We start from the raw sequence: 60,948 nt of genomic DNA, 5'->3' as shown, positions 1-60,948 counted from the left end.
AAGGCAGAGGAAATCAAAAATGTCATTAGACAAATAAAAACAACACAGCTCTTAGTAATTGTACATTTATTAACTTGTGTTCTTAAGAATTATGTTCTTGATAACACACATACTTTTGTGACTTCCATCCATAAATAAAGCCACAGCTGGCTGAATTGGTTGTGTTCCTGTGACGCTCCTCCAATAATCCATAATGAGTCATACTTGTACTTTGTGTATTTATTTTAAGAACAAAACAAAAACAAACTTTTGCGCTTTCAATCACTTTACAAATAGCACATGCATTAACTGACGTGTCAAAAATGACGGTCAACAGAAAAGTTTGCCCACAAACCACTCACCCAACACACCTGCTGCGAACACCGGGATCAGGTAAATAAACTGCGACCACACCCCCATGCAATCACCTGAGATGCAGGTAAAGCTTTGCACCTGTGCCACCATAACAAATAGACAAAACATAAACATCAACTTTGGCTCTTACACATACATACTTTGTATTTTTTTTTAGTTATCCCATTTCTTCTGGCCTGCAAGGGGGTGACTTTCCCCTGCAGGCCCATCTTCTCCAGAATTGTCCTGATCACACACAACAAATAAGAGAAGAGAGGAAACCATGGCAACTATGTTAATCCCTAAATCCAAAAGTTTTCACAGCAGAACACCAGAGGAATATCTCAGGTTCTGTACAGCATGAGGGTTAAAAAAAACATACTCATATGAATATGATGTGTACATTGATTTATTCTTGTACCTGCATGCCACAGTCGCCGAATTCTTTACCCCAGTGAAGAGGTGATCGTTATCTCCTCGTTTTAATAAATTGAGCCGTTTGGTCTTTGTACCCTACAACATATCACAAAAAGGTTAATTCGAAAAAAACTATATTAGCTGTATGTAAGCGGCAATAGATGAAAAACTGCAGACCCACCATACAAGCTAGTTTATGATTATTTTAATTTAAAAAAACAAACAAACAACATGTCTATGCAGATGCCCAAAGCTTAACAATACAACTGCTTATAAAAATGTAACTTTTGTTCCACCAGGTTTTCATATACTTACATTTGAAAGTGTTTTCCTCTCCCGCATTAACTCCCGCTTCGACCGCCATTGTTATCAGAAAAAATCCCCTGTATGGCCCGCAATGAATCCTGGCATATGGTAGGACACGAAGGATACACCGACCCATCCTTCAAATTCGGGGAAATGAAGGACGCATTTGTCGCCACATTTGGAGGACTCTTCGAATTTGGACACCCTTCGTTGCGTCACTGTGACATCATTGCCTACAAATATGTCCTTCGAAGCTTGCTACTTCTGAATTTGGACACAGCAAGAGTTAAAAGTGCCAGAGGCCATTTAAACACTCCATGTGTATGTGAATGTGTGGTTAAGTCTTCAAAAATATTTATTCAGCATTTTTAGGAATGTTAATTAAATTAAATAATTTCTGCTGTTTAATACCTAAAATATTCAACTCATATATGGTGTCCAACGTTTGCCAAAATTAGGACAAACTGCACAACGCCTCAATATTTATTTATTAAAACTGCAGTAATTTTTCACTCGTTCACATTAGAAGCATACATCTTTGCACATCTTTGTTCATATGTTGATCACCGGATTTCTGGATTAAAATGTGAATTAAAGCATATTTTTAAAATGTTTATATGCTAAAAAAATTAAGGAGAGGAATATCTGCTGGAGTATTCACACCTCTGATGAGATTGTTAGGTTTATTTTGATAACAAGATTGTTTAAACAGAGTTTGTAACTGCAGAGAAATACTCCATTCATTTTGGCCATGTCATTTCCGAGCTGGAAGCTCAGAAAGCCCTTTGGGGCTTAACAGTCTAGGTGTTTCCTCCTCTGTATTTATACCTTCAGCTTGTTTCTGCTATTTGCTATCTTCCTCAAACTTTGTGTTCTAGCTTGTGTCTCCTGCGAGATAACTTCTGCTAAATTACCCGTTTCTAACTAATGTTATCTTCACTTTGTAAGATATCAGCAATAAAGCTACTTTTGATTTTTACATCCAGTTTTCAAAGTTCAGCATTTTGGGTCCTGCTACACTTGGATATGTACTTTGTCTTTCAGTTCAAGAATTAACAGCAAGTGTGGGTTACAAACTGGTTTACAGAAAATTGTGAAATAAAAGGAGCTACATTAAAAACGTATCATATGAGATTATCTAGTTGTTCTGTTCAACAGCCTGCATTGGTGCATGCTTGCGTATGTGATGGCGGCAATAACATTCAAGGATCTAGGTCAGAGATGAGCAGTTATGACGTTACTGCCTACCAAACAAACAGTTCTCCAGAAAATTGCTTCCCCACTCCTGAAAGATCCGTCTGACTTCTGTTTGTAAACAGTAAAAGATATAATGTTTCTTAAAAGTGTCTGTTTCCCTGATTAGCATTAAGAATAATTAATCTAGATTTTTAAACACATTACTATTCCCTATTTTCTGTTGACAAACTGCTTCTCAAGTTTTATTCTATAAAAACTGCTATCTAGTCTTAAAAGTTCATGACTCCATGATAAGAACGAGGTTGGCATCCAGGCCATTTCTGCACCAAGATCCAAGATGAAAACCCCAGCTGAGCAAAAAGAAAACAAAAGCTTGTCTCTGTTTTGCCAGAAAACTTCTTGATGATCCCCCAAGACTTTTGGGAAAATACTATTTGGGCTGATGAGACAAAAGCTGAAAAAAAAAGCTGAACCTGAAAGACTTGCTGTGGCAAATGGACCATGAACTCTGCTGTCTACAAAATACATCCTGAAGGAGAACGTTCAGATATCAGTTCATGACCTCATGCTGAAGCACATGATGGAGAGATGAATTTAATTTATACCAATTACCTGCCTTGTTACACATTAGACTTGGTGACACATGAACATAACATCTAAAAGCAGAAAGTAGTCTAAACAAAATGGTTTTATTTGGCCATTACTGCCATCATGATTAAAGTGGACAAAGTAGCAAACGCAATTATCTTAAGTATAAAAATACAGATTTCCTATCTCCAAAAGAAAACCAGAGAAAATACAGACAACTTTTCTGCCTGACTGTTTTTCAGAAGAATGAGAGGCACCTTCAGGCCGTGGTCTCATGGGCTTAAGATGCATACTCAGCTGACTGCTAATGGTGTTATGTTACTAACCAAGAATTGGGTTAGTATTAACATACACAGTGTGCACAGCAGTTATCATAAAAATAGTAAAGTCCTGGGTAAAATATATGGACCTGCATGAAACAGTCTTAAACTCCACATCCTGGGAGCAGTCAGTGGTGTATTAAAGTCGACATGTATTAAGACCATGGAGCCCTGATCTAAAAAAAATAAAAAATCTTAAATTTCACATTGTCCGTTTGAAGTCTTGGATTGAAGTCTGTGTCTGTGGCAAACAAACACTGTTTCAGTACATTTCTTAAGTTCAGTTTCACTATTTTCACTGCAATCGAGCTGATGCATGTTAGGATGTCAAATATGGAAGCAGTGACTCAGTGCAAAGTCCCCAAACTTCATCAAGGGTTCAATCCAACATGGCACGATAAGCTGAGAAAACTCTGACTTGCATATTCAATTGTTAGTTGGCAATTGTTTGGCCATGGTTAATCCTGTGGTACAGTATTCGTCATTTTAAAATACAACTGTGAACCTTTTTTTCCTGATGATCCATCTGCTCACAGTCAGGTCTACAGAACAAACAGCTCTTTATTACTAAAGCATCATCTTTTATCCTCTTATGAACTCTTCTCTCCCCCCTCTCCACTGCTGTTGAAATCATTCAACACACAACTCGAGTGGTGCTATGCTTATGTCCTCTTTTTCACTGTTTTGCTTTACACAATTTTGCTTGTACAGAAAGATTTGATTGCACTTCTTTTCGTGATATGAGTTTACTTCTCTCATTAAGCACATCACATAACTATGATTATTTTCACTTAATTGTCCAATTTATAATGCTGCACTTTTTTTTTTTATCCTATATTTTCAGGAATATTACCATTAGCGTAATCTCATTGTATATATTTCTAAACTTCATAGTAGTATAAGAAGTGTCTTAATTAGACAGTCTCAGGTTGACGAGACCTTGAGTAATTTTTTTTTAATAAAAACTACCAAAATTGTCTTGTCAAGATTCAACTTTCTAAGAGCATTTAACCAAATATTAGTGTGTGTGTGTGTGTGTGTGTGTGTGTGTGTGTGTGTGTGTGCGTGCGCATTAGAGATAGTGCCAGCTGCAGATGTTGTTTGTCCAGTGGGATGTTGTCAGGACAAGTGACAACACAGACATAAACAGCCGATCAAAGCACAGAAAAGGAGAACACACCGAACTGCTTTATCTGTGTACATCAATCTCTTTCATTGTTAAAGTAACTTTTTCATCTAGCACTTTTAGTCTTGGTTTTGACATAAATAACATTCAGTATGTCCTCCTCGCTTCATCACTTATTGTTAGATTATTGATCAAATCAGTCATGCATCAAACTGATTGATCAGCTATCAGATGAGTTGCATCAGCTGAGCTGGATCTCCCCTCTTTGATTCCCGATTTGAACTCTCCTGCAGAAGAGACACAAGACACGGTCAGACTCAGTCAATCAGTCAATCAATCACTCAGTCAAACCTTTGACCCTAAGTAGCACTGTTTTCTCCCTCCATATGTTGCTCTCCCGTCTGTAAGCTCCACATCTGTATCTCCCACTGTCTCTCTCTGTGGGGTGTTTCAGGGTCAGACTGAGGTCTCCAGTTTTCAGCAGGTCTTCATTCATCTTTGTTCGGTCTCTGTAATCCTGGTTCTGTTCTTCAGACTGGTCAGATCCATTCTGATAAATATGGACAGTCATAAGTGTTTTGGGTTCAATGCGTCTCCACTCCACTTTAGTGTCACCAGGTAGATCACCAGTGGTTTTGAATGGTAGCTGGACAGAATCCACCCCTTCCTCCACCTCCACCTGACAGTCTGAGAGGACAAAAAACATTGAAAAACTGCTCCTGCTGCTGTCTGCACACACATAGTTGCAGACAAACTAGAGGAAGGAACCAGATGAAATCACAACAGGTGACAGAAATCTAGGAAATAAAAGCAGCTTTTCAAACGTTTAGAGATGATCAGAGTCTGATTGCACTGTTTTGTTTCATTTTTGTTTGTTTGTTTGTTCTTTCGGTGGAGGGCTGTTTAATATGCTGCTTAACAGTAATTTCTTCTTCCCTTGAAACTGCTGCACTTGCTAATATTTTGCTGAGAATCAACAGTGAGGTGAATCACAGTTTGTGGTCCAGTTCAATACCCAGGGCCACATGTGTGAATCATTAGTTTGTATTATGATGTAGAAGAAGTGCAATTCAAATATGTTCCTTTAAATACAAAATGACCTGTTACAGGTCATTTTGTATTTTACAGGTCACTGTTACAGGTCACTGACCTCTGACCTTCAGCTTCACTCGCTTCTTCATCAGGATGCTTCCCTCCCCGCTGTAGACGGTGCAGGTGCAGATGTCTCTGTTCCACTGTATGGGGTAGTTCACAGTCAAACTGAGGTCTCCAGTTTTCAGCGGGTCTTTATTCATCCTTGTTCGTTCTTTGAAAAGCCAGTCCTGTTCATCAGGCTGGTCAGAGCCACTATGATACACATGAATCGTCCTGTTGTCTCTATCTGTCCATTCCACTTTAACATCTTCAGGTAAATAAAATGTGGTTTTGCAGGGCAGCTGGACAGACTCAGCCCCTGACTCCACCTCAACCTGGAGAACGAAGAAGACTACAAAGGACAATATGAGCTGTAAAGACAGAGGTAGCAGCAGCAATGAGCACATTTGCTTTATTGCATTAGAAAGCATAGCATACATTTTAACTGCTATGGAGACGACACCCAACTTTACCCATCAATGAGCCAGATGATACCATTAATTAGTTGAATTAAAAGAATGACTTAAAAACATAAAGATGACTAAATGACTTTCTGCTTCTAAATTCAGATAAAACTGAGGTCATTGTATTCGGCCCTAAAAATCTTAGAAATATGGTATCTAACCAGATTCTTACTCTGGATGGCATTACCTTGGCCTTCAGTAACACTGTGAGGAACCTTGGTGGGGTTTTTTATAATGCAATATTTATTTGCTTTAAGGACAAAGGGAAACTGTCTTATACAGCACACCAGAAACATACAATATATTGGGTTTCCCGAGAACATTACCCCAAACCCAAACCCTAAGTCCCTTTTCTCCCCCTCCTCACCCCGCCCTCCCTACCAACACATATCACCTTTGCAGCATAACCATAACCTTCCAATGACACTACAGGTTAACATAATGAACAAGGAGAAAGGTACAATAGGTCAGTGATTTAAAACAAAAAGAGAACTGCATGTATTAACTCCCTATTGCACATTCCTAAGCAACCTCAAGCAGAAGATGTAGTAGTGGGTTAACAGGATGACTGGTATTTGTTAGTGATGACAGTAACTTTATTACCTTGCCCCAGAATAAGAACACATCAGGATGAACCTTGGTGTTTTTAACTAGGATATTTCCTTTAATGGACATATTAAACAAATATGCAAGACTGTTTCCTTCCATTTGTACAGTATCTCTAAACTAGAAATATCCTGTCTCAGAATGATGCTGAAAAACTAGTTTATGCATCTATTACTCCAAGGCTGGACTACTGCATTATCAGCATGTCCTAAAAACTCTCTGAAAAGCCTTCAGTTAATCCAAAATACTGGTTGTTTACTGAACTTTTAGCCACTTCGTGGAAGAGAGCTGCTCTCTCCCTCAATCTCTGTTCCAGGTTACCGCACCTGATTGCCACAGCTGAGCAATGTCAAGTTTTGTGGCCAGCCACAGAGGAATTGTACTTTTCTTTTCGTTTTACTCTATAATTCAGCCTCTTCTTTTTTTTAAGGGAAACTAGGGTTTTTGTCTGTTGTTTTGGCTTTGGAGACCCTGAAGATTAGGATGACCATATTTTGATTTTCAAAAAACAGGACACTTGGCCCAGTACTGAACTGTTTTGCCATAGTTGTCATAGTTGCCCAAACTGTTTTGTCCCCACTGGTGGAATTGAGGTCAGGCCTCTGAAACTTTTTGTTGAACTGAAGCTCTTTGTTGGCTTTATGGGATTGTTTTGTTTGTCTTGATCAATGGACTTTGATTAGTGGTTGTTGGTGAATGTTCATGACAATTTTAATATTAATGGTCAAGGAACTGACCTCACAGCCATTCATTGTGCAAATGTACTGTTTATAAGGTTGGGGAAACCTGCAGTCAGCTGAGACTGAAGAACACCAAGACAGACTTTTAATTCATTTGAAAGCCTGATGCTTAGCCTCGTCCACCCCAGCTGTAAAACTCAGAAACCAGTCTTACTTGTTATCATCTATCGTCCACCTGGGCCTTACACAGAGTTTCTCTCTGATTTCTCAGACTTTTTATCTGATTTAGTGCTCAGCTCAGATAAAATAATTATTGTGGGTGATTTTAACATCCATGTAGATGCTAAAAATGACAGCCTCAACATCGCATTTAATCTGTTATTAGACTCAATTGGCTTCTCTCAAAATGTAAAAGAACCCACCCACCACTTTAATCACACTCTAGATCTTGTTTTAACGTATGGCATAGAAACTGAACATTAACAGTGTTTCCTGAAAACCCTCTGCTGTCTGATCATTTCCTGATAACATTTACATTTACAATAATTGATTACACAGCAGTGGAGAGTAGACTTTATCACAGTAGATGTCTTTCTGAAAGTGCTGTAACTAAGTTTAAGAATATAATCCACCCACTGTTATCATCTTCAATGCCCTGTACCAACATAGAGCAGAGCAGCTATCTGAACGCTACTCCAACAGAGGTCGATTATCTTGTTAATAATTTTACCTCCTCACTACGTACGACTCTGGATACTGTAGCTCCTGTGAAAACTAAGGTCTCAAATCAGAAGTACCTGACTCCGTGGTATAATTCTCAAACACGTAGCCTAAAGCAGATAACTCGTAAGCTGGAGAGGAAATGGCGTGTCACAAATTTAGAGGATCATCATTTAGCCTGGAGAAATAGTTAGCTGCTTTATAAGACATTGTATACTGTAACTCTTGTAAACCTCATGTCAATAATTTGTATAAAGGTTCTCAGTGGTTGGACGAGATCAGATCAATCGAGTTAAGCACATACACTCTTTAATAAAGTCATAAAGTCATGTTGTGAAGCTTCACTGATCAGTGACTAAGTCTCAAGGGGGTTTTCTGATTTCTTGAACAAAAGTGGAAGTTTCTCTACAGTTCTATCAGCTGTCTGTACTCTTTATTACTTCAGCTTCAATAGAAGATGCTCACCTTTTCTGAAAATTTGTCGGAAATGAAATAAAACACCCCCAAGAACCAAAACCAGAACAAGGAGAATGAGGAGCGCTTTGGCCCAGGATGGAAATGGTTCTGTAGAGACATCATTTTCAAAAAAATCATGAATCCTGAACTAAATCTATAGCATTAACCTCTGATTTGCATCTACAATACTGACCTTTGACCTGCAGCACTACTTTCTGTCTCAGGATGTCTTTGTCCCTGTAGATGGTGCAGATGTATCCTCCACTGTCTCTCTCTGTGGGGTATTTCAGGGTCAGACTGAGGTCTCCAGTTCTCAGCAGGTCTTTGTTCATCTTTGTTCGGTCTCTGTAAAGGCCATCCTGTTTTTTAAGTTGGTCACTTCTGTTTGAATATACATGAACTATCATGAGTTCAGTATCAGAGTGAGTCCACTCCACTGTGGTGTCCTCAGGCAGGTCAGGTTTTGTTTTGCAAGGCAGTATGACAGAGTCTGAGTCCTTCTCCACATTCACCTCTATCTGGTGGTCTGAGAGGACAATAAACAACTAAATCATAATGCTGTAGAAGCAGTAGCAGTAAAAATGAAAGTGGTGATATACTCTGGGATCTGTGTTTGCTCAGGGGCAATTGGTGGATATTGTAATTTATCTTTAGCACAAAACTGACAACTTCAGTGCAGCTTCACTTGCTTTATGGATAACATACATAAAGTAAAATTTAACATGAAATGGATTGTGCATATAATTATGAGTCTTGTGATGCATAGCAGAAAAAAATTTGGCCACACTATGTTTGTGGGGCTTCAAATCAATTTTAGTCTACAATTAGCTAGTGTTTGAATTTGACTTCTACTAGCTATCACAGCAGTAGTAGTTATGGTGCCAACAGTTTAGATGCAGAGTTCCCAAGCAGTTTGTAAACATAGAAGTACATTCAGTCTTGACAAAATTACTTTTTATCTCTGCAATATAAGAGACCAGCAGAGGGTGGCTGAGCTAGAGGTTGAGTCCAGTGGAGGCAGGACCATCAACTGGGCTCGACTGAACTGTAAAGTGTTGCCTCCATCGGGCTGGGCGCCATCATCTCCATCACACATGGCAAGAACAACAATGAAGGCTCGGTGGATGCAGTGGGGAAGAACCTGGGGTGGGGAGGTGTGGTGGCAATGAGGAGATAGTGGGTCAGATGAATCTGGAGCGTGAGAACTTACCAAGTCCCTGAGCCACAGCAGCAAAACATCTACAAGCCATCATTGTTCCAGAGTCTCCTCATGAATCCTTCACAGGGCCCATTATAAATGCCAGATATCAGCAAATATCTAATATTGTCTAATAACTGTGTTAACTAAGTTAAGAGAACACATTTATTTTAGAACAGCGATCATCTAAAGTGCCAGCAGCTGTTTTTAAGTTGTGAATCACTAACAGTATGTTGGGCAGCTGAAGTTTTACCAGGCTTGTCTTCAGCAGTAGAAATGCTCATGGGGAGTAACTGTGGGTTAAGGGCACAGTGGGTCTAAACACTTTTTTGCTCTGAGGTTGCAGTGACAGTTGATGTGTGGACACATGGAGGTTTGTAATGTCTATTATACTCCCTACAGGAAGTGCCCTACCTATTTTAATGGTTCAGCCCATATAATGTTAGCTGGGGGAGTTCAGCTCTTAGTTTTTATCATCATCACATGTTCTTTATCCATCTCCACAGCAGCACTAACTAACAGTTTGTAGCCTCAGTATCTGAATTATTTCTCACATGTTATCTCACCATGTAAACCACAGCAGCCACTGGGGACATTTACACACTTCTTCTTACAACCAGCAGATTTTACAAACACAGTTTATTAGAAAACATGTTTTACCTTTGACTGGTACATAAATATGAACATTTCACAGGTTAATGTTGGGAAAACGAGACAGAACACCATCACAGACTTTTGATATAATATTAACAGAAACAGGCTCTTTGTAAAAAAGTTCATCTGGATTTGAACATAGTTTCATACGTCGGGAATATCAGGCTGAGGTTTTCTGTATTTAAGCGTTAACATGTATGAAACCAGTCTGATGATTTTTAAAGAAAGTGTCTCGTGTAGAGCTGCAACGATTCATCGAGTAATTCCAATAATTCGATTATAAAATTCTTTGCTTCCATGTTTCACAGACCTCCAATAGAAACGTGTTTCTGAGCAGCGTGTGAATAAAAGTCTGAGCACATTAAGCCCACACAGCCTCCAGTGTTAAACACAAACACTGAGAACAGCAGCAGTGATGATGATGTCACAGTTTAACGTGGAGGCGGAGTCTGTTTACACAGAGAGGCGGAGTCTGTTTACACACTAAAATAATGGATAGCTGCAGGCCTGGTCTCGTGTGTGAGAAGCTGTAAATCAAATATCTTCTACCTGCAAAATTCCTTCAGTTTTATTTCTACAGCAGCAAATGACAACAACAGTCACCTCCAGGAGTTTCTACTGTAAAGTAAAGACTCGACAATAACAGAGAGAAACTCCACCAATCAGACGACCCCCCTATGAGAACGGTGACGGTGGGATCATCCTCATGTTCTTACAGCGTGGTTACAGCGTGGCTATGAAATCTCCACCATGTTAAAGAGTTTTTGGACACTCGATGGGAAACTGCCCGCTCAGGCCCAGCAGTTTGCTTCAATGACCTGGAGAAGAACGCAGGAAATCCTCCAAGGTTTCAAACATGTTTCAGTCCTGGAAATGTGCAATACTACCTGCTGCATTATGAGCTTCAGTAATGAGCACAGCAGTGGACTCAGTCAGTGTTTCCATCACATCCAGGCCCAGAAGACTTGGAGGAAATGAAGATTTTGTTCTTCCACTTATTTCCTGTCATATTCTGCACTTCTTACTTCTTTCAGCTGCCCATGAAATAATGAAACTTTCTGCAAGAAAGACAATAAAGATCAGTTTGATTGTCAACATGAAGTTTGTTTTTATTTGACAGCATCAGCTGTTGCATCAAGTAAGGAGTCAAAGGCAGCAAAGAGCTGTTTGTGTGTTTTTGGATCACTGCGGCTTTATTCACGTGTCCTCTCTACAGAAGCTCACTGGCTGTTGGGAGGACCCGGACATTTCCCTCTGGGTTGTTTGGCTCTGTTGGAACTTTGAGGAAGAATAAATCTTATAAAAGCTGATCTCTAATAATTCTCTCTGTAATGTTCAGTATATGTGTGCGTGCTGTGATTGGTGTTTTCCCTGTGAGTGTTTGATGTGACACCTGGAGCTTTAGCTCACCTTGAAAACAGAGGTTATGTTTTTGGTAGCGTGTGTGTGCGTGTCGTTCTGTGTGTGAACACGAGAGCTCGAATAGTTGTGAATGAACTCTGATCAAACTTTGTAGGGGTGTAGAGCGGGCGCATGTTAACAATCTATTCAAATCTGGCTCACATCCACCCAAGTCTTCAAGGTCGACTTCAGGATTTATTGATGGAAACTGAGAAAAAGATATTTAGGAGCCTCAGACGGTGTGATGATGATCATGAACCCAGGAAAGAAACAAAGAGAGAAAAGAACAGATTGGAGATCAGAGCTGAACACACACTTTTTTAAAGCATGCAGGAGCCGTGAGGACGAGCACGGATTCATTCATTCATATCTGCACTGTAATCTGAACTCTCTCTCCCTCTCTTTCTAATCTCATGTCTGAAGGTGAGAAGGACACCGTCTCCCTAACAGAAAAGCTTCTCCACCCACACAGCTGAAGAAGAAGAAGATATTTACAGTGTGTACAATGGCATCACTCTTCCACACACAGACAATCACTTGTTGATGCAGCGTGGTCCAGCTGGGAGTAAGGAGGTAGGAAAGCTGAGCCAGTGTTCCCGCTTTAAAGAAGGCGCCTTCAGCCAATCACTGACTCCACCCACAACTCAGCATAGTGACAAATACTCAGTACAGGCTAAACAGCACCACCCTCAGGCCAACATGGAGAAAAACATTCCCACTGAAACAAGACAAATGATGATCTGGGCTCCAAACATTCATATCCAACACATGTAAAGCCTTCAAACGTCATCTGCTAATGTTTCTGTTTATTCTATGATTATTTTAAAATGAGCTCACAGCCACCTGTCGTCCTGCTGAGCTCCACCAAGGGGCCACTTGAAGGACCTGTCAGATAATCTTATTAGTCAATCATTATCTTATCATTTTACAATTCTCTTTAAACTTTCAGCAACAGCCGTTTAACTTCAGTGATCCTCAGAATGTCTTTGATATCCAGGAGTTTTACCCACGTCCAGTGAAAAATGACAATCTGGACAAATGAAAAAATCCACTCTTTTTCTTCTTTGAGTCAGTTCCTGAAGAGGGTCTTATATCTGCCAGACTCCCAGAAACTCAGTGTGTTCAAGAGTGAGCTGACAGTCAGAGTTCCTTCAGTCTCAGCGTGATCCAACCATATTTGTGTGAACAGCATCACAGAGGATTCAGCTGCTTTAAATGGGACAGTGTGAGTAAATAACAGGGACTAGAAAGAGAGAGCAGAGTTCTCCTCAGTAACACCAGGATACCTGACCCCCTCTGAGTCTCGCTTCCCCGCCTCCATCATTTAGTGACGGCCTTCTCTACCATGTCTGTGCCGAGCGCTTTGGTCAGGGCCTAACCTTGTGTAACCATGGCAACTACAACATGACAGCATTCAGAGAGAAACTTGTGAGCCCACGACTACATTAGATGTTTGCTCTGCTGAATCCATCCAGCCCCTACCTGGCTTTAGTCATATGGGATAAAACGGTAGGGCCAGAGGTGGAAGTAACAAAGTACAAATACTCTGTTACTGTACTTAAGTAGAGTTTTCAGGTATCTGTACTTTCTACTCCTTACATGTTCAAACAGGCTGGTTACTTTAGGTTTAACACATTTGAGGGGAGTTATTATTTCATCAGTGCGAGTCAGCAGAGCAGCTGATTTTACACCTGAAGATAAAACTGTAATATTAGAAACATATGAAGATATTACACACACAATACAGACTGCAGCTCAGACAGCTGCTGGAGACAGATGTGTGTGTGTGTGTGTGTGTGTGTGAGTACTTTAACTCCTTTATTTCACACAGACAGCTTCAGCATTTGTTCTGCTTTCTCTGCTTTTATTTGAATGTAACAGAAAAACACGACTAGAATTTACACAAACGTGTTTACAGGCTGACTTTAATGTGTTTCTACACATGCTTGTCCTCTGGTGATCAGGTGGTTTGTAGGAAGGCTCCTCTTCCTCAGAGGATCCACCTGTGCTTCCTCTCCTCTCTCCTCCACCTGTTACAGTGAGGGAACGTCCTCCATGATGGAGGAGCTGCTGGAAAGTGCTGAGAGTTTCCTCCAGAGTGAGACCTCTGTCACAGTTCAGAGGATCTATGGCAGCAGAGACCTTCATGGACACTAAAAGTCTCAAACACACAACAACAACATCACACTGACTCCACTCTGACATCACTGATCAATAATCAAAGAACACACAGATCAAACTGATTGATCAGCCATCAGAGGAGTCGGATCAATGGAGCTGCTTCTGTTCCTGATGTCCCCTGTTTGATCCTGGACCTGAACTCTCCCTGCAGAGGAGACACAAGACAGTCAGACACACACACACACACACACACACACACACACACACTCGCAAAAAAAACCAAAAAAGCAAAACAAAAAACCTACCTTTGACTTTGAGGAGCACTGTTTTGTATCTTATTAAATTATTGTCATCAATCCAGACCTCACATCGGTATTTCCCACTGTCTCTCTCTGTGGGGTGTTTCAGGGTCAGACTGAGGTCTCCAGTTTTCAGCAGGTCTTCATTCATCTTCGTTCGGTCTCTGTAAACCTGGTGCTGTTCTTCAGGCTGGTCAGAGCCGTTCTTATACATGTGAACAGTCCTGTATGGGCCATAGCGTTCCCATCTCACTTCAGCATCTTCAGGCAGGTTTTCTGTGGTTTCGAAGGGCAGCTGGACAGACTCCGCCCCCTTCCGCACCTCCACCTGACAGACTGAGAGGACAACAAATACAACATGAGCTGTACAAAGTAGAGATGGACCGATCCGATATTACGTATCAGTATCGGTCCGATACTGACCTAAATTACTGGATCGGATATCGGAGAGAAATAAAAAAATGTAATCTGATCCATTAAATATCAAAAAAGCACCTCACAAAACTTGCGACATGGCGTAACTCGCCTCATAACTGTAGCAGGTCGGAGCAGTGTGCGTCATGTGATAGAGCGGCTGTGTGTATTTGTAGCCTCGCTACCAAACCAGCATTTCATCTCCGAGGAAGTTATCCCAGAGAGAAGTAAAGCAAGTGTGTAAGTTCATCTCTGAATGTTTGTAAAGCATTCCCACGTTAAGCTTAACAACCGATATATGGAGCGACTGCCTCTCTCTCCCTCTCCTGCTGCTACTTCAATCATGAAACTGCTTAATGATCAGCTGATCAGCTTTTCTGTCTCGAGTCCGTCTCTCTTCTTTGTTTTTGGCCCACTTTGCACCAGAAAGAGGAAACTAGCGGCTGAACAACAGCAGCACGTTTAACCTTGATAAGCTGTTGTTAGAATTTATTTAATATTACTTTCTAGACCAGGATCCTTTTCTACGTAGCTGACGGCTGGTAACTGTGCAGGGGCGGATCTAGCAAAGTTTAGCCAGGGGGGCCGATAGGGCATGAACAGGGAAAAGGGGGCACAAAGACATACTTTTCTTTCTTATTCTCATTTAAAATGTCTAACTTTTAATAAATAATTATCTGAATCTTACACCCAAAGTTTTAATCTGATGTAAAATGTATAGAAGTCCATTACTGTATATAGTAACTGTTAAGTCTAATATACCCTAGTAAGCTATAGTACTTTTTCCTTTGGGAAGGTACCATCTGTGCAGTCTGCAATTCTGTTGAAGAAAGATGTTGAATCTATTTAATTATTCTCGAAAAATAATTTATTTCTGTGCATTTTTTTTTCACCCTGCATCAAATTAAAGTTGATTACATCGATTAAGCATCATGAGGTGGAGGGTGGGGGGTGGTTCCCTATTAGTTAGGTTGCTTAATATTTCTGCTAAGTACTCATTAAAATACCAGAATAGGGAGGATGGAGTAGGTTTAAGTTTATTAGATTGATCAGTGTTGCTGAACTGTGAAATATTTTGGATGCAGTGTATTTTTTACATGCAGGTATAACAGAATAGCTTTAGTGTTGTTGTTTATTTAAACTTGAGTATGAACGTATACAAAATGCAGCAAGATATTAAAAAAACAGTTTTATTGATTAAAAACACACAATATCGGATTCATATCGGTATCGGCAGATATCCAAATTTATGATATCGGTATCGGACATAAAAAAGTGGTATCGTGCCATCTCTAGTACAAAGTGTGATTGGTGTTGACAAAGCAGCATCATGTGACTCTTGTTCTGCACTAAATGAAGCGATGGAGTGGCGCCTCCTTCAGGCAGAGAAACAGCTCATGGAGAGAAATAATTATTAGAGCAAAAACAAGAGTGGAGCTGCAAATAAGGCCGAGAGGAACGCTGCAGAAAACTGTTCATGTGTGAATTCATAACTTCATAGATTTATTTGAGCACTAAAATCAGAGCTGCTTCTGAAGGAGACGTGGAAATCACTTTGTTACACAAATCAAAGTCAAATCAATTCTATTGATGGAATATTGTGTGATCAATAGACTGATCAGTTTCTAATCTGTCATCTATCAGCTGGAAATCCAGCAGTGTCAAACAGACTTGGCAGCAGATTAGGACCAAACACAAACACACTGTGACTTTTTCTTCATCAGCAGTTGCAGGTAAATTGCAGAAACAATGCGACTCAGACAGTTTCTCTATAACTGCAGGGCTTCCTGCGCTGCTGTTAGTCAGATACGGATCAACAGGTTGTGGATAGAAAGCAGATTCCTTCAGCAGAGGATCCATATCACACTTGAAGCATGTCGTCGGGAAACAATCAGTGAAAATGGGACACTTTGAGCCAATTTGAGCCTCAAACTCTGAACATAACCTGCTGCAGACCAGCTGATGTGTTCAGTTACCATGGTGAGGAATTTCACAATAAAGGAGGCGTACGCTCTGTCTTTTCCCGGCCCGACGCTCTGGGACATTTTAGACAAGTTTCCTGGCAGAATACGATCCCGTCCGGAGGCCGACACCATCCTTATCCACATGGGCACAAACTGGATTCCAAACAGCACTCCCACTTCCTCAAACTGGACTTTGTGTGTCTTTGTGAGGCTGTGAAACAAGCCCACCGTAGTGTTTGTATCTCCGGCCCCACTCCCACCTGTGGCCGTGGGGCGTTTGGGCGGCTGCTCGGCCTCCACACCTGGCTCTCCTCTGTGTGTGACTCCCACAGCCTGGGCTTTAGAGACAACTTCAATGTTTTCTGGGACAGGAGGCATCTTTCTGCAGCAGATGGGCTCCACTTCAACCAATCAGGAGCAGACATGGGCAGTAACGCGTTACGCGTTACTGTAATCCGATTACTTTTTTCAAGTAACGAGTAATGTAAGGGATTACCATTGCAAAAACGGTAATTAGATTACCGTTACTTTCCCGTAGGAACGCTGCGTTACTGCGTTACTAAAACCGTGAGTTTTTTGCGAGAGTGTCTCATGACAGTGACGTAAGCGAGTGCGACGTTCGTGACAACAGCTGTCTGCAGATCAACAATGGATAATATATCGAGTGCAGGAGAGAGTATGAGCATGCAGCGTTTAAAGCGTGGAAGTACTGACCTCATTTTGAGTTTGATTCCATAAAAAGTGACAAAAACATTAGTGTCCGTTGTGCGTGGGAAGAAAACTTCTTTTTACAGCGAAAAAAACCCCCTTAACTTCCAAGCAAGCGCCGAGTGCGCTACGACGTAATGGGAAACTCACAGAGAAACTCGCGGAGTCTTCAACTGACCGCTGCGGCACACCTGCACCAGGGTAAACCTCCGCCTACCCCAGTCCTGCTTTACAGGTGAAAATAGAGCAACTAGCCTTTGACTTTATTTATTTTCTGCTGTGTTTTACTTGCATCTATTTGAAAGACTGAGTGTAAACACAAAAAAATATTTTATTTTATGTGCTGGAATGTGCAGAAAATAGGTTTAAATGTTAAACAAATTTCTTCCAGTCAGAGAATGTTGCATATAATTTAATTTTTGCTTGATGCATAAAGTTAAAAGATTAAAACTAATAAAACAAGTTTTAAAAAGAGACTTTTCCATTTGATTACATTTTGTATGATGGATTATGCAGAAAAAGTAGAATTGGGCTGAAAGATTATCAGTTTATCACCTATTCAGGTTGTAAATCGTGTTTTAAAAAGTAACTAAGTAACTAAGTAATTAATTACTTTTGAAAATAAGTAATCAGTAAAGTAACGGGATTACTTTTTGGGGGAAGTACTCAGTAATTAGTTACTGATTACTTTTTTCAAGTAACTTGACCAACACTGATCAGGAGCCAGATCCTCTCTGTTAACATATCATATGGAGTCCAGCGTGCAGGAAACACTCCATCAAGTACCTGTCCACACCTGCCCACACCTGCTGACCGCTCCGTCACTGACTGACGTCCCCCAGGTCCTAGTCCTTATCATCTCAGTTCCACTCTAAACACTAATACATGTTCAGCTGGACTCTCTGGAGACATTTTGGATATTCCAGTCATAATAACTAACAGGACAGCTTCTCTGTAGCTTCAAGCTGTTTCTCTTTACAAGGAGAGCTACAAACCTTTGCATCCAGCCACAAAGACCCCATGGGCTTCTCTGGATCATCACACTCATCATTTTCACTTCACAATAAAAGCCTCATATTTATGGCTGCTCCACCCTGACATGTGACAACATCCAAATGACTGGATCAAAGTGTTTGAAAGATCTCAGCAGCTTTAAAAACTATTGATATTTATACATTTACACTGATTTTGACTAAAATAACTAAACTAATTAATTTGATCCAAACTCAATTCATGCCAGAGGCTTTTATTTTGAAGTCAGACTCATTTCAACTGCATTTTTAATCATCTTCTTACTCTGTTCATTTAAATGCACAGTTGCTGAAAATAGAGTCAAACTAAAAGCTTTTAAAGAATAAACTCATGACCTCTGACCTTTGACCTGTATCTACAGCACTCACCTCTGACTTTCAGCTCCACCTTTCTCTTTAGTAGGATGTTTCCTTCCTTGCTGTAGATGGTGCAGGTGTAGGTGTGGTTGTCTCCATCTGTGGGGTATTTCAGGGTCAGACTGAGGTCTCCAGTTTTCAGCAGGTCTTCATTCATATTTGTTCGGTCTCTGTAACGCTGGCTCTGTATTTCAGGCTGGTCAGAGCCGTTCTCATACACGTGAACCTTCCTGTTGTTTTTGTCCCTCCACTCCACTTTAGCGTCTTCAGGCAGGTGAAGTGTGGTGTTGAAGGGCAGCTGGACAGACTCCACCCCTGAATCCACCTCCACCTCCACCTGGGGGACTGAGAGGACAGCAAAGCACAACATGAGCTTGGATGGAGACATTTGAATAGAATAGAATAGAATAGAATAGAATAGAATAGAATAGAATAGAATAGAATAGCCTTTATTGTCATTGTACAGGGTACAACGAAATTGGAGTGCCACTCCCTTGGTGCAAAAATACAATAATGAATATAAATGTAAAATATAAAAGGTACAATAAAACAAGTACTAGTAAGTAGGATATATACACGATAGCAGCATTAATATAATGACAGTATGGATAGCAGCATAATAAATGACGGTGACAGTATCGTGTAGCTAAGCAGTTTCAATTGTTTTTGTGCTTATTTACTACGGTGATAGCTCTGGGAAAGAAGCTATCCCTGAATCTGTTTGTCCTGGTTTTATGTGACCTGTACCGTCGGCCTGACGGTAATAGTTCAAACACTTGATTGCTGGGGTGAGAATGGTCCTTGATGATATTGCCAGCTCTGCTGAGGTACCGAGAGTTTGCAATGACCTCCAGGCTGGGCAGAGAGCAGCCAGTGATCTTCTGGGCTGCTTGTGTTGACTCTAACAGGCTGAATGCTGCTGCTTCACTGGGAGCTCACTGTTAGATAGAAAGTGGTCAGTGTGAAGAGGAGACGCAGCAGAAAGATGAAGACTGACAGGAAGAAAGCAGTGAACAGACTGTTGGAGCTGCTGTTAGTGGGACAGGACTTTATTCAGTCTCTGAGGACCAGATTTGACTTGATGAAGCAGAGAAACACAGTCTGAGTGTTTCTGTCACACTCACTTCATCACACAGCTCAGTTTGACAACATTTGGAAGAATTTGATAGAAGCCTTCCTTTAGTAAAAGCACCAATAAAACACCATGAAAACACCTCACTACACACAAAACTGCAGTACTGGCAAATTGGACATAAAGTATGAAAAGTACCCCTCCACAAATTGCTACCTTATCATGGTGGAGGGGTTTGTGGGTCCCATGGATCCCAGGGCTATATTGCTTGGCCCCCTGGTAGGGTCTCCTATTGCAAATTCATCCTGGGTGAGGGAACAGACAAAGAGCAATTCAGAAGACCCCTATTTGAAGAACAATCAGGGAGCAGTTCATGCTGCCCAGGATAGTGTTACCGAGGCCCCACCCTGGAGCCAGGCCTAGAGGGGTGCCCAAAGGAAGAGAGTCTTGTGGTCGGGGTGGAAAAAGGGACGTGTGTCCATCTTTCCACCACCCACAAGAAGTACTGTAGGGGTCGGGTGCATTGGGAGCCGGGCGGCAGCCAAGAGCAGAGGACCTGGCGGACTGATCGCTGGCTACCAAGACGTGCAATTCTCACTTCTCTGGTGGGGAAGGAGCCTCCGTTAGTGTTTGAGGTTGAGAGGTACCTGTCACGGTCCATAGGGCAGACTGAGTGGAGTGAGTGAGGTGGCGTGAAGTGAAGCGTGCCTTTATTTTGGCTGCTTTGAGGTGGCAAACAGGGCAGTACCACAGAAGCAAAACTAAACTGAGAAAATTGAAAACTAAGAAAACTGTGACTTAACTATGACAAAACTAGGAAGACTACGGCTATGACCGTGACTATGAATTCTATAAGCAAGTTTCAGTGCAGAAGCACGAAAGAACTATGAAAAACCTTTGACAAGAATGAACACTATGAACATGACCTGCACCGAAACTTGAAGATTCAAGACAAGACTTGAATTCAATGCAATTCAATTTTATTTATATAGCACCAAATCACTACAACAGTCGCCTCAAGGAGCTTTATATTGTACAGTAGATCGCACAATAATAGATACAGAGAAAAAACCAACAATCATTTGAGAAGGAAAACAGGCTAAAGACATGGTGTGGAAGGGAGACAGAGATTAATAACAGGTACGATTCAATGCAGAGAGGTCTATTAACACATAGTGAGTGAGAAAGGTGACTGGAAAGGAAAAACTCCCAGCAGCCAACACTTTCTGTGTACTCACTCCCTAACTTATAGCCAAAGTATTCACTCACTATGTTTTTACTGTTTCGCTAGCTTAGCTTAGCTCGTAGCCGACTCGTTAGCACCATGGCTACTTCACCTGTCCCTCCTGCACTTTCCTGCTCATTCTGTCAGATGTTTAGTTACTCCTCGGCCTCCTTTAGCAGTAATGATACCTGTAACAAATGTAGCATATTTGCAGCTCTGGAGGCCAGGATTACTGAATTGGAGACTCGGCTTCGCACCCTTCATTCACCCGTAGCTAGCCAGGCCCCTGTAGCTGGTGAAGCCGAAGATAGCGTAGGCCCCGCTAGCTGTTCCCCGGCAGACCCCAAGCAGCTGGGGAAAGAGGGCGGCTGGGTGACGGTGAGGAGGAAGCATAGTCTTAAACTGAAGCCCCAGGTACACCACCAACCTGTTCATGTGTCTAACCGTTTTTCCCCACTCGGCGACACACCCGCCGGGGGTCAAACTCTGGTAATTGGTGATTCTGTTCTCAGACATGTGAAGCTAGAGACACCGGCAACCATAGTCAATTGTCTTCCAGGGGCCAGAGCAGGCGACATTGAAGGAAATTTAAAACTGCTGGCTAAGGGTAAACGTAAATACAGTAAGATCATAATTCACGTCGGCAGTAATGACACCCGGTTACGCCAATCGGAGGTCACTAAAATCAATATTGAATCGGTGTGTAACTTTGCCAAAACAATGTCGGACTCTGTAGTTTTCTCTGGTCCCCTCCCCAATCAGACCAGGAGTGACATGTTTAGCCGCATGTTCTCCTTAAATTGCTGGCTGTCTGAGTGGTGTCCCAGAAATGATGTGGGCTTCATAGATAATTGGCAAACCTTCTGGAGGAAACCTGGTCTTGTTAGGAGAGACGGCATCCGTCCCACATTGGATGGAGCAGCTCTCATTTCTAGAAATATGGACCAATTTATTAAATCCCCCAAAATATGACTATCCAGAGTTGGGACCAGGAAGCAGAGTTGCAGTCTTACACGCCTCTCTCCAGCTTCTCTCCTCCTGCTACCCCCCCAAAAACCCATCTCCATTGAGACTGTGTCAGCTCCCAAACAGACAAAAAACAAACTAAAAACCAGCAATAAACAACTTAAACATAAAAAAATCACAAAGAAAGAACAATACAGTATCCACATCTGAACCAAAGAGTAAAACAGTGAAATGTGGATTATTAAATATTAGGTCTCTCTCCTCCAAGTCTCTGTTAGTACATGACTTAATAATTGATCAACAAATCGATTTACTCTGCCTTACAGAAACCTGGTTGCAGCAGGATGATTATGTTAGTTTAAATGAATCAACACCCCCGAGTCATTCTAACTACCAGAAACCTCAAAGCACAGGCCGAGGGGGCGGTGTGGCAGCAATTTTTCACACCAGCCTATTAATCAACCAAAGACCAAGACAGACTTTTAATTCATTTGAAAGCCTGATGCTTAACCTTGTCCACCCCAGCTGTAAAACTCAGAAACCAGTCTTACTTGTTATCATCTATCGTCCACCTGGGCCTTACACAGAGTTTCTCTCTGATTTCTCAGACTTTTTATCTGATTTAGTGCTCAGCTCAGATAAAATAATTATTGTGGGTGATTTTAACATCCATGTAGATGCTAAAAATGACAGACTCAACATGGCATTTAATAATAATAATAACAATAATAATAATAATAAACTTTATTTATAAAGCACACTAAAAAACCAAAGGTATACCAAGGTGCTTGACAAAAAATATATAGGAAAAAGTAGATGGGAGGGAAAAGAGAAAGGACCTGGCACGTATCAATTATAAAACCTTGACAATCATTATACATAGAAGTAGTAAACACGCATAACGGATAAAAATGTACCAACGCACACCAAATATTAACTAGGTGGAAAAGCAAGATTCAATAAATAAGTCTTCAGCCGTGATTTAAACAGTGGCCTTGAGTCAAATGCCCAGAGCAGGAAGATTGTTCCATAAGACTGGGGCAGCTACAGCAATCGCATGGTCGCCGCGAGACTTCAGCCGAGAACGAGGTTGCTCCAGAAGAAGTTGGGTAGCAGATCTAAGTGCTCTGACAGGAGTGTGTAACCTAATTTAATCTGTTATTAGACTCAATTGGCTTCTCTCAAACTGTAAAAGAACCCACCCACCACTTTAATCACACTCTAGATCTTGTTTTAACATATGGCATAGAAACTGAACATTTAACAGTGTTTCCTGAAAACCCTCTGCTGTCTGATCATTTCCTGATAACATTTACATTTACAATAATTGATTACACAGCAGTGGAGAGTAGATTTTATCACATGAGATGTCTTTCTGAAAGTGCTGGACTAAACTAACAAAACTATGGATTTGATCAAAACTCAAATGATGCCAGAGGCTTTTATTTTGAAGTCAGGATCATTTCAACTGCATTTTTAATTGTCTTCTTAGTCTGTTAATTTAAAGCGCTGCAGCACTGACCTCTGACTTTCAGCTCCACGTCTTTCTTAAGCAGGATGTTTCCCTCCCTGCTGTAGGCGGTGCAGGTGTAGGTGGAGTTGTCTCCATCTGTGGGGTGTTTCAGGGTCAGACTGAGGTCTCCAGGTTCCAGTAAGTTTCTCTTCATCTTTGTTCGGTTCTTGTATTTATCGTCCTGTTCTTCAGGCTGGTCAGAGCCGTTCTCATAAACGTGGACCTTTCTGTCGTCTTTGTCCTTCCACTCCACTTTAGCATCTTTAGGCAGACAAACTGTGGTTTTGCAGATCAGCTGGACAGACTCCACCCCTGAATCCACCCCCACCCAGGGGACTGAGAGGACAACAAAACATAACATGAGCAGCAGTGAAGGTTACTAATGTTCTCCTTATGACCTGTTACAGAGGACTTATCTCTGTGCTTGTCCTGTTAGACCTCAGTGTAGACACAACATTTTACTACAAACACTACAAACACAGCCAGCTCTGCTCTAGGATGCCCTCTGGACCCAGTGGAGGTGGTGAGTGACAGGAGAATGGTGGCTAAGCTGTCATCCCTGTTGGACAACATCTCCCACCCCATGCATGAGACTCTGACAGCACTGAGCAGCTCCTTCAGTGGGAGACTGCGGCACCCACGGTGTGGGACGGAGAGATTTCGCAGGTCTTTCCTCCCCACTGCTGTCAGACTCCACAACAAAGACTTCAACTGATCAAACACACACATGTGCAATAATCTTTTCTGGCATCGCTGTATTTTTACTCAGTTGTATATAACATTTGTATTCTATTTTTATCTTATTGTATATTTTATTCTATTTTATTCTACTGTATATAGTATTTTATTTTATTCTATTCTGTACAGTTGTGTACTGTATTTATTCTTATTGTATTCTAATTTTTGCTTCATAACTTTTGCACTGTCCACTTCCTGCTGTGACAAAACAAATTTCCCACGTGTCGGACTAATAAAATAAACACACCAGAGTTATTAAAGGAAATTTACTGCAGTGGTTTGAATCTGATAGATTCCAGTTTGTTCATGTAAAAGAGAAGTTTCCTTCAGACACAAAAAAATATTCATTGATTTGTATCATTGCAATGCAGATGATACACATTTTATTATTATCCATGTCACCAGTTGCATCAGTTACAGGCATGTCTTAAAGACATAAAAAACCTGGATGACCTCGAATTTACTATATATGTATATATATACATATATATATATATATATATATATATATACACATACACATACACATATACATATATATACACACACATATATATATATATATATATATATATATATATATATATATATATACACACACATATATATATATATATATATATATACACACACACATATATATATATATATATATATATATATATATATATATACACATACACATACACATATACATATATATACACACACATATATATATATATATATATATATATATATATACATATATATATATATATATATATATATATATATATATATATTTCTAAATTCTTCACTTGATCCTGGACCTGTTTAAAAAAGTATTTTGTTTTAAAAGCCTTGCGTACTTTACTGAGAAATGTGAAATTTTAAACTCCGTTAATGAACTTTTTATTTCTTCAGGATCTTCATTTGAATCTTTACATCAGATTTCAAACAGCTTAATGAACAGGAGGCTCTCTGTAACCACTCAAACTCAGTCTGTAGTTCAGTCCTTCAGCTTTTCTCCTCTGAATGTCGTGGAGGTCCACAGGACCTTAAATCTTTTGCATCCAAATAAATCTGCAGGACTAAATCAACTTGATCCTTATTTTCTTAATAAGATGCTATAGCAGAACAGTTAACTTATATTTTTAATTTCAGCCTTTGAACAGTGAGAACTCTGAAAAATTGGAATCTGCCCATGTTCTCCCTTTGAAAAGAGGTGGAAAAACTTCATCTCTGTAACTTTTTTTGTGGTTTTAAATCATATCTGACAGATTCCAGTTTGCTGATATAAATGAGGAGTTTCAGTCACACAGAAAAATAAGGCATGGATTTCCACAGAGTTCTGTGTTTGGACCATTTCTGCTGACATTAAACATGCTTCTCTAGATATTAATATTAGAAAACAGTAAAAATGTTGAAAGAATGCTTGGTTTTCTCCCCAGCTTACCTCCTCAAACAAAGGGATGCTTTCTGATCTAACCTAACCCTAACCCTTTAGGCCTTAATCTTGTTTTTCCATGTGAGAAAAACAACTTTTTACCTTTAGTGGATCACAGTGATCTGCTTTTTATGAATGCGCCTGGCCTGTACTTAAAAACATTGGATACTGTCCATTATTGTGGGACTTCTGTTAATGTTACTCTTGTAGTGTAATGTCAAGTTATTGTATATTATTCACACGTTTTTGTTCACTTGTATATGTTGTTTTCATCGGAACTTCTATGGCCCTCTGCTGGTCTCTCTTGGAAATAGATTTTAACCACAATGAGACCTTAACCTGGATAAATTGCAAATAATGAAAGAACAGCTTGTACACATGCAGCCTCTGTGTCAGATCAATGCAGTGAAGCACACACACTGTTTAGTAAAGTCATGTTGTGGAGCTGTTTCACTGATTAATGACTGAGTCTGAAGGAGGTTTTCTGACTTCTGGAACAAACCTGGAAGTTTCTCTTCAGCTCTCTGTATCAGCTGTTTGTAACTCTCAACTCTTTCAGCTTCTGGAACAAGTTTGTGTGAGCCACAGTCAAGGAGCCACCAGAGGACACCTGCTAACCATCAGCATTATGGGTAGTGTAGTAGGAGACACTCACCTGACATGAAATAGTGCCGGAAATAATATAAAAGACCTCCAGAAACCACAAGAAGAATCAGGAGAACCAGGAGAGCTTTGGCCCAGGATGGAAACCGTTCTGTGGAGAAACATAAAGAAAATAGCAACATGACCTTTGACCTCTGACTGTAATTGATTTGATGAATAAGCCTATACATCACCCAGAGAGCCAACAGGGTTTTCAGACAGTGTAAAAATATTAAAGTTTTATCTGAGTGATGTCAGATGTATCTACAGCAGATGTCTGTTGCTGACCTTTGACCTGCAGCTGTATATCTCCCAGTCTCTTGTAGCCAAATCTAATGTCTGTGACTGAGCAGGTGTAGGTGGCGCTGTCAGACAGTTGGAGGTTGGTCAGGTTCAGGCTGAGGTCTCCAGTCTGCAGAGCATCAGTCTTCATGGATGTTCGGCCGCTGTAATGCTGGTTTTGATCTTTCAGTTCGTCTCCTTGAAGCTGACGCTGGTGGACGGTTGGTTGACTGAGGTGAGGGCGACTCCACACCACTGTGGGGTCGAGCAATAGTTCTGTGGGAAACTGGCAGGGTAGGATTAACGTCTCCCCCTCATACGACTCCACAGCTGAGGCATGCTGGGAAACTGAGGACACACAAACAGACTCCATGTGTCACTTTGAGGTAAAGATCATGTTTGGACATATTTACAGAAACCGGGAGACAAAAAGTTGAATGTTTCTGTCGTTCTAACAACTCTGCAGGTAGGAGGCAGGAAGTCCAGAATCTTATTATAATAACAACAACTATTATTGTTATTATGATTATTATTATTATTATTGTTATTATTATTACTACAACAACAACGTTCTGGCTCCTCAAGAGTCACCCCAGATGTTATGTGGCGTTACATAGATTCATACAGTCTTTATTCAATTTGGGGGAATTTTTCAACTGTCCATTTTATTTTGACATCCTATTGGAAGTGGTGCCTCTCGCTATACCTACACTGCGACTTAAGCCAGCGCAGTCTCTAAGTTGGTAGTAATGTTGAATTTTACCAGTTTGTGTTTGACAATAACTGCCGTGAGATGCTTAAGATAGTTTATACAAGTGAGTTCACCTAAAGATGCGCTTTATCAGACCTTAGCCTAGATACTAATAAGCTCTTAGCTAATGGCTAATGTTAGCTCATTGGCTTATTTAGTTGTGCTCCACTTTGTATGGTAAGGCAGTAAAGCCTATGATATTTATAGGTCTTAGCGTTTTCTAATTGTAAAAAATATTTACACATGTAAGGTCACACATGATATTTTGTGTCTTGATCCAGTTTTACCATTCATTGTTTTATCAAAAGCCATGCCACGCATTCCAATAGAATATATCTAGAAGAAAGGGTTTTCTTTGTGAGACGATAGCTACCTGCCTAGTTAAGTCGCAGGCAGAATAGAGAAAAGACTGGCTAAACGACTACTTCAGGAGGCACAGTCTCCCAGCAATCCGACCCAGACATAACTATGCTGTCAGCGGAGGAGAAGCACCTGGAGATCTGGCCCACCTGCTCCGGATCCACATCCCGCAGCTCACTCGCCAAAGCAGTATTTGAAACACAGGCAAAGGCCAAAGCAGAACGTACCAGAACAGAGTTTACACAATAGGAGATTGAGGTAAAAATAAGGCAAGCAGAGTTAAGTGCTACATTAGAAGTGCTAAAAGAAGAAAAGCAAATAGAAGCCATGCTCACTGAAGCCATGTTTTGAAGCAGCAATAGCAGAGGAGATGAACGGGGAAATGTGGTCATCACATGCGTCAGAAAAATAATATGGGGAATCAATACAGGGTCAAGACAACTCACAACCCAAGCTGAACTCTCACATCCTACGCCAGCTTCCATCTTCAACCCAGTCATACAAAGTTACCTTGGATAACTAGCCAAACCTACTCCTCAGCAGTAGCGTTGGAGCGGAGGCGGTGCAGCTAGCATGGACGTGAGCCAAGCCTCCCAGGCAGCTTGCCAGGTGTCCGGTGCTACTTGTGTGGACGGGAGCATGGCTCTCAGGTGGCTTGGCAAGCGTGGGTCCCTCTGGCATCCTAACCGAATGCAAAGATGTGCCAGCCTCTGACGTGTACGCTGCTGAACCGGACGACATGGCGACCTCCGACTCCAGCAGAGCAAGTCCTCCCAATGTGCTGGCCACAGGGTTGGGCTGAGCAGGTGAGTGAGCTGATGTTGGAGGTGGTGGTTGCTTGCCTGCTCTCTTCTGGGTAACAGACAAAGGTGAAGGCACTTGCCGGACACCAGCCGCTCCCACCCGTAGAGTTGGTACAGGTTCAGAGGTAGGCTGTGCCCTGGCTGCCCTCACCCTGGGGGCCAGAGCAGTCTGGAGATCAGCCTCTCCCATACAGTCGAGGAATGCCAGTGGGGGTGGTGGCGGTGTTGTCCAGGAATAGGGATGGGTATCGTTTAGGTTTTATCCGATACCGGTGCCAAACCGGTACTTTTGAAACGCTGCCGGTGCTTAAATGGTGCTCAAACCGGTGCTTAAAGAATGGAGAACACAACATTGGTCCAAAAACCTCTCATGTTCAGCTGTTTTTTTTGTAAAAAGATAACAATGTTAGCCTTTTCTGCAGCTATAGGGCATATATGGTCTCACTCTTGGCTGGAAGCAGTGCTTAAACAATGGAAAAAACACAAACTTTGTCCAAAAACCTCTCATGTTTAACTGTTTCCCACTTTTTCTTTGGTCATTTTAGCCTTTTTGGCCAGGGTGAAGGGAGCATCTGCCATCAAACAAGAAGACAGCCGCATGTAACTACGACGGTGTTTGCTAGTTCACCTTACATGCATTAATGTAATAACATGGTTAGCGTACACAACGTTAATTACACACGAACAACATTAAGCAAGTAAGTAAGTAAGTAAAATTTATTTATATAGCGCTTTTCACAGATAAAAATCACAAAGTGCTTTACAACACAGGAAATGGGAATATAAAAAACAATATAACAGTAAATAAAACAATGTAAAACAATAAAACTATAAAAACAGCATAAGAGGAAATTAATCAAATGCTTTTCTAAATAAAAAAATAAGCTACGCTACTCACACAGAGAAGAACGGCTGCTGCTGACATCATCATCCGTCATCATTTCTGCTACGCTGACAGGGCTAGGGGCCAGGACTCTACTCTTCGGGTTTTTGGGGGATGTTGCTAACTCCGGGTCCGATAACAGGCACCACACCCCCAGTAGATGTGCACGGCGTGAGGTCTCACAGCAAGCTATCAAACACGGTGCATTTCTCGGCTTTAAAAAAACCCGCTATGCGTCGCCAGGTGTTTCATCAGATTTGAGGTGTTACCTCCTTTGACAGTATCACAGTATCAGCTTAAAGCACTTGTTGCAGGCTGCTGAGTTTGCACCTTTTGCTGTGAAGTACAGCCAGACTTTTGATCGCTTTGCCTTGGGCATTTTTAATCTGTAGCTCTGCTCTAAAAGTACGTACCTGGCCCCGCCTACTATCCTCGGAAACACAAAATGATTGGCTAGAATTGGCTCAGGAAAAAAAAGCACCGAAATAAAGCACCGAAATGTGCGCTGCTTTTCGGTCTGGTTACTACTGTTTATGTCCCATCCCTATCCAAGAACCTATCCGAGCTGACTGTCTGTTAGCTGCATCCGGCGCTCGAACTGGTCCTGCAGTTGTTCCTGCTACTATTCCGGCCACTATTCGGGCCAGCGCCTTCATTGGCTGGTCCAGTCATGATTTCACCCTGCCGCCTCCTGGGTTTCAGCACCAATGTGGCAGTAAAGAAAGACTCAACCACATGTTCGCACTTTAAACACAATTTTATTTCAGTTGTCGTTCTTTGACAGACATGGCTGCAGCGTTCCAGCTTACAGCTGAACACACAACAACAACGTCAGGACCCGGTTCATTCTTCTTTTATGCATGTGATGAGCTGATTGAGCTCAGGTGTACCTGTCTCCCCTGCAGCCGTGCCACAAACCGTACCCCGTCACAGTGGCGATAGACCCAGGTGCAGATATGTGTCACAACTTAATCTGGCTGTAGGCTATAGCACTTGGTCACAGGTGGCGCTAGTGGACTGAACTCCATTTGAGAGCACAAAAAGCAAACTGCAAACTTTAGTTGTGAGGTGAAAATTCTGAAATCTGAATAATAAAATATACGATTCGAACGATAATGAAGACAAGATTCTCCAGATCATTGACTATTGCTGTCTTGTGAACAGTATCTGTGTGATGACGCTTATTTGTTTGCTGTTTTCGCGGTCACAATCAGGAATCCCATCAGCGTGTCTACAGGGAAAGTAGGCCAATGTGTAGTGGGAAAAGAGAGAATTTGTTGTTGTATTTAAAACAAAAACCAAACCCCCAAACCTCAAAAAACAGTGATCATGTCCAGCTTGACGTTCTAGTGACTCAAATAGGATACCCACTCAGACCTACTGTACAGTAGGTCTAGCAGTATAAACTCAGCCACCTACAACATTTCCAAACACCTGGCCATCATCCTTGCGCCCCTTGTGTGGCTCACCCCCATCATATCAAAAATTCCATTGACTTCACCAACAAGGTCCAGAAATTTACACTTGATCCAGATGAAACCAGTGTCCTTTGATATACTCTCTCTCTTCACTTGCATAACCTTGGCCAAAATACAAGAAGTAGAATCCTTCACTGCTCACAACTCGGTGGATAAAACAAAGTAATATAGGTAACAAAGTAAATAACAGTTCAAAACATGCGGTTATCCCAATTGGGCGTTTATAAAGTCAGCAAAGATGCACAGAGAAGAAGATCAGACACCAGCGAGGGAGGATAAGAAAGACAGACGCAACAACATTGTCATCCCCTATTTAGCCGGTGTTTCAGAGAAACTCAGAAGAGTCTTCTCCAAGCACGACATCCCAGTGTACTTCAGACCCAGCAACACACTCAGACACAAACTGGTTCATCCCAAAGACAAAACTCCAAAACACAAACTTAACAACGTGGTGTATGCTGTACAGTGTAGCGAGGAATGCCCAGACCTCTACATTGGAGAGACCAAACAGCCACTTCATGAATGCATGGCACAACATAGAAGAGCCACCTCCACAGGACAAGACTCAGCAGTCCACCTGCATCTCAGGCCTGATGGTGGAATTGAACTCAAGACCTTCTTGCTATGAGGCAACTGTGCTGACCACTGCACTTACAATAGTCTACAGGGAGTGCAGAATTATTAGGCAAGTTGTATTTTTGAGGAATAATTTTATTATTGAACAACAACCATGTTCTCAATGAACCCAAAAAACTCATTAATATCAAAGCTGAATGTTTTTGGAAGTAGTTTGTAGTTTGTTTTTAGTTTTAGCTATTTTAGGGGGATATCTGTGTGTGCAGGTGACTATTACTGTGCATAATTGTTAGGCAACTTAACAAAAAACAAATATATACCCATTTCAATTATTTATTTTTACCAGTGAAACCAATATAACATCTCCACATTCACAAATATACATTTGTGACATTCAAAAACAAAACCAAAACAAATCAGCGACCAATATAGCCACCTTTCTTTGCAAGGACACTCAAAAGCCTGCCATCCATGGATTCTGTCAGTGTTTTGATCTGTTCACCATCAACATTGCGTGCAGCAGCAACCACAGCCTCCCAGACACTGTTCAGAGAGGTGTACTGTTTTCCCTCCTTGTAAATCTCACATTTGATGATGGACCACAGGTTCTCAATGGGGTTCAGATCAGGTGAACAAGGAGGCCATGTCATTAGTTTTTCTTCTTTTATACCCTTTCTTGCCAGCCACGCTGTGGAGTACTTGGACGCGTGTGATGGAGCATTGTCCTGCATGAAAATCATGTTTTTCTTGAAGGATGCAGACTTCTTCCTGTACCACTGCTTGAAGAAGGCGTCTTCCAGAAACTGGCAGTAGGACTGGGAGTTGAGCTTGACTCCATCCTCAACCCGAAAAGGCCCCACAAGCTCATCTTTGATGATACCAGCCCAAACCAGTACTCCACCTCCACCTTGCTGGCGTCTGAGTCGGACTGGAGCTCTCTGCCCTTTACCAATCCAGCCACGGGCCCATCCATCTGGCCCATCAAGACTCACTCTCATTTCATCAGTCCATAAAACCTTAGAAAAATCAGTCTTGAGATATTTCTTGGCCCAGTCTTGACGTTTCAGCTTGTGTGTCTTGTTCAGTGGTGGTCGTCTTTCAGCCTTTCTTACCTTGGCCATGTCTCTGAGTATTGCACACCTTGTGCTTTTGGGCACTCCAGTGATGTTGCAGCTCTGAAATATGGCCAAACTGGTGGCAAGTGGCATCTTGGCAGCTGCACGCTTGACTTTTCTCAGTTCATGGGCAGTTATTTTGCGCCTTGGTTTTTCCACACGCTTCTTGCGACCCTGTTGACTATTTTGAATGAAACGCTTGATTGTTCGATGATCACGCTTCAGAAGCTTTGCAATTTTAAGACTGCTGCATCCCTCTGCAAGATAGCTCACTATTTTTGACTTTTCTGAGCCTGTCAAGTCCTTCTTTTGACCCATTTTGCCAAAGGAAAGGAAGTTGCCTAATAATTATGCACACCTGATATAGGGTGTTGATGTCATTAGACCACACCCCTTCTCATTACAGAGATGCACATCACCTAATATGCTTAATTGGTAGTAGGCTTTCGAGCCTATACAGCTTGGAGTAAGACAACATGCATGAAGAGGATGATGTGGACAAAATACTCATTTGCCTAATAATTCTGCACTCCCTGTATAGTGACTGGTCTTGTGATTTAAACAGGCAAATGTTCAGCATTCAAACTACAGGTGAGGAATAGTCAAACCAGATGTTTCCCTGTTATGTCGATATCAGCTAGTCAAGTACACACCTACACAGCATGTTAACCGTGAAAAAAAGCCACACAAAAAAATTAATGATTGCTGGTAAGGGTTTCTATACATTAGTATTTACGAAGGGTATGTTGTGACTTACCTTCAAAATTACAGTGGTCCCTCGCTATAACGCGGTTCACCTTTCACCTCGCTGTTTCGCAGATTTTTTAGTGCAAGTTTGCATGCTTTTTTTTTTACGTCACATTGTTTCCTACGTCCTGATCGCTGCAGACAGTCTCCTCCGTGACGTCTCTCCTGTACAGTACAGAATCGCTGCATCGATCGCTAGCAGTGTGACTCTGAAGTGCAGTACTGTATGTCCACGATGTCCACACGTCAAAAAATAAAATTGGCTACTTGATTTCACCCATCGCGGGTTATTTTTAGAACATAACACCCGCGATAAACGAGGGACCGCTGAGAAATATAACATTTGAATCCCTTTTCTCTTTTGCTCTGAGGCGCGGGGGAAAAATATCGACAAGTCGATGAACATCATTTACAGATATATTGGATAAATGCCCAAGACATCTATAGAAATGTAAATCGCCGCTCGATTCATTCATTTGCTTAACTTGTTTTGGACCGTAAACAAGGCGCGAATAGGACACCGGAAACAAAGCTTCCCACAGGAGTTTCCGCACCGGAAGTAGCATATGCTAATGTGCACATAGTCGTTTGGGGCACAGCTAGTAGCTCTTGAGGCCTGGGATTGTGCACCTCTGCCCTACGGGGTGTGTCCCATTTTGACTTCAGGACTTTCAGGCCATACTCAGTACAGATGTAACTGTATGTCAGTGCTTCTCAAGAAAAATACATCAAATTAAAACAAAGAATAACTTATTAATGCTGGTTTACTGAAGTAGCTTTCACAAAGTGGGATGATCATTGGCATTATTCAGCAGGTTTTCACTGGAAAAACTCAAGCAGCTTAATTTATTTGGCTTCATGCTGTTTGCTGCCAACATTTTTAGACACAGTAAACACACTGGTCTTTCCTCGTCTTCCACCGTAGTCACAGTGAAGCCAAGTGCTACATACGCTTGGTCATACTTTTTATACTGCCGACACTTTTAGTCACTTACAGCTATTTTTCACCGATTCAGTCACTTTAATTTTAAAACTGTAATTTTAAAACTTTGTATATACTGTATATTCTGTAGGTATTTATTATCTCACTCTTATTGCCTGTTTATGCCCCGTCCTTATCATCAAGTCATGCTGCTCTGTTGTATCTTAATTTCCCTTTGGATAAAAAGAAATAGATGGGGATAAATAGAGTCTTTCTGATTCTGATTCTGATATGTCTTAGCATTTGGGAGACTTGTTTCTCTCATTATCTCTGCCTCTCTCCCCCTTTCTTTTATCACTGTTAAATATTTTTCTTTAGGGTTTGTTTACTGCACTTCATATCTCCTGCTCTGTGCTATGTGTATGCACATGCAAAAAACCCTGCCACCTACGTTAGTGGATGTGCAATTACACTTCATGCACTTCTCTCCACGACCACTAGATGTCTCCACACTCTGTGCTGACTCCAATGAATGATCAGAGCTGCTGAGCCTGTTTGCAGACAGAGGAGGAGCTCCTGGTGATCCGTGTGGGACTAAAAAGCTCTGATAACGTCCATCCAGCAGCTGATAACAGGGACATTTGGTGCCATGTCAGAGCTGCACAGTCAATCATCAGTTTGGCTCTTTAGTTTGAAGAGTTCAAAGCAGCAGCAGAGAATCTAAAGTGTGTCACACAGCACCAAGTTTCCTTTGGTCACATATGAAATGTGAGTCAGAGCTTCAGCTACACAACAACACACACACAGCAGCTGATTGTAACATGAGCTCATCTGAAAGCCACCAAGAAGAATCCAGTGATTTGAAAGTTGCTGCTTTGGATTGTTAGTTTGATCTGAATCAGAATCCAGTGTTTGATGGAAATCTCCTCCTGCTGCACTTCAACACATTAAAGAGAGAGAGATGATGATGAGAGCAGAGAGAGGAAGGTGTACTTACCGTGCAGGAGGATCACAAACACCACAAACATCTTCATGTTCCTGTCAAACTCAGAGACTCTTTAAAAGCCCTTCAGGACATCAGCTCACAGCAGCTCTCACTTTCCTCTGCTGATCATCTACTGACACTCTCACACTGCTCACACTGTCACAGCTCAGAGTTCAGCTTCACACTTTGTTAAAGCACATCTGTGGAATGAAGTCCGGCCGGCCACAGATCACTTCTGAGGAAAGAGGAGGACGTCGGCTTTCCTCCTAGTTTCACGCCCGAGCGCTCCGGTTGGAGGCGGCTGCTGCGGCCTCACCCTGACACGCACAAAGCTCCACCTTCAGTCCTGACACTGAAACATCCACTGTAGCTACAATGATGCAGATGTGACCCTCAGCAGCTGGATTTCCTCTCCATAGATGTGTTTCCATGCAGATCATGGACATAAAGCAGCTCCAGGATGAAGAGTGTGAAAGAACTTCTTCCACTACAGGATTCATTACAGCACTGTGGCACTCCACAAACCCTCACACTGTCTCAATCCCTGTTTCCAGTTTGACTGAGAGAAGGCCTGAAGCTCAGCCAATCACAGGACAGGAAGTGATCAGCTGACACAGTGATTTGAAGCTGTCAGGGTGAGGCTGCTTCATGCAGGTGTGAAACTATGAGGAAGCTGAACGCCTCCTCTTTCCTCAGAAGTGATCTGTGGCAGTCTGCCATCATGTTTGGCTGCACACACTAAATGTGAGCTCACTCATTGGACTGTTTCCATCAACCACTTTGAAGCTCTTTAATGAACACATCAGTACTTTTTCATTAGGATCTGCTGTCAGTAATGGAGTACACTGGAGAACATCAGTCAGTACCACATGACTGGGTCACATGATCAGTGTCCACCTTCGGTGAGTGTTGGATGTCCAGCAGCAGTGAGTCATTTCCAGCACTAAGTTCTCAAAGTCATCAGAAAAATGAGGATCAAAGCAACAGACTCATGGTTACCATGGTTACTTTCAAGTCTACTCTGAGCACTGAAAGTGTGGAAAACATTTGAATGAGTCAAATCAGAATAAAAAGTGAAATCCAATCAAATGTGGAGGAAATCTCCTGAGTCTGAGTGTTTGTTAGTTTGGTAAAAATGTGATTCCAGCTCGCCTGATGAGGCTTTGATGCTCATGTTTACTGAGACTCTGGACGTCTACAAGACTGTGAGTCACTGCTTTCATAAAGTTCTCTGTTTATTCTAATGCCTGCACTGATTTTCATCAATCTGCCCTCCACACAAAAACAAGGACAAAGACTCAAAAGTGAGACTGAAACCAATCAAAAGGAAACATTTGAAAGAATCCAAACTAAAGTGAAAGAAGAAAATCCTCTGAGGAAACTCACTGAAACTGATGTGAATCCAAAGAAAAAATCCAAATGAAATCCAAATAAAAGTCAGTAGAAAATACAAAGTAGAATAAGTTTGCTTTGGATGCTGCTTTGGGACTTTGAGCTTCAGTGTGGACTTTGTTAAGGTTCAAAAATTGGAGAAAAGAGTACGGAGGTTCTCAACATCAAATGACGACACTGGTCCAGAAGGTATGATCAAAGCGAAGATTTATTGTTTACACGCGTGGAGCTCAACGCTGGGCAAGATCAGCGATTGAACTGAACTTAAAATAATTAGACAAAGGTTTTATAGGGGTAAGACAACAAAGCCCCCTCTTTTGCAAAAACAGAAAAAGTACAGCTTACGTCAACCCAAACCACAAAATGTTCCGTTAACTTTTTCTAACATAGTTTAAAGAACATTAAGTCTCGTCTCCATCCCGGTGTCGCACCACGTACGCCTTCTTATCTCCCAGAACATCAGGTGCACTTCCTCTCAGCATCTGACAGTACGCCGGCACAATTCTGCACTTGCAGCAAAAACACATCTTAACTTTCTACCTACTAAAATGAATCTACTATGGTGTGTATGTGTGTGCGTGAGTGTGTGTGTGTGCTATGTATGTGTCATGACCTCTCTATTTGTGTCTGTATGTGTGTCTCGCCCTTAAATGCTCTCACCTCTCACCCGTTGCACTTCTGACCTTTCACCAGAACAGAGGCTCATCCTTACATATAATAACCTAACTGGAACTATATATGTAATCTACTGAATAAATGTTTTAATCAAAAGCCTCTACTAAAAGCTTAATACAGTTTCATATCCTACTCACAGTACTTGCATTCAGAGTCTGCTTTCAGTTTCACTTCTGCAAGAGCCTGCAACTTCAAAAACATGTACTTCCTGTCGCTGCAGCTCAGTCTTCTCACCCACTGAAGACTCCAGTGTAAGAATATAAAAACATTCAAAAGCCTTTAAAATTGTAGATTCAACTCAACAGTTTAAAGTGGTTCTTCTTGGACCTGTAATAAAGACTAATATAATACCAATATATTTGAACACCTGAATGCCTCTGAATGCAACTTCACCATTAATCATAAAATGGTAACGATGATTATAAAAATAGCAGCAAATAATAGCAATAAAATATTTCTATTCTCAATAACTTGAACTCACTGATCCTCCAAACATCAAATGAGTGAACATCAGGAACACATCTGCACTCTGGCTCCATTTATGTGAGAAACAGTCTGAAGGTGTTTGTGCTCCTTCACAGCTCCACCTCAGGAGCTTCATCCACCTCAAACAGCAGGAACAACAGTTGGTGAGGACACCAGCCACAGACTGAAGCACGGAGACGTCTGACTGAAGCTCTTGTGGAATTAAAGAAATAGTTTTACTGCTACAATATATCCTGCAGCATTAACATTGCATTAACAATATAATCTACAGCATTGATATTGCATTAAGATGGTTAATAAACATGCTGGCCTCACATTAACCTTTTGATTACAGGTGCAGCCATAATCATTGTATACACATTGCATTTTTGTGCTTATTAAAGAGTTAAAGCTCAGTCAATTAATTAAAGGTGGTAAGCTTTGTTTGGCGCGATGTCCAGACAATCTATTGTGTAAGTGACTTGGAGCTATAGAAGGTTGAAACTGCATACACGCTTACAAAACACATATAGTGCATATAATCTAGAAACAGGCCTGAGCAAAGGCCTGAATCTATTCAGCAATTTGTTGCGTTTGAGTTTGCTTAGTAACAGGTGACAGAAGATGTGCTAAAGAAGATGTCCAGTCCATGGGGACCTCAAAGGCCTGAGATCATCACCACATTTGGAAGAAGATGCTAGAGAGGGGAACTTCTGTGTCTGCATTTAGCTCTAAAAATTAATCACTATCTGTAAAAGATGCAGAATAATGTTCTTAAAATGCAAATTATGTCCAACCCTGATGTTATAAAAACACAGACACACAACTATGCAGTGAGTGACCCCCGTGCAGCAACACTTTGATGCAGTATGAGTTGTGTTAGTTTCACACACACTGCACACACAAATATATTGACTCACACTTCTTGTTCATATATCTCACTCATTCATTTGGACTTTGGTGAAATCCATTAGTTCTATTTGGAGCACATTTAGTGAGCTTTTGTACAACACAGTTAAATTCTGTCTTTGTCACATTTCTGTGTTTTCCTGCTGCTGAAGGCTCCATGTGACTGCTGAGGGCTGTTGGTAGTTCTATACAGGAAGTGCTGATTGGACCAAACCAAGCACAGCCCTCTCATTGGGGGCCAATGTTTGTGTTGTTGTTAGATGATTGTTGGTATTTGTGTTGCCCTGAAAGCTGAATACAAACATATAGAAGGTCACAGCAGTGTGGAGAATATGAAAATGAGCTCAGACACAGTCAAAGATTCTTTTCTATGGATGTTTTTAAGGAGACGTTTGGTCCCTGCAGGAGTTTGAGGCTCAGACCTGAACAGTTCACCTCCTACCTGATGGACAGCGTGGGCTTCAGCTCACACACACCTGTACAGGTACACAGCACACAGCCTTAAAGACGGAGCTAACAGATCATCACTGGGATGAAGTGTGTGCTGACGTTCCTGATCAGGCACACAGTGTATCTGAAATCCATCCTTCGAATCACATCATAAACTGTTAGGAAATGTTGCTTAAAGATGAGGAGAAAGAAAAGCTGTGGATGACTAAAGGTCTGCAGAGGACACGCAGTGTAACAGCAGTCTGGCGAGGAAGGAGCGGCTAGCAGGGCCAGCGAGCGTGTGGTGTGGTGGTTAGCTGAAATACCCGAAGCCAGTCGGTTAAATCCAATAACAGACCTTTATTCGCCGTCAGCAACATTACACTTTATAAGCCGGGTCCCCTCGGCTGTACTCGTCCGAGCATACATGCGCGGGGATTGGTACCGCCAACGCCAGCTTGTTACAACAGAAAAGTGTTTTCTTGGAGAATAGAACATGAGCAGCATGGAATGGCTGCCGCTAACAACACACACTCACTAGGAGACTCCCACAACTACTACAATAGTAGGGGAACCCCCCCCCCAGTGGTGCTATAACCCAAAAGGGTTGTTACAGCAGGAAGAAAAATCCACTTTAGAAGCAGTTTTTACTGCAGAGAAGCAGAGACAGTGAAGGCAGCAGGATCCCTCCTTCATCAATGTTCACAAATATCAGAGAAATGATCTGTGAAACAATCTGATCTGTTTATTGATCAATAGAAATGATTGGATGAACAGCAGTGTGGTTGGAGGAGAAATAGAACTACGACTGATGCGGTGATGGAGACGGTTGGAGGAATAAGAGAAGCCGTTGAAAATGATGAGTGTTGTTGTTTTTCTATTGATCTACAGAAGCTTTGATCCCATCGATCACAGTCAGTTATTGACCACAGTGGAGAAGTGTGGGATCAGCTGTGTGGAAAACAGACAACAATGTGAGCAGATTAACGACACCGTGTCAGGATTTAGAGAGGTCACATGTGCCAGCCCAGGACCTCTGATTGGTCCACAGCTCTTTCTACTTTATATTCATGATGTTTGTGATGTTGCTCATTTGTTACATGTGTTATTAACTGATTTAGTTGTGTGATAAATTTACAGGATCTGTTTTTGCTGTGAAGGAAGCTGGAAGTCCTTAAAATGTGTCTGATGTTAATAAACTGTCCCTTAATATGAAGAAAACCACATTTATGATTTTTATACATCAAAAAGAAACTGAAGGAAAAATGTGAAACATTCAAACTGAAAGAGTTTATTTATTTCAGCTGCTGTGATTGATCACAGGTTACCATGGAAACATTAAAGTGGTTATTGAGTGAGTATAAATCAGAGGACGTATTAAACTATAAGGCCTGCAGATCATTTGCTGCTCACTTCTACTTCCTCACATGTGTGACTGTGTGGAGCTGTGGGGACTTTAAAACTACAAAAAGATCAATACAGGTTATTAATGAGGCCGGGTTCTCTGATCACAGCGATCCTGTTTCTAAAGTCCCACATGATCACATTTATGATGTGGTTTCTTTTCACATCATGCAAATAAAGTTTAAAGTCTGCGTGTCTCCAGACTGTGTCCGCAGTGTTTCAGTGCAGCAGAGTAAATCTGATTTACTGACAGCTTTTTGTCCTTTCACTGAACAAAAAGCTCCAACAGAGATGAAATGAAGACGTGTTTCTATTGTTGCTTCATGATGGAATAATGCTGACAGCAATATAAAAATGGGACTTTTGGTTTTCAGTGATATTTGTGAGGGTCAAATTGTGCAAAGTCCTATTAAAACGTTCGCACTGACCATTTCCAGCCGGATGATTCCAGCCATTGTATACTTGCTAAAAACATCAGTCATTACCACGTTCTCCAGCCCATTCCGGGAAGGTTCAAGCAGGGTGTAATCAATGGCCAAGATTTCATTTGTTAGGATGCCTGGGTCGTTGACCCAGGGTTTTGAGTTTATTGTATTATTTATCATTTCTATTCTTTGGTTTCTTTGTTAGAGTTATGTCTTATGGTTTGTCTCTGTGTAATCCTTAGTGGCTGTCTCCCCTGTCTGCTATATCCCCGTGTCCAGTCAGTGTCCGTGTCTGCCCTGGTCCCACGTCTCTGTTCCCTCTGTTGCAGTGCCTGCGTGTGAGTCTGTGCCTTTAGTTCAGTCTGTCTTATGTTTCCTGTTTTATTTTGAAGGTCCATGTCTGATGTTAATGTATCTGGTTTTGCTTCCCCTTGTCTCGTTAGGCCTGATTTGCCCCAGTTGTGTTTCCCTCCTGTTACTCATTCCCTGATTGCTCCCTCTATGTATTTAAGCCCTGTGTTTTCATCTGTCCTTGTTGCGATCTACCCTGTTCTTGCTGTGTGTTCCGTCTGAGTAAGTTTATTGCAAGTTGTTTACCTTTTGAGTTTAGGATTAAATCTGAGTTTGAGTTACTTTCCGCCTCCGAGTGTCTGCACATTGGGTCCTCCTACTACCACTCCTGTCTGCACACAGCCTTAACATAACATAATTTGGTCGAGAAGCCAACAAATGTCCCATGAAACTTTGAGCTGCTGGTTGGGTGTCTTTTGCAACTTGGCAACGTTCACATCTCTGACACCAGCGAGCTACCTCAGCAGACATACCTGCGCGGAGAAGCGCTAGGGTCCTTTCCACACCTTGATGGCCGTGCTCCTTATGAACATGAGTCAGCACCTGCTCAATTAGTGCATTAGGCAGCAAAAGCTGAAGTACCACCTTGGCACCGTCAGTAGTGATGTGACGTTCTGTATCGAGGCTTCAAAGCTTGTGTCGAGTAATGGAGGGGGCGTTTGATGGAGAGTTGCGGTTAGTGAGAGTCTGGAGGTTTAGGAGAGTGAGGAGAGAAAGTCAGGAGAGAATGGAGCCAGCTAAGAAGAGGAGGATGTCCTCCCCTGTGTGGGAACATTTTGATTTTATTCCTTCCAACAAGGTATGTACATTTATACAGAAGATGTATTTTTTATAATACTGATGGTGCAATACAATTTATGTTAAGCTGTCTTTACTTTTGTACAAGGTGAAGTGTTTGCTATGTGCCAGGGAGCTGGGATATAACAACAACACCTCATCCATGCTCAGGCACTACAGAGCTTTGCATGAGAATAAGGGGAACACCGACTGTGGAGCAAGACCAGGTGAGCCATCAAATGCCAATAATATATAACAATATTATACAACTGTAATAAGTTATGTGTGTGATATTTATATTTGTGTTTTGTTTTTATTGTCTTTCCTCAGGAGAACAATCTCAAATACATGGAGACCTGGTTAGCATGGTGATTGAGGACTCCCAGCCATTTAGCATTGTGGAGGACAAAGGATTTAAAAGATATGTTAAATCGTTAAATCCTAGCTATGTTCTCCCCACTAAAAAGGTCATAAAAGCAGTGAAAATATGGTTTTTACAGATTAAAATGTGAACAGGCAGGACTGAGGCTCAACGCCTCAGTGTGTAGCTGTCCATACCTCAACATTACAAAAGCACAACCACTGTCCACACCCCAACCACACCTCACCTCACAGTAAATGATCATTTCCATTTTAAGTATTTCCAAATAATCATTTTCCATACTGCCAGCATAAATATACACAGTATACTGCTATAACTACAATATACATGTTTTACACACTCCTTTTGTTTTTGACATTTACAGGCTGTGTACAAAATGCCGCACTCTTCAAATTCATGCCAACTAATATTTTTACATCCACTAGATGTCCTACTAGAGCAAATGAATCTTCAAGAAGTTTTGCGCTGGGGTGAACCAATTGGATGAAAAGCTTCAGTGCTTCATGAAGCTTCATCTGCCCATCACTAACCGTCAGGGCGATGAACCTGACGATACAGAACTCCATCCCTTTCAATCAGATGATTCCATTGCCGTAGCAGCACCAGAACAGGTGGGGCAAGCTGCTGCCGCTCCTCGAAGCTAGGTCGCTGCTTCCGTCTCCAGAACACCAGGATCTCTTTTATCACTGGATCGACCTGTTGGAGGGCATGAAGATCAGGAGTAGTGAGATGGGGCAAAACTGTAATGGCAGCTTGGGATACCTCAGCTGGTCCCAGCTGCAAGGCTTGTTGAAGAGGTTCAGGCAAGGCTGTACCAGGAACCATGGCTGTAATTTCCTGAGGATCGGGTGGATGCTGACGAGATAAAGCATCTGCATTCTTATTACTCCTTCCTGACCTGTACTTTAATTTGAAGTCAAACGAAGCAAGCTGAGCTGCCCAGCGCTGTTCAGTAGCCCCAAGTTTAGCAGAAGACAAATGACTAAGAGGATTGTTGTCAGTATAAACAATACACTTGTGGCCCAACAAGTACTCTCTAAACTTCTCAGTCATGGCCCACTTAAGTGCCAAAAATTCCAGGTTCATTGAGCTATAATTTAGCATATTGTGCTCTGTAGGCCTCAAACCCCGACTGGCATAGGCTATTGGCCTCACCTTACCTCCCTGCTCCTGGGAGAGCACTGCCCCTAGGCCGCCATGACTGGCATCCACTTCTAAAATAAAAGGCAAAGAGAAATCTGCATAAGCAAGCACTGGTGCTGTTGTCAGTTTAGTCTTTAATGCCTCAAAACTTTGAGCACACTCTGCAGTCCAGTTCTCCGTTACACCATGCTCTGACCTCTTCTTTGATTTTCTGCCTCCCCACTCTGCCACCAGTCTATGCAGAGGTGCCGCCAACTTGGCAAAACCCTCTACAAAACGGCGATAATAGCTGGCAAACCCAAGAAAGGAGCGCAGTTCCGAAACAGTCTTAGGAGGCTGCCAGTTAGCCACCACTTCAACCTTGCTAGGGTCTGTGGAGACACCCTGATCAGATGTGACGTTGCCCAAGTAGCGAACCTCCCGCTGGAAAAAGGCACATTTGGCAAGCTTTGCTTTCAAACCCTCCTGCTGAAGCCAACCTAGCACCACATCCAGCCGCTCAAGATGTTGCTGTACTGTTGATGAGAAGATTACAATGTCATCAAGATAGAGAAGCAGAGACTGGCACTGTTGATCACCGAAAAGGCGTTGCATTAGTCTCTGGAAGGTGCTAGGGGCATTACAGAGCCCAAATGGCATTCGGTTCCACTCAAATAGGCCAAAAGGAGTACAGAAGGCAGTCTTGGGTCTATCCTCTTCCGTAACTGGGACCTGATTGTAGCCACTGGCTAAATCCATGGTGGAAAACCAACGGGCACCAGTCAGCGTATCTAGAGATTCCTCGATGCGTGGCAGGGGGAATGCATCTTTCCTGGTCTTGTTGTTCAATTGCCGATAATCAACACACATGCGCAGGCTGCCATCCTTTTTCTTAACGAGCACAATGGGAGAAGCATAGGGGCTGCTACTCTCTCTAATCACCTTAGCCCCTAGTAACTGGTTAATATGCTCTTTCACAACCTCATACTCTGAAGGGGGGATGCGCCTATAACGCTGCCGCACGGGGATATCATCTAAGAGCGGAATGTCATGGGAGATCAAGTTAGTGCAACCCAAATCAGTGTCATGAGCAGAAAAGACCGAGCTGTATTTCTTAAGGAGAGACCTCACCTGTCCCTGTTCCTCTGCTGACAGTTTAGACAAATCAATTCCTTCCATCTGATCCTGCACAGTAGGAGTGGCGGTGTGGGATGCCATTGTTGCTATGTTAGGGGGTATTTCTATCACACCAGCAGGTAAACTGACCATGTGAACATCCTCCAGGGTCCCCATAATGGTCCTGGGATGAAGCAAAACCGCCATGGTCCCTACATTAACAACTGGTATGTATGCAGTACCTCTAACCACTCGAACCAATGCAGGGGAAGCTAAAAGTCCAGCAGGCAAGTTAACATCATTGGGTTCAAATAACACAGTGGCACCTGAATATTGCTCAGAACAGGTGGCGGACACTATTTTCATTACACCACCCGGACACAAAAAAGCCAAAGAAGAAAAACAATCTCACATGGCCAGACAAATCCGGTGGGGCTCTTATACTAACATCATGGCACTTTTGCAGCGCATGCACAAGGGGTTTAGGGGCCTCTGTGACAGAGCCCAAAGTAAACAATGCTTCACCATGTTGCCCAAAAAGCTCGTGGTAACACTTCCGAATCACATTCATCCCTAATACACCCGGAACCGTAGAAGATCCTGCACCTGGAGGATCTTTAATGATCAACATGCCACACTGTGGAATAAACTTGCCGCAGAGCTCTACACCTAGCTCTATATAGCCAAGGTAGGGAATAGACAAACCATTAGCCGCTTTAAGCTGCAACCAATGACAAGCTTGGAGACGCTCTTGACCCCAGGGCTCAAAATGCTGGCGGAAAAAGCTTTCGGTAATGGTAGACACCATAGATCCCGTATCAACCAAACAAGATACTTTTATACCGCCCATGTCCACATCTATATGCGGACAGGATGAAATTAATTTGGAGACTGCCTCTGGACCATTAGAAACAACCCTTGAGCCAATAGACACCCCACCCGAACTGTGGCTCGGCAATACGGAGGGTGCTAGATTTCCGAAGCCGTATTTAAAGGGGAGTGCCTGCGATTATGCAGAGGGGCCTGCGAAGGAGGCCGGGAACGAGGAACACGTTCCCCATCACACTCCCGAGCAAAATGTCCAGGTTGCTGACAACGTCGGCATATAATGGAATCACTCCGTCCTGAGCGAGACATTCGATGGGGGCCCTGCAATCGAGCAATGCTCTGAGTGAGCTGATTAAGTTGCTCCTGCTGGCGCTTTAACAATTCTTTCATCTCGCTCATCTCAGACAAATGGGTGGACTGGGCCATTCCTGAAGGACCGCTATGGACCCCATACTGGATGCCATAGACAGATGGGACAGAACTGCTTCTATGTCTAACGCCACTAGGCAACCCTTCACGTTCCCACCTAATAGCTTCCCCTCTAATCTCCAGCAATGTCAGGGTTGGCTGCCTCCTTACTAGCTGCTTTAACTCCCGCCACAATGTACTGTCTAAGACCTGTTCAACAAATTGATCTCTTAATAAAACGTCAGCATTGGGCATGCCATTAGGGGCACTCGATTTAACTTTTTCCATAAGACCCAAGAGGGCGAGAGAAAACTCTTGCAGTGTCTCACCTTCCTGCTGTTTTCTAGTGAAGAAAGCTTCCTGCAATGCTACATAGGAGTCTGAACAGCCATAAAGTTCTTGCAATATAGTGATTATCTTAGCGGGATCAGTCCTCTCTGCACTAGAGCGATATTTGATCTCCTCACGTGCTTCCCCTTCCAGGTGGTCAAACAGAAAAAATGCTTTATCAGCCACAGACAAATGACGTGCCCTAGCACAAGCTTCTATTTCCTCCAACCATTCATTCAACCCTATACTTGATTTTCCTCTAAACATAGGACATTTTCTGTCACGGGACACAAAAACTAGTCTCTCTGCTACAGAGACACTAGCAGTTGGGGGGTTAACAGATGATGCAGTTGAAATAGAAGGTGTAGCACTTGTACCTGACCCAACAGCCCTCTCCTGACACAGCCTCTCATTGGAGGAAGAGTTCCTGTAACTCTTCCTCCATCTCTGTAACACAGCTGTGGAATCCCACACCAAAGTAGCTGCTGCTTTGCTTTTATCCTGTACAAAATAAATTAAAAAACAGTTTACGTTACACCAGATAATAAAAAACAACAACAAAGGAACACACGTCTCTGTTTTTAAAGAGTATATCCTGTCGACAAACGCCAAGTTTGTGGCAGCACGAGGTGAGAATAAAGTAAATACTCTTCACAGTTTAAAAGACAACGCCACCCTGGGAATTTCACCCAGAGAATACTGGAAGTAACACTAATCACCAAGAAGGCACTTAGGTTCATTATACTCAGTACAGAGACGAGGTTCAATGATAAAACAGGTTGACAATTTATTAATAATTATTTAAAACAACATAAAAGCACTATCATAAATATGAATGTACAAATATGCTTAAAAAAAAGGTATTCAGAGCCGAGGCTTACCAGTGGAGCCTCAGTTTTATTTACACAGCGCCAAATCACAACAACGGTCGCCTCCAGGTGCTTTATATTGTAAGGTAGACCTACAATAATACATACATGAGCAGCACTTTGGCAACAGTGGGAAGGAAAAACTCCCTTTTAACAGGAGTTTGCAAAACTGCAAATCCTTTCATGAGTCTGCAGTTGTTCAGTTTGGATTTAATTCATGATTTGTTTTTAGAAAATCAAATGTAAAGATGATGCCTGCTAATGGGCGAGGACGTGCTGTCTAGTGCAGCATTACTGTAGCTGCCTACATGCCTGGAAGCTCAGTTTACTGTCTGCCTTTAATCCACAGGAATCAAACGATTCCAGGGAGATGCTGATTTACAGATGAACACAAAGCTGCGTCCAATCTGCTGATGCTGATGTAAAACCACGTCAGGTGGAGTTTCATGTGTGAGTTCAGTGTGTGGGCTGATTATGGTCTGTGGGCTGGCACGGCTTGGATGAGGAGGGAGGACATAGAAGACAATTAGAGAAGAACATGGGGGGAGCGTCACGTTTAGTTCAAATAAACGGTTGAACATTGAGCAGCTGAACAATGAATCATTGATGTCACACATTTGTTACTGTGGTTGGAGCTGTTTGTTGCAGGCTAACAAATATTGCTGTAAATGCACTCGTGTCTTCAGCACTCGCAGAAAGAAGGTGTGCAGATTTAGCCGCAGGCAGCCATGACGTGATGTGCATCAGACAAACTGCAATGACAGCAAATCTTGAACTTCCACTAGAAAAGGTCTCTATAAGCTGCTGGGAGGAGTTTTACCAAATGAACTCAGCAGAATGTCTCATGACTGGAATCTGCTCCAAGGTTAATAAAGATCAACTCTTTGTTTTTGCTCTTTGTGTTTCTGTAAGTGGACGAGCTGTTTGGTTTGACACAGCAGGGCTGAGCAGAAGGATCATCTGTGTGGAAAGAACATCAACACAAATATCTGCAGTTCTAAGGGCTGAAAGAAGAACAACAATCTTTACAATCACTGACATGAAATGAGTCCATTCAACAACTTTTTGAACTCGCTGTATCAAAGGACCAAGTTGTGATGAAAGGCCAGCAGTGCTGTGCACTACCAAGTAAATCCATGAGCAGTGTTGCTCATATCAATACTAATACTGCTCTGTGTCACTTCTAATGGCAGTATATGTATGTATATGTAGGGGAGAGCAGTGTGTCAGCATTTATGAGATGAACCATCATCAATGTTCTGAACACATTTTAATGACACTAAATCACTGTGATGTTCACATTCTGCAATAATTAGTTAACACAATAAAAACACAGCTTTGAGCTTTTTTGGACACCTTGAATATAAATGTGCGTCTCAGTAAAACACAATGTGCTGCAGGCTACAAATAAAATAGGTGTGATAGTCACACCAAAAGCTTCAGACAGTTTTCATTGTGCATGTTTGACCTACTTTGTTTTCCCCCAAAATATTGATGTAACACAGTCCAGTGTCTGTATAATGAACTTAGAGCATAGAAACAAAGTCTCAGTCCCATCACACTAGTATTGATCCGACACCAATACCAGCGTTGGTATCGATTGGCCACCTTTAAGGTCCAATTCATGCCTTTATTGAACAACTAATTCCTGCCTGTTCAAATGAAGTTCCTGCAGAAAGCTTTAAAAGGAGCAACATTTCAGTCTGTCACACTAACACATGCTGGAGCAGCTGTTCATATTTAACATGCACATATTGTTCACAAGCAAACAAAGCGCTGCAGTTCTCCCTCTCTGTGAAGCAGCACAGTTACATGGAAAAGATAAAGCCTACAGTGGACAAGCTACTGATCTCAGATCTGTAGGTGATGACAGAGAGCACATGTGGCTGTGCATTTATTAACACTGGGAACTGTGGGAACCAGTAGAAGAAGAAGGCTGCTTGATGATATTAAGGTAAGTGTGGAAACTTCTTCACACTGAGCATTTAAAGCCTGCTGGCTGCTCATGTTGTGAGTGTGTGTGTCCTCACTCATCAGGAGTGTGTGAAGCTTTCATGTGCATCCATCTGTTCCTGCATCAGTGTGTGTGTCCTCTATGAAAAGCTTGAGAGCTCCTCAGACCGTGCACACACACATGAAGACCAGGCTGTGTCACAAAGTTTACACGTTTGATCCGACTGTGTGAAGAACACAACATGTGAAGCTTCAGCTTCTCTCTGTGTTTAAACACACTCACAGGCAGCCATGTGACTACCAAGCTTCAGCCAATCACAACAAACTGGAGCAAAGTTCAACATGTTAGAAGTTAGTTTGTGCCCAGTGTGCATGTTTCATGAGTGCTGTGATAACTCTGTGTGTGTGTTTATTGAAATGGCTTTAAGATGCTTTGTTTCACTTTATTGGCAGCAGTGTTGTGACTGCACGAGCTGTGACTGAAAGGATCAGGCTGAAGGTACGAACGCCATCCGTGAGCTTCCTCTGAAGGGCGTCTGGGTGAGGCGTCCGACTGGGAGGAGACCCCGGGGCGGACCCAGGACACGCTGGAGAGATTCAGTCTGTCGACTCATCGGGGAACGCCTCAGCGTCCCAGAAGAGCTGGAGGACGTGGAAAGAGGTGTGAGCGTGTGCGCTGAGACCGCCGCCCCCGTGAGCCCGACTGAGACGAGCAGGTGTATGAAGAGGGGCGGGGCTTAGTGAGGCTCTCTGAGTGGATATGATTGGCGTTTTACAGCCACAGCACCCTGAGCAGCCCCGATCTGACATCATCTCTGAAAATCAATCAATAATCAATCAGCGAGTTTGTTTGATTTTCACTGTGAACTTTGTTTCAAAGATGGAGGCCACGCTGCTCTCAGAGGACTGTGTGTGGTTGTGGTAAACGTGTGAGCTGCTGCTGGTTCTTCCTCACATGTTTGACATGTTTCCACCTTTTTCACAGATGTAAACGGCTCCAAAAGGCTCGAGTGGTTCTGGATTTGACAGCACGAGGACTTTATGTCTGCTTCCAAACAGAAATGAATGGTGGCAGCAGGATTTCTGTCTCTACTTGGAGTTTGATTTTGGCTGTTTGCTTTGTGTTATGGTTTCTTTCAGTCCATGTCACAGATCCAAACTATGGAACGCCAGGACTGCCATAATGAATTAATTAAATACACCATTAAATAATTAATTAAAATTGGAATTAATTAATTAAATAAATAGTTATGACACATTTAATTGTTTAATGGTGTATTTAATTAATTCATTATGGCAGTCCTGGCATTACATAAAAAATAACTATGAACTCATTATTTATTTAAATGCAGACTCCCATTCTGCTTTTACAACATCTAATTATTGTCCACATGAACTGGACTGAATGTGATTGGTGTGAAAAATACATTTTCTTTGCTGGATTTGATTTGTTTCTAAATCTCTGTCAGCTCCAGATATCAGTGATCGGTCTCATTGATTACTGATAATCGTCCACATCAGTCCGTCTTTATTTTTAAGGCTGCTGATATTATGATAAAGAAGCTCAAAGACTTCCTGACACACAGAGGCAGCTGTCACAGCTGTTTGAAAACCTGAGTTTGTGGAAGAACTTTGCAGAAACAAAAACACAGCTCAGTCTTGGATTCAGATTTTGACTTCAAAGCGACACTTTCATCGGGAAGTTGAAATGAGACGTGTTTAATAAACTGGCACATTTCTTTCTCCTGTTTTTACAAAGCTCTCATTTTGGTGACGTCATCAAAGAAAACACACCTTTCACTTCCCCTGATGGTTTTTGGGCTCTGACTATTTCCTGGATCCTTTTAATGGACTTAAAGTGGCCACGTTGTGTAACACGGATCCTTTCAGCTCCTTCTGGAGATGATTCCAGGAAAAAGATGGAGCTCATTGAAAAGACTCTGAGCACAAACATTAAAATCCTGTGAGAGCGAAGCCTGAACTGATTCTGCTTTTTCCTCATGAATGTTCACAGATAAGAGGAGAGATTCAGAGAGGAACCAACCAATGTGAAAGTGAGAGACAGACGGAGACAGCAAGGAAGGAAAGTGAAAGGTTTCCAGGATCAGACGAGTTCAGGTGGATTCATAAAGAGAGATCAGCAATAAAAGGAATGAAGTGTTTCCTCAGCTGGAGGCAGAACCAGCAGCTGGACTGTTTCCCCACAGCTGGACTCACAGGTGAGACACCTGCAGCTTTACTGACACCCAGTGGACGCAGCAGGAAACTGCAGCAGCTCAGACAGTAATTCAAGTGTTTATTCAGGGCTGCTGTGGCTCATTAAAAGCTCTGAAATTCAAATAAATGAAGGTCTTCAAATGTCTCATATTTCCACAAAATCATTAAATGGAAGTTTTTTCAGACTGGAAGGAAAAATGAAGCCAAGAAGAATTTTTTCAGTCAGTTTTAAAGTTTCACTCGCTCAGCGTCTCTCCTCTTATCACCGCTGATCAGACACATTTATTTATTTGAAGATGCAGTTAGCGGCTGACACGCTGATGATGCTCAGTAGATCTGATCTTTGTATCTGGATTTATTTGACAGGGACAGTGTTCATGTTCATGGACATCAGGATAAAAACAGAAGATGGAAACCTGCCAGATTTGAGCTAAACTGCTCATTTCCATGTGTAGTCCCTGGGCAGGTCACATGACTCTATCCAACATACAAAGACACACAGACACACAAGAAAAGCCAGAGAAACAAAGACAAATCCAAACAATCCATCATACTGAGTTAAAGTGATCACAGGTCTGCTTTGTTGGAGATGAGCCTTCAAAGTGGAACATGTGGACTGTTCCTTTATTACTACCACTGAAGACCACGCCCCTCTGGTCATGTGATCATGTGGTTTGTAGGAACGCTCCTCTTCCTCAGAGGATCCACCTGTGCTTCCTCTCCTCTCTCCTCCACCTGTTACAGTGAGGGAACGTCCTCCATGATGGAGGAGCTGCTGGAAAGTGCTGAGAGTTTCCTCCAGAGTGAGACCTCTGTCACAGTTCAGAGGATCTACGGCAGCAGAGACCTTCATGGACACTAAAAGTCTCAAACACACAACAACAACATCACACTGACTCCACTCTGACATCACTGATCAATAATCAAAGAACACACAGATCAAACTGATTGATCAGCCATCAGAGGAGTCGGATCAATGGAGCTGCTTCTGTTCCTGATGTCCCCTGTTTGATCCTGGACCTGAACTCTGCCTGCAGAGGAGACACAAGACAGTCAGACACACACACACACACACACACACACACACACACACACACACACACACACAAGATCCAAACCTTTGACTTTGAGCTGCACTGTTTTCCCTCTCATTATAACATCGCCATCAATCCAGACTACACATCTGTATCTCCCACTGTCTCTCTCTGTGGGGTGTTTCAGGGTCAGACTGAGGTCTCCAGTTTTCAGCAGGTCTTCATTCATCTTCGTTCGGTCTCTGTAAACCTGGTGCTGTTCTTCAGGCTGGTCAGAGCCGTTCTCATACATGTGGACAGTGTTAAGTGAATTGTCCCACCACTTCACTTCAGCATCTTCAGGCAGGTTTTGTGAGGTTTTGAAGGGCAGCTGGACAGACTCCGCCCCCTCCTCCACCTCCACCTGACAGACTGAGAGGACAACAAACACAACATGAGCTGTACAAAGTGTGATTGGTGTTGACAGAGCAGCATCATGTGACTCTTGTTCTGCACTAAATGAAGCGATGGAGTGGCGCCTCCTTCAGGCAGAGAAACAGCTCATGGAGAGAAATAATTATTAGAGCAAAAACAAGAGTGGAGCTGCAAATAAGGCCGAGAGGAACGCTGCAGAAAACTGTTCATGTGTGAATTCATCACTTCATAGATTTATTTGAGCACTAAAATCAGAGCTGCTTCTATTTCTAATATGACAGCTGTACATTAGAGCTGGAACACTTTAAATGTGAGCCATAAAAACATGATACTCTACAAGTGCATTCAGCTCTGACACTGTCACATCATGAAGGAGACGTGGAAATCACTTTGTTACACAAATCAAAGTCAAATCAATTCTATTGATGGAATATTGTGTGATCAATAGACTGATCAGTTTCTAATCTGTCATCTATCAGCTGGAAATCCAGCAGTGTCAAACAGACTTGGCAGCAGATTAGGACCAAACACAAACACATTGAGACTTTTTCTTCATCAGCAGTTGCAGGTAAATTGCAGCAACAATGCGACTCAGACAGTTTCTCTATAACTGCAGGGCTTCCTGCGCTGCTGTTAGTCAGATACGGATCAACAGGTTGTGGATAGAAAGCAGATTCCTTCAGCAGAGGATCCATATCACACTTGAAGCATGTCGTCGGGAAACAATCAGTGAAAATGGGACACTTTGAGCCAATTTGAGCCTCAAACTCTGAACATAACCTGCTGCAGACCAGCTGATGTGTTCAGTTACCATGGTGAGGAATTTCACAATAAAGGAGGCGTACGCTCTGTCTTTTCCCGGCCCGACGCTCTGGGACATTTTAGACAAGTTTCCTGGCAGAATACGATCCCGTCCGGAGGCCGACACCATCCTTATCCACATGGGCACAAACCGGATTCCAAACAGCGCTCCCACTTCCTCAAACTGGACTTTGTGTGTCTTTGTGAGGCTGTGAAACAAGCCCACCGTAGTGTTTGTATCTGCGGCCCCACTCCCACCTGTGGCCGTGGGGCGTTTGGGCGGCTGCTCGGCCTCCACACCTGGCTCTCCTCTGTGTGTGACTCCCACAGCCTGGGCTTTACAGACAACTTCAATGTTTTCTGGGACAGGAGGCATCTTTCTGCAGCAGATGGGCTCCACTTCAACCAATCAGGAGCCAGATCCTCTCTGCTAACATATCATATGGAGTCCAGCGTGCAGGAAACACTCCATCAAGTACCTGTCCACACCTGCCCACACCTGCTGACCGCTCCGTCACTGACTGACGTCCCCCAGGTCCTAGTCCCTATCATCTCAGTTCCACTCTAAACACTAATACATGTTCAGCTGGACTCGGAGCCTCTGGAGACATTTTGGATATTCCAGTCATAATAACTAACAGGACAGTTTGTGCAAGGTGGAGAAAATCTGCTGCATCATCCCATTGATGAAGCATTCAGCTCCACCCTACAGTTTCTCTGCTGCCTCCATCCACCTTGGTTCACTTTGCTCTTCTTAATGTTGGAGCTCTGAATAGTCAGGCTTTTATTCTGAAGGATTTTACAACTTCCCATCAGCTTGATTTGATGTTTTGAACAGAAACATGATGAAATCTGGAGAGGACTGTCTAGTCTGTGAACTCTGACCCCACATATGATTGTTTCAGTCAGCCCAGAGAAAGTGGCTGGGTGGGTGGAGGTTTGGCTTCAAATGCTCCCCTATTAAGGTGGATGAAGGGTGTAGTTTGGAGGTGCTGCTTGTTAAAGTGTGAAACAGCTGCTATCTGTGCAGGTATCTCCGCCCTCCTAAGACTCCATCAGAGTTGGAGCTGAACTCTCAGATGTTTCCTGCTCCATGGTTCTTATGTGTGATCACATGATCTGAGCTGCTGATTTTAAGATCCATGTTGATGATCTTACTGACTCATTTGCCACAGAGTTCCTCAGTACAGTAAATTCATTGGTTTCAAACAGCGTGTTGTTGGCCTACATATAACTGTGGGCTTCAGTATGAACTCCAGGCTTTGAGCTGATGTGTTTCTATCTGATCATTGATGGATTCTGTTTGAGATCATTTTTCCAAGTGATCAGGCAAAAGAAGCTGTGTCAGTACGCTGACGCTCTTTTCATGAGGAAACAGGAGAAACATGTTCATCAGTGTTTCCTACCACCACTGGTGTTCCTCCTCCCTCACACACACAAACACTCTGAATGATCTGAACCTCCTTTGTACATCCACTTTAGATTCAACTGCACCTTTTAAGATCAGGACTAAACGTGGTGCTCGCTCGCTGCCCTGGATTCACAAAGACATTCACAGTCTGAAAAGACAATGCCGGAGGGCAGAAAGGAGACGGAAGAAGGTGAATCTTCAGCTCCGTCATCAAGAAATGAAAGCATGAACGACTGCTTTCAATGAACAGGTGAACGAGGCGAGGGCCGGCTATTTCTCTCCTTTAATTCATTCTAATAAGCACAGCCCAGAGCTCTTTGGAGCTCAGTGGAGCGTCTTTGACATCCTGCAAGTTTTCATCAGATTACGGCATCGAGTGAGGAACGTCTTCACTTTCTAAACTTTCTGAAGGATCAAATGAATGAGAGGAAATCCAAACCAGCAGCTCCTGATTCTTTTCTTGATGTCCCCGACCCCAGCCACAATATCTGATCTTCTTTTCTGCCAGTCTCTGTGGAGGAGCTTTGAAGGACTGTGGCACAACTGAAACGCTCATCAAGCTGTGTAGATATGATTCCTCCAAAGTTCCTGAGTGAAGTTTGGGATGTCCCTGCCCCTCGGCTGCTTCCAATAATGAACACTTGTCTGTCCTCTGGCTGTGTCCCAGAATACTTAAAGACAGCCTGTGTGCAAGCACTCATCAAAGATCCAGCCTCCATCCTTCTGACTACAACAATTACAGAGCCAGCTCAAAGTTTCCTTTTAGAGCAGAACTTTTGGAGAACACTGTCTGTCTGAAGCTTCTTGAAGCGTTACGTCCATGCTAGAACTCCACTTTGACTCTGACTGTGGATCCTGCTGAAGCTTCTCCAAATAGTGGAGAAATGAAGACCTCCACAAGATCAGCAGACCCAGCTCAACAATGTCTGCAGGTGCTAACAGGTCAATCTTTGAGACGCTGAATGTTCCCAGTTTCCTGCTGTGAAACTAGAAGTGATGACTATTATTGTAACAGCACTACAGCTGGAACTGCTGACAGGGCTGGAGATGAACTGGATTCTGATTTCAGTCACAGTTTTGGCTTTCAGTCGTCATCAAAACACTTTGTTTCATTCATGTTGCTCTGAAGCTTTCCTTTCTTCTCATTGACGTGTTATGAACCAATCACAGCCCTTTCCTTTACAGCGCTCTGCTTTCACCCCTCCCTAAAAGCCCAAATTCACTCTCAGTTTAGTTCAGCTGGAGCCAAGATGACACAGAGAGCCTTTGGTCCATGAGATCTATCTAGGAGACATCAGTAACATCAGGTTTGTGTGAGCAGTCCTGTAGAACGCTTACATACAGCTGCTTCTGTCTCTGATCTCTGAGTATCTCTCAGCTTCAGCTGGGACTCCACCCAGGTGTTGGTTGGTTGACATGTGACAACATCCAAATGACTGGATCAAAGTGTTTGAATGATCTCAGCAGCTTTAAAACTATTGATATTTATACATTTACATTGATTTGGACTAAACTAACAAAACTATTGATTTGATCCAAACTCAAATCATGCCAGAGGCTTTTATTTTGAAGTTAGGATCATTTTTAATGGTCTTCTTAGTCTGTTCATTTAAACACACAGTTGCTCCGCCTGACATTTTTGGCTTTTAGATCAAAACATCAAAGAATTTATTTTATTTGAATGAACTGAAAATAGATTCAAACTAAAAGCTTTTAGAGAATAAACTCCTACATGACCTTTGACCTGTATCTACAGCACTGACCTCTGACTTTCAGCTCCACCTTTCTCTTCAGCAGGATGTTTCCCTCCCTGCTGTAGACGGTGCAGGTGTAGGTGGAGTTGTCTCCATCTGTGGGATATTTCAGGGTCAGACTGAGGTCTCCAGTTTTCAGCAGGTCTTCATTCATCTTCGTTCGACACACAAACAGGGTTTTTCAAAGTTCAGTTCTGCCGGTTGTTGTGGGCTATAAACAATGGCCACCAGGCCAAAGCAATGGTTTTGAGTCGATCAGCGTTAACCCCGCCCCCTGAGTTTGATGGGTGAGGCTGACAGATAAAATTAATTCATGATGAGAGCCAGGCGCCAGGACTGACAAAATGAAATAAATAAATATATCATTAAATAATTAATTAAATGTGTCAATAATTAATTAAAATGTGAAATACATAAATAATTAATTAAATGTGGCAATAATTAATTAATTACATGTGTCATAACTATGTATTTAATTAATTAATTCCAATTTTAATTAATTACTGCCACATTTAATTAATTATTTAATGGTGTATTTAAGTAATTCATTATGGCAGTCCTGGCGTTCCATAGGCCTGCAGCTATCCATTATTTTAGTGTGTAAACAGAATCCGCCTCTCTGTGTAAACAGACTCCGCCTCCACGTTAAACTGTGACATCATCATCACTGCTGCTGTTATCAGTGTTTGTGTTTAACACTGGAGGCTGTGTGGGCTTAATGTGCTCAGACTTTTATTCACACGCTGCTCATAAACACGTTTCTATTGGAGGTCTGTGAAACATGGAAGCAAAGAATTTTATAATCGAATTATTGGAATTACTCGATGAATCGTTGCAGCTCTACACGAGACACTTTCTTTAAAAACCATCAGACTGGTTTCATACATGTTAACGCTTAAATACAGAAAACTTCAGCCTGATATTCCCGACGTATGAAACTATGTTCAAATCCAGATGAACTTTTTTACAAAGAGCCTGTTTCTGTTAATATTATATCAAAAGTCTGTGATGGTGTTCTGTCTCGTTTTCCCAACATTAACCTGTGAAATGTTCATATTTATGTACCAGTCAAAGGTAAAACATGTTTTCTAATAAACTGTGTTTGTAAAATCTGCTGGTTGTAAGAAGAAGTGTGTAAATGTCCCCAGTGGCTGCTGTGGTTTACATGGTGAGATAACATGTGAGAAATCATTCAGATACTGAGGCTACAAACTGTTAGTTAGTGCTGCTGTGGAGACGGATAAAGAACATGTGATGATGATAAAAACTAAGAGCTGAACTCCCCCAGCTAACATTATATGGGCTGAACCATTAAAATAGGTAGGGCACTTCCTGTAGGGAGTATAATAGACATTAAAACCTCCATGTGTCCACACATCAACTGTCACTGCAATCTCAGAGCAAAGAAAGTGTTTAGACCCACTGTGTTCTTAACCCACAGTTACTCCCCATGAGCATTTCTACTGCTGAACACAAGCCTGGTGAAACTTCAGCTGCCCAACATACTGTTAGTGATTCACAGCTTAAAAACAGCTGCTGGCACTTTAGATGATCGCTGTTCTAAAATAAATGTGTTCTCTTAACTTAGTTAACCCAGTTATTAGACAATATTAGATATTTGCTGATATCTGGCATTTATAATGGGCCATGAATTAAAATATAAACATCAAACAGAGATGGTCTGGGAGAAACGCCCTTTAACCATATTATGAGTATTGATGTTGCACAGTTTGGTCACCAGGGGGCGCTCTGCAACTTCCCTGCTGATAACACGAGTTTGAAATGTCACAACAACAAGTGTTGGAAGCAGAGTCAGGCAGACTGATTCTTGTGTGTAATCTATGACACCAAATATGACAACATCAGTTTATTTTTCAAAGGTTTCATAGATGACACAGTTTGGAGTGTCCATTCAAATCCTCTAAAACTGTTTTATTGATTCATTTTCTTCACCTGTGTTTCCTTTTTCACAACAAAGAGACTTTCATGAGATTCGGGTTTTCCTGACTGCTCATCCAACCAGTTTTACCAGTTTACCTCTCACACATTTCTGTTTGTAAAAGCAGACTGCTTGGCTAAGAGCTTCATGTTAAACACATGACAATGGGACTAAAAACACCTGAATTCACAGATTAACAGTTGTGGCCCAACACTTTTGTCCATATAGTTTATATCCCTGTTTTTCCTTTGTTCACTGTCAAAGCTGATGTTCCCACTTCCTTCTGATCCTCCCTCATGTGCTCCTCGTTTCTCTTTTGTATTCTTAAGACTTCTGTATACAAACCAACACAAGATTAGTTTATAATGTTGACCTTAATCTAACCTTTAGGTCCAGTCCCTCTCTGTCATTACAGGATGCTCTGACCAGTCATGGATCAGCAGATTCAATGTGTTCAAAGACTTTTGCTCAGACTCCACAGAAGCAGCTTTGTGGAGGATTCATGAGGAGACTCTGGAACAATGATGGCTTGATGGCTTTCATCCATTCAAAGACAAAACACTGTGGTTCATAACATTTAACTACTCACAATGACAAAGAGTGGGAAATGCACAGTGTTAAAATGCTTCCCACATGTTTACTCCATGTTTCTATCTAATGGAAGGCCCAACACGTCCGTCCCATCTACCAGGTTTCATTTGTATTATAGTTCTTCTGGGTTCAGACCAGCACAAGAAGGGCCCTGGACTCACTGGAGCTTTTTCATTTATTATCCTTTTTGAATCTTTCTGACAAACAGTGAAAATGTGTTTCTTTAATCTCTGTCTATATTTTCATCATAAAAACTTCACATGACTCTGAGCCCCTTATGATCCCTGCATAAACTCTCTAATCCTCTGCTGATCTTTGTTACATGGATTTAACTCTTCAATGAACTGGACGTCCACAGTGTTCAAATCCCTGAAAGCAGGATGAAGTCCAGCCAGCCAATCACAGGACAGGAAGTGATCAGCTGACACAGTGATTTGAAGCTGTCAGGGTGAGGCTGCTTCATGCAGGTGTGAAACTATGAGGAAGCTGAACGCCTCCTCTTTCCTCAGAAGTGATCTGTGGCAGTCTGCCATCATGTTTGGCTGCACACACTGAATGTGACTCACTGAGAAGCTGAACCATGTTTTTGATGATCACACTTTAATTTAACAGCTGAACAATGAACTTTTAGAAAGTGTCAAATCTGACAAACTTTTACCTTCATGTTGTTAAAGTTTCACATGTTCAAATATTTCTGTTTCAATGAGCAACATAAATTTTGATGTGATGTCCAAGTAAAACACAGACTTTAGATTGATTTAAAAATGTCTGTAATCCAGATGATTCCAAACAAAGTGTAAAATAAGAGCAACATTTCATTGAAGCTGTGGCTTCATTTATCACAGTGTCACAAAGAGTTTCCTGTTTCTGTTTTCAGCCTGTCGGCTCTCACAGTGTTATATTGCACATGTGCTGTGAGTAATAATATAAATAATAATAATAATAGAAATGAATAAATAAAGAGATAAACAGCACCAACAGGAGCCTGTAGAGAGTTTCTGGTCTTGCAAAGACAAACATGTTTGTTCCAACAGAACATTCAGATCATAATTCAGATGTGAAAAGCTGTCAGACAGGACAGGTTATATAAACACAGTGTTTAGTTTGTGAGAGCAGGTAAAGGCAAAGAACCAGGAATGAACTGTGGGGAACCTGATTGGACGCTTTGGATTTCCTGATCTCACAGTGTTTTTGTCCTGTTTCAGTAGATTTTGATGGCTTTGGTTCCATGAAATGTTCGGGCTGATGAGTGTTTGCCTCTGCTCGCATCCTTTGTGTGCTTTGAGCTTTTAAAGGAAGAGTTTGTGACAAAGTCCAAATCTTCATGTCAGCAGACCTGCTGCCCCCTGAGGAAAAACCATCATTAATAAAGTGAAAGAACAAAGTAGTCTGTCAGTGAACCTCAGCACCACCTCCAGGTGACAGCCCCTTTAGGAGTAACATATCTGAGACTCTCCAGGTATCACATGAGAGCAGAAACATCTTCCAAGAACCAACAAAGATCCTTCTTTAAGGTTTTACTACACTGTCACCATCTTGAAGGCCGGGCTGGTGGAGCTTCTCTGGTTTTCCCAGCTGGAAATCTGACTTCCCATTTAAGATGGAATGAAGCATGTGTGCTGCTGGTTCAATGACTGCTCATAGGCTCTGATACACAAACACAGGATCTACCACTAATCACATCACACTCATAAAAGGCACATGACACGACTTCTGAGTTTTTAATATGTTTTTTTTACTGACTAAACAATAAAGAAAAATGAAAAATGAAAATAAAGAAATCACAAAACAGATTCTCACTGATGTCAACATCTCAAATATTTATCATGGTAAATTGTGATGGTTTCAACATAGACAATAAAAAAAGTGTGAAAAAGTCATATTTGACTTCTTTACATGAGCATTTATATCATAAATCACATTTATATTAGGTTATGTTTGATCCCATATTAATAAAAGCTATGACTTAAG

General features: G+C 42.1%; 2 protein-coding genes and 1 long non-coding RNA gene across 3 annotated transcripts; all 3 read right to left on the bottom strand.

The window, feature by feature from the left end:
* Nucleotides 1-316: 316 nt before the first annotated feature.
* LOC109197436 (uncharacterized) lies at nucleotides 317-1,524 on the bottom strand. The gene is made up of 3 exons (XR_002058528.2): nucleotides 1,066-1,524; nucleotides 755-846; nucleotides 317-432 (listed from the first exon to the last, which is right to left on the bottom strand). It is a non-coding gene; the product is annotated as an uncharacterized LOC109197436 (long non-coding RNA).
* Nucleotides 1,525-4,204: 2,680 nt separating this feature from the next.
* LOC102076118 (myelin-oligodendrocyte glycoprotein-like) lies at nucleotides 4,205-8,475 on the bottom strand. The gene is made up of 4 exons (XM_019355931.2): nucleotides 8,357-8,475; nucleotides 5,438-5,773; nucleotides 4,639-4,974; nucleotides 4,205-4,574 (listed from the first exon to the last, which is right to left on the bottom strand). Exons 2-4 carry the CDS (start codon nucleotides 5,580-5,582, stop codon nucleotides 4,495-4,497), a joined length of 561 nt encoding a protein of 186 aa, XP_019211476.1. The 5' UTR covers nucleotides 5,583-5,773; nucleotides 8,357-8,475; the 3' UTR covers nucleotides 4,205-4,494.
* An 827-nt stretch (nucleotides 8,476-9,302) lies between these two features.
* LOC112846847 (uncharacterized) lies at nucleotides 9,303-35,723 on the bottom strand. Its single transcript, XM_025907017.1, has 6 exons — nucleotides 34,994-35,723; nucleotides 26,368-26,709; nucleotides 26,093-26,191; nucleotides 23,280-23,606; nucleotides 16,411-16,799; nucleotides 9,303-9,488 (listed from the first exon to the last, which is right to left on the bottom strand). The coding sequence occupies exons 1-6, from the start codon at nucleotides 35,028-35,030 to the stop codon at nucleotides 9,303-9,305; spliced, it is 1,380 nt and encodes a 459-aa protein (XP_025762802.1). The 5' UTR covers nucleotides 35,031-35,723.
* Between the last annotated feature and the right edge of the window lie 25,225 nt (nucleotides 35,724-60,948).

Source organism: Oreochromis niloticus, linkage group LG5 (assembly GCF_001858045.2).
Source record: "Oreochromis niloticus isolate F11D_XX linkage group LG5, O_niloticus_UMD_NMBU, whole genome shotgun sequence".
Lineage (NCBI taxonomy): Eukaryota > Metazoa > Chordata > Actinopteri > Cichliformes > Cichlidae > Oreochromis > Oreochromis niloticus.
The sequence above is the reverse complement of the archived record's forward strand: the minus strand, read 5'-3'. Positions and strand labels throughout refer to the sequence as shown.

What these genes read in the sequence shown, in the direction of transcription:
- LOC102076118 (XM_019355931.2), bottom strand. Translation starts at nt 5,582, where the DNA reads ATGAATAAAGACCCGCTGAAAACTGGAGACCTCAGTTTGACTGTGAAC. An exon ending in AGTGAAGCTGAAGGTCAGAG is followed by an intron (nt 4,975 to 5,437) that starts GTCAGTGACCTG and finishes TTGTCCTCTCAG; the next exon opens with ACTGTCAGGTGGAGGTGGAG. An exon ending in AGTGCTACTTAGGGTCAAAG is followed by an intron (nt 4,575 to 4,638) that starts GTTTGACTGAGT and finishes TCTCTTCTGCAG; the next exon opens with GAGAGTTCAAATCGGGAATC.
- LOC112846847 (XM_025907017.1), bottom strand. Translation starts at nt 35,030, where the DNA reads ATGAAGATGTTTGTGGTGTTTGTGATCCTCCTGCACG. An exon ending in TATACAGCTGCAGGTCAAAG is followed by an intron (nt 26,192 to 26,367) that starts GTCAGCAACAGA and finishes GTTTCTCCACAG; the next exon opens with AACGGTTTCCATCCTGGGCC. An exon ending in CGTGGAGCTGAAAGTCAGAG is followed by an intron (nt 16,800 to 23,279) that starts GTCAGTGCTGCA and finishes GATTGGTTGAAG; the next exon opens with TGGAGCCCATCTGCTGCAGA.